The sequence below is a fragment of the Silene latifolia genome, chromosome Y (assembly GCF_048544455.1).
Source record: "Silene latifolia isolate original U9 population chromosome Y, ASM4854445v1, whole genome shotgun sequence".
NCBI classification, from domain to species: domain Eukaryota; kingdom Viridiplantae; phylum Streptophyta; class Magnoliopsida; order Caryophyllales; family Caryophyllaceae; genus Silene; species Silene latifolia.
In genome coordinates, this window is record NC_133538.1 from 16,271,379 (window position 1) to 16,343,467 (window position 72,089).

General features: G+C 39.8%; 1 protein-coding gene and 1 long non-coding RNA gene across 2 annotated transcripts; one reads left to right on the forward strand and one right to left on the reverse strand.

Moving 5' to 3' along the window:
• Window positions 1-6,428: 6,428 nt before the first annotated feature.
• On the reverse strand, window positions 6,429-7,023 carry LOC141633734 (uncharacterized). Its single transcript, XR_012538509.1, has 3 exons — window positions 6,871-7,023; window positions 6,667-6,793; window positions 6,429-6,542 (listed from the first exon to the last, which is right to left on the reverse strand). It is a non-coding gene; the product is annotated as an uncharacterized LOC141633734 (long non-coding RNA).
• A 40,248-nt stretch (window positions 7,024-47,271) lies between these two features.
• Window positions 47,272-50,217, forward strand: LOC141627650 (uncharacterized). The gene has a single exon (XM_074440881.1). The coding sequence runs from the start codon at window positions 47,272-47,274 to the stop codon at window positions 50,215-50,217; it is 2,946 nt and encodes a 981-aa protein (XP_074296982.1).
• Window positions 50,218-72,089: the final 21,872 nt, after the last annotated feature.

Genomic DNA, 72,089 nt, shown 5'->3' on the forward strand with positions numbered 1-72,089 from the left:
GAATTGCCTTTGCCTCCACCGACTAAAACGAACAACAAAATAAACGCTTTGGGAATCCATGCTATCTCCGATGATGAGCCAACCTTGGATTGCTCACACCTCATCCTGCCAATTGATGACGACGTGAATGCCTTGGAGAGGGATGCCTCAGACGGGGTATTTGTGTTCAGTGCCGCAACCATGCTTGCCATGTTCCAACAAGTTGAGGAAGCTATAGCCAATCTCTTTGAAAGGATTACCCGACTTGACGATGCTTACCGCCGACTGATTTTCAATCCTCCAACACCGTGCCCAAGGGAAGGTCCCCCAGGCACCCAAAACTACCCTCACCCGGATGGATTGCTCCCGTGACCATTCTGGCATGCACCTCACAATAATCACCCCCACAATAATCAACCTCACAAAAATTTCCCCCACAAAAATTACCCTCACAAAAATTTCCCTCACAAAAACTGCCCACCAAGGAATATCCCTCCGAGGCACCCTCGAGATCCCGAAATCAATGGTATCCCCAGGGAAAGAGAAACAGGCGAAAGAGATCGATCATCTTACCCGGTCCGGACGCCCCTATCAAAACCCAACAGTCGTTCCAACAATAAGCGACCAGGTTGTCCCGGACGTGGACACTCAACCCAAGGCTCCTGAGAATTTGATCCTCAAACAGCTACAGAAGGCAAAAGCCGAAATTTCAATTTGGCAACTGATTGCCACGTCCTTCGAACATCGACAAGCTCTACTACAAGCCTTGGGAAAACTGACCGTGCCCTCTACCTCCTCCCCGGAAGAAGTGGTGGTACACATGACAAGGGATGTCCCTGATCTGAGCAACCCGGTCATCTTCTCTGATGAAGATATCCCTCTGTTCGGAGCCAACCGCAACTTGGCCCTGTACATCACAGTACAATGCCTCAAAAAGAATGTGCCTATGGTCCTTGTAGATGATGGATCCGCGGTGAATGTCATTCCCCTCAAAATGGCTCACAAACTGGGTATTAAGGAAGCTGATTTGGTCCTAACCAATCAAGGAGTACACGGTTATGACGGCACTCATCGCAAGATCGCATGGGTTATCACTCTAGCCGTCGCAACCGGACCACTGGAAAGGAAAACCTGTCTTCAAGTAGTCGACATCGACGCCTCCTTCAACATGCTTCTGGGACGTCCCTGGATTCACGCCTTCAAAAGTGGTTACTTCTACCCTTCATCAGAAAATCAGGGTCTCCTTCAACGGGAAAACGATCACGATTCCTGCTTCCCCGATCAAAGCCGTCATGAAAAAGGGAATGACCTCCCAAGCCATTGAGGAGGATGACAACGAGATGTAGGGATTCCAAGCTGTGAATGCCATAACTGACGAATCAGCACCCTTTGATTGTGACCCGTTTACCAACCTCACAGTCAACCGCATTCTGATGCGCCAGGGTTACTTCCCGGGTTTACCCCTCAATCAGCTAAAGAGCACCTTACCTCCCTTGAAACAAGCTAAGATCCCCAACATCCCCTTTGGGCTAGGCTATGAACCTACCAGTGAGGATATCCAGGAGATGAACCTCTTAGTTCGGAAGCGCAAGAAGCATGGAGTTATCCTCCGTCCCTATCATTTGACCCTCAATGGATACTTTGTCCCCGAGGGAGAGTCCGAGCTCTACCATGGCTTTTCTGAGCTGATCTATGACTCTGTGGCCAAGGTCAGACACCCGGGTGTGGAAGTCTTCCAGGACGGCTACTTCATCCCCAACAACACCAAAGCTGCATCAACCGAGTCTAAGCAAGTCCCCATGCCTCGACGGACAAGCTGTCACTCTCCTCTTTGGAGAAGATAACATAAAGCACCTCGACTATGAGGACATTATCAACATTGCTCTGAGGGATAACCAGTTTGACCCCACCGCCTTGATCTCTGACACTGACCCGGAGAAAGCTACACAGGGCTGGAGGAAAACCGTCAAGTGGACCGATCGCCAAGGCCGCATTCTCAAGATCACAACTGGAGAAGGCCCTATGTTCAAAGAGGGAAGTGAAGAAGAATATGAGTCTGAGTCGGAGTCAGAGTCTGTCATAGCTCCTAATTCTCCTGATGTCCTAGTCAAGGTCCCCTTCCCGCTGTTTTATCACAAGCTTGTGGCTGCTTCAGAGACTGAGTCTACTAGGGTCATCCCCACTCCCATGGAAGGTGACAACCTGAAGCCTGTTCCAGGGGCCACCTCCTCTGCTGTGCAGCCTCTGACTGACCATGAGATGTCTGTCCTCTCTGAGCTTTTCACTCGTGTCAATTTAACTGCAATTCAATTTTGAATGACTATGAGGAATTTGACTTGAGTGACTACCCACCTCACCTAGCCAAAGAACTTAACAAACGGGAAACCAGGACCCCCATCATTGAGGAGACCGAACCTATTAACGTAGGGACCGACAAAACACCTCAAGAACTTAGGATAGGGACAACCCTTGACCCCTCAGAAAGACAACAGTTCAATGACCTCTTCCACGAATACAAGGACGTATTCGCCTGGTCCTACAAATATATGCCTGGGATTGACAGGGAAATCGCAGAGCATCTGATACCCATTAAACCCGGAGCTAAACCCGTGAAGCAAAAGCTGGGCCGAATGCGTCCTGAATGGGCCCTGAAAATCAAAGAAGAAGTGGATAAACAGTTCAAAGCCGGGTTTAGGGTGGCCAACATTGTTCCTCTACCGAAGAAAGACTGTCAGAAGGCCTTCGACAGGATAAAGGAAATCCTATCCAAACCTCCTGTCCGCATGCCACCTCAACAAGGGATTCCCTTATCACTATACCTGTCTGTCACAAACACAGCCCTGGGAGCAATGCTAGCACAAACAGTTGACGGTGAAGAACGAGCCATCTACTACATCAGCAAAAAGTTCATCGATTATGAGACGAGGTAAACCCAACTGGAAAAGATATGCCTTGCCCTAGTATGGTCAACAAAGAAGCTGCGGCATTACATGCTCAGCTATACGGTCCACATCTATTCCAAGATGGACCCGGTCAAATACATCTTCGAGAAACCCATACTAAACGGAAGGCTGTCTAGGTGGACACTCATGTTGTCCGAATTTGATCTCAAGTTTATACCCCTCAAGGTTATCAAGGGAAGGGTAGTCGCCGACTTCCTGGCAGAAAATCCCGTCAACGAGGATCCTGCGACCGACACATGGTCACTTCCTGACGAAGATATCCTTTATGCCGACTCCGACGCATAGGACCTATACTTCGATGGCGCATCTAATCTGAGAGGCTTTGGGGTAGGAATCCTTCTAATATCGCCAGAAGGAGAACATGTTCCGATCTCGTTCAAGCTAGACTTCGCCGTCACCAACAATGCCGCTGAATATGAAGCATGCCTCATCGGCCTGCAAGTAGCCATAACACTTGGCATCAAAATATTGAGGGGCCACAGCGATTCCTCACTCATCATCAATCAGGTGTCCGGATCATGGAAGATCCGAAGTGACAACTTAGCTCCCTACCGAGCAAAAATCAATCAAGAGGCCGAGTGATTCGACCAAGTCGACTACTTCCACTTGCCACGAGAGGAAAATCAATTTGCCGATGCCCTAGCAAAAATCGCCGCGCTCGTCAATATACCCGACGACGTGACATCGATGCCCTTATGTGTCGAGAGAAGGAGCGAGCCAGCTCACATTTGCGCCATTAACAGCGACGAGGAAAGCCATGTCAAACCCTGGTACCAAGCCATCCTCAACTACAAAACCAAAAACGAATTCCCTCCCAACTCTGATTCAAGAGGACAAAGAGCCGTCCGTTTACTTGCATCACAATTCGTGATAAACCAAGATTAACTATACAAAAGAACACCCCAGGGGATTCTCCTCCTTTGCATTGACCATCACAAAGCCAAAAACGTCATGGGAGAGGTCCACGACGGAGAATGTGGCCCTCACATGAGCGCAATGATGCTTACCTAAAAAATCATGCGGTTAGGTTACTATTGGACTACCAGGGAAGCCGATTGCCGCAACTCAGTCAAACATTGCCACAACTACCAAATCTTCGCCAACATACAACACATACCACCATCCCCTTTATACATCATGACATCACCCTGGCCTTTCTCAACTTGGGGCATCGACATCATCGGGAAAGTCAACCCGATACGCACTAAGGGGCATTGCTTCGTCCTCGTCGCCATCGACTATTTCACCAAATGGGTGGAGGCACAGTCATATGCAGTCTTGACCGCCAAACAAGTGGCCAAGTTCATCCAAAACAACATCATCTGCCGATATGGGGTACCCCATGAATCATCAGCGATCAAGGCTCTCACTTCCGGGCGGAAACTCAGGCCTTGCTGGACAAATACAAGATCAAACGACATCGATCATCCCTCTACCGTCCCCAAACCAACTGAGCGGTGGAGGTAGCTAACAAAACTCTTGTCACCATTATCAAGAAAATGCAAGACAACTATCGCTATTGGCCGAGTAAGCTCCCATTCGCACTCTAGGGATATCGAATCCCCTTCCGAACACCGACAGGCGCCACACCCTTCTACATAGCATACGGTATGGAGGCAGTTCAACCGGTAGAGTTAGAGGTCCCTTCTCTACGCATCCTACTGGAGAGTCAGGTCCCTGAGTCAGAATGGACCCGTCGAAGGTACGAACAACTCACTCTTCTAGACGAGCGGCGGCTCAACGCCTTGCACAACGTCCAGCTATACCAACGACGTACACAATGTGCATTCAACAATCACTACAAAAAGAATTAAAACAGGCGACTGATTTTGGCGACTGAAATCAGTCGCCAAAATCAATTTGGCGGCGAAATCGAAACGCCAACGTCGATCGCGGACCTTAGTCGCGTTTTCTAGCTTTGGCGACTAAAGTCGGTCGCCAAATTTGGCGACTGAAAAATCAGTCGCCAAATACCAAAAATGGCGACTGATAGGGTAGTCGCCAAATTGGCGACTGATATCAAGGTAGTCGCCAAATTGGCGACTGAATAGCAGTCGCCAAATGCCAATTCAGTCGCATTTTTTGGGTGACGTAGCCAGTTTGGCTGAGGTAATTTGGCGACTGAATTGAGATTTGGCGACTGAAATTCAGTCGCCATTTTGGCGACTACCTTGAATCAGTCGCCAAATCTCAATTCAGTCGCCAAAGCCACTGTATGTTTTGGTGGTTTTTTCGTTTTCATTGCTAGCCAAATATTTACAACCTGCATACAAACCGATGTTCCACAACACCATACATCCCAAATTTCAACACACACAACACCATACATTTCAACCTAACACCTCCCATTTTCTCAAACTTCATTTCATATATTGAAAATGAAAGTTTTACAAGCTAAGCTATTCTAATGTTCAAGTCGAAAGTTTAAGTTTTACAAGCTTACGTGCTGAAATCATCTTACTTGGAAGCCAACACCGGCTCCACTCCCCCCATGTGGACCATGCGAATCATTTAGATCGTAGTTGGGTCTAGGTCCGGGGTTACAACCTTGCCACCAAGTCTCAAACATTTCCATTCTTTCCTTCATTTGGCGGAATTCTTCATCACGTTTGGCAAGTTCTTCATCACGTTTGGCATCACGTTCATCACGCTCTCTTATTTGACTTTGAAGTTGACTAATAATTCCCGGTTGATACGTGTTGCTGGGAATTGTTGAAGTCGATCTTCTACGCGTTTTCTCATAGAAAGCCGGTGTTGAACTTCCGGTACCATACACGTGCCCTTTCTTGAAGCCATCCACCAACTCATACCATATGTCATTGTCCGGTCTTTCTGGATTGGCGGCTTTTTCTCGTTCAAATGCTTCCTACAATATTAAACAAATGGTTGTAAGTTAATATGGTAACCACCTTATATACGACATTTTAAAAGAGAATAAATTAACAAAAATTAAGTGTTACGGAAAACTTACATATAATTGCTTGTCTTTTGGCTTAGTCCAAGTTCTAACCCCTTTGTGGTCAACTCGGAATGCGTGTCCGAAAACTTGATTCCGTCACCGTCGCAATCGGCTGTGACTTCTTCTTTCCTCTCTGAATGAAAAAAAAACATACATGTTATAAAATCAACAAAAAATCTAACATAAAATAAACATGATGCATTGAAAACAAAAAAAAAAGTGTGAAATAATAGACAAAGTACTTACACCCAACATACGATTCCAGAACGATCGTGAACCCGCGTAATGAGTAGGCTCGTTCACGGCGTCTTCCTTTCCTCCTCTTTTGTTGAGGGATGCTTGCTTAGACTTCTTCTGAAAATCTTCACTTTTGGTATGCTTTATTAAGCCTTCATACTTGTCACCTGCAATTACACATATGAAATCATAACTAATAAGTTACTGATATTATTTATAATATAAGAGAGTATAAGCTAATTAATACAAATAACAAAACAAGTTAATTAAATACCTTTCATATGGTCTGGTTCCTTTGGGCGCCTAACTACCTTCCAAATCACGTCCCGATATCGTCGAGTACCGACGTCATTGTACCTGATACGGACATTCTGTTCTTGAGACGGTGACCAAGCAAATGATAACTACAAAAAAAAAAGCGACAAAATTTCATATTAGTATAAAATAAAAGTATAACCTTGGTTCTTAAAAAATTTATCAAAATTAATTATTTTGTTTCTAAAACAAAGAATTACGGAAAATATATACCCGAAAGTTATTGAACCACGCCTCTCTTTGTGCATGAGAAGCTTGTGTCCACGATGTAGGAATTGGACCCACGAAATTAGTCTTTGTGCTTTTCGTGACACCTCGTATCACGCAATCGTCCATAAACCTGCATTTATTTTGAACATGTAAAATTACAAAAAAAAAAGAAATAAAAATAGTAGACTAATAAAGAATAAAACTTACCATAATCCCGTCGGCTCAAGAATCATCCGATGATCCGAAGTGTACCGTATCGGCACCCGTGCTGGCTCGTCGGTAGCGTCAGTCTCCTCACCGTCACCGTCTGTCTGCATCGGATCCTCCTGCACAAACTCCTCCTCCTGCTCCGGACGCGTACTCTGTGCTCCTCCTGAGCCGCCTCCACGCTTCCTACCTCGACCTGCTCCAGCCATCTGCAGTAATACAAATAAAAATTAACACAAATAATGATAAATCTGATGCATACCCATCAGGAAACTTCAAATTTTGTAACCACTCACACAATACTTTTCTCTTAGCTTTGTCGAGAGTGAAAATGGATGTTGGCTTAGACCCGTCGCCGCGAATGTGTAATTTGGGACGATGACAAAATTTCTGCAAATCTTTTCTAGAAGCAATGCTATCACATTTTTCACCTTCTACATCCATGATCATGTCAATTAGTTGCTCAAAGAAATTCTTTTCTATGTGCATTACATCCAAATTATGTCTTATCAACATTGTCTTCCAATAAGGAAGGTCCCAAAGAATGCTTCTTTTAAACCAACCGTTTTTCTGCTTTTTCAATTCTTTAAATTCTTCCTCGGTACCATCAATAGGGGATGGTAAATCACATACCGTCTTCCATATCTCATCCCCAGGCACTCGTTTCGGAGGGGCATCAAGCACCTCTTTACCTTTTGTGAAAGCTTTCTTGTTCTTCCTATGTGGATTTCCCTCTCGTAAGAAGCATCTATGGCAATCAAACCAGCTTATTTTCTTGCTATTGGGAAGCTAAAATGCTTTACTTTCCTCCATGCAACAAGGACATGCTTTTTGTCCTTGTGTAGACCACCCAGATAGCATACCATATGCGGGAAAATCATTTATTGTCCACAAAAGGGAAGCTTTAAGTTGAAAATTTTGTTTTTAAGACACATCATAAGTTTCCACCCCAACTTCCCACAAATATTTCAACTCCTCCACCAATGGTTGTAAATAAACATCCAAATTACGTTTCGGGCTTTTTGGTCCGGGAACAATAAGTGACAAGAAGATAAATGGTCTTTTCATACATAACCAAGGTGGTAAATTGTATGGTGTGACCATAACGGGCCAACAAGAATACTTCCTCCCAAAATTACCGAAAGGATCAAATCCATCCGTACACAAGCCAAGTCGTACATTGCGGGGTTCCTTGGCAAATTCGGGATACATCTGATCAAATCGTTTCCATTCTTCCCCATCACTAGGATGACTCATCTTCCCCGGAGCACGTGTGTTTTCTTTGTGCCATCTCATTTGTTCGGCAATGTTTTTGGTGGCATAGATTCTTTGAAGTCTTGGTGCGAGAGGAAAGTAAAACAATTGGTTACATGCTATTGCTTTCTTACTCTTTTTGGCCCTCTTCTTTGCCGTTGCCTTTTTCAACACCAAAATTGTATCTCCTTCACTTGTCTCATATCTATCCGCCTCACAATCTTTACATTTGTCAAGCAAAGCATCATCTTTCCAAAATAGCATACATCCTTCAGGACATGCATCAATCTTTTCATGTGGTAACTGAAGACCTTTAACTACTTTTTTGGTAGTATAGAAACTTCGGGTCATGATATTATCATCGGGGAAAGATTCCTCAAGTAACGAGGCAATGCCATCAACAGCAACAAATGGCATATTGAACTCACATTTCAAGGTAATTAGCCTAGAAGCGGCTTGTAACAATGTCATTCTGCTTCCTTCATACAAGGGTTTTTCTGAGGCTTTTAACATGTCAAGAAAGGCTTTTGCTTGTGGGTGTGGCGGTTGTTCTTCAGAAATAGTTGTAGGTCATCACTATTAAAAATAGTGGAATCCATAGCATCAATAACCATCTCTCTATATGGGTTCTCATCATTTTGTATTTGTTGGGTGTGAGTTTGTTCATGAATTGGAGAATATGCTTCTCCATGTGAAATCCAATTGTAATAATTTGGTTTAAACCCGTTTATAATGAGATGTTCTTCTACTACAATGTCAAGCTGGTATTTCAGGTTTTTGCATTTGGCACAAGGGCACCTAAGTTTTTTGTCTACCAAGTCATATTCATCTTGTTGTTTAGCAAATTCAATAAACTCGCTAACACCCTTTATAAATCTAGCGGTAGGACGTCTTTTCTTATTGGAATGGTCTAATCTTCCTTCATACATCCATGAACGTTCCAATCTCTTCATTTTAATCTAAAGAAGACCCCAAATTAATTTAAACATTTTTAAAAAATAACAATAATATTACATACAAAATTTAAACATTATACTCCACATTATACAATAAACATATGAAAACAATATATAAATATTGTCAATAAGTAATCCATCTTCGAATGGGGTCCTTATAACTCCAACCTAAACCCGTCAATGTACGTTTCAAGTCACTAGCAAACACACTTGTAATTTATTAATGAGGAAAAAATTCGCAGCAATTCCCTTGATTCTCCAAATACACATATACATGTATTCGAAGAACATTAAAGGGATCGCCACCAAACTCATTCCTCATTAATAAATCACAAGTACGTGTTTACTACCTAAATGACTTGAAACGTACAAAGACAGTCCCAAAATGGGGACTATTCAAGAATTACTCCTAATGAGTAATTCTTGAACGGGTACTAAGTCAACATCAAATCAAACAACAACACAATCAAGTACTAAATTAATTAAGTCAATCAATAGCCCAATTCAACCACATAATAAAGGCTTCTATCCTAAAGTCCGTAACATAATTTGAACTAAAATTAGTAAATTTAAAAGGTAACTGGTAAGAGGAGGTTACCTAATCAAGTAAAAGCAAAAATGAAAAGAAAACAAGAAGCAACAAACTACACAGCGTGCGGTGGTGCCTAGCAGCAAACACAAGACAACCCCGAAAAGAGAAAAGAAAAACAAAAATAACAAGGTTATTCTACCTCAATTCATCAATAACATGAATTATCAAACTAAATTTATCAAAATCAAGTCCTAAAGAAGGTTCTACTTAGCTAATAGCTAATTTCTCTTAATCCAAAAGACGGTTCCACTTAGCTAATTCCATTAATGCAAAAGACGGTTTCACTTAGCTTAATATTAATAATAATACGACGATTTCACTTAACTTAGTAATAATAATAATAATAATATTAATTAAGACGGTTCCACTTAGCTTAATACTAATGATAATGAGACGGTTTCACTTAGCTACCAACACCAAACACCACCCCACGACCCACCCCAACCACGCCCACCACGGCCGACCGCCGGCCGACCGCCACCCACCAAACCACCCCCACCCATAACCCTAAACCTAGACAAAAACCCCCTTAATCATTCCCTTTTAATTCAAACACAAATTAAACTAAATCTAACTACAAATTAATCAAACATACTAACTACAAATAAATCTAACCAACTAACAACAAATTAATCAAACTAACTATAAATTAATCTAACAAATTAAACTAAATAAACTGAAATTAAACAAAAACAACTAACCTAATTAAAGAGGGTGGATGTGGCGGTGGAAATGGCGGTGGAAGGGTGGTTGTGTGGTGTTGTTGGTTGGTGTCGTCGTTCGCCAAATCGTTCGCTCGTCCCCTTTTTTTTGTTTCGCAAAGAGTAAAGTAGGAGAGAGGGGCTGAAAGTAATAAAAAAATTGGCGACTGAAAATCAGTCGCCAAATTTGGCGACTACCCTAATTTCAGTCGCCAAATTCAAAAAGTCAGTCGCCACGTAGATTCCCTTTTTAAAATGACAGCCTGGTTTGTACTAAAAATTTTAGCGACTGATTGTCAATTTGGCGACTGAAATTCAGTCGCCAAATTGGCGACTACCCATAATTCAGTCGCCAAATCCAAAATTTCGGTCGCCACGTTTGATTCCTTTTTTGAAAAAGTCAGTCGCCATATTGGCGACTAATTTCAGTCGCCAATTTGAAAATCAGTCGCCAATTTGGCGACTACTTCTTTCAGTCGTCAAATTTCGGTCGCCTGTTTCAGGTTTTCTTGTAGTGAATAAGGTTAAACCCATGAACATTAAGGAGAGTGACTTGGTCCTCAAGTCATTTCGAGCACCATTATCCGTCGATCCGAGGGGAAAGTTCAAACCCAACTGGGCCGGGCCATACCTGGTCAAGAAAATACTTTCGGGGGCGCAGTGAGACTGAGTGACCTAGACGGGGAGGATTTTACAAACCCAACCAACCTAGACCAACTCAAGAAATACTACCCTTAAACCGTAGCAACCAACAACCTAACCCTAGTTTTACAACTAGCAACCACCTTAACCCTCTTCAAGTCAAGTTCCTCAACGCGTTCTGATTTGAAATTGCATGTTTTATTGAGTCTAAGTGGCGGCACCTTGCCCGTTTCAAATGTCCTTTGATCTGTCAAAGGCAACATCCATTTGCACTCAAACAAAACCCCTTGAACTACGAGCATGGTTTGATTTCACCTCTTCAGGTGGATACGTTGGCAGTCCTTTCTTACACAAGAAGGATACAACCATCCCCATAATAAAAAAAACATCCCTGTAATCAAAAAAACATCACCCATATCATCCCCATCAAAAAAAAGAGGGAAAGAACATTCCCTTTCCCGCAAAAATACAAAAAAGAAGCCTTTCTCCCTTCCTACAAAAATCCCACCTTCCCGAGTGCAAATGTTTAGGACGATTCAAACCGAATTGCCTTTACAAAATGGATGGAAGAAACAAGCGTTCACATTTTTGACACGAGCAATCCTCTTATTTAATTAATAATGGGAGGAATTACAATTTTAACAACAAATAAAGCTCGACTAGTCTACAACTTGTGAAAGCTAAGGTGTCGACTAAAACACCTCACATAGTAAAACTAGCACAAAACACACAAACCGTAGCTAGTACAACATAATAATAAAATGGGTAATGGAGATCTTCACTCTTCCATTATACCCTTGCCTTTTCCCTCGGGGTACATCTTCCCCTTGTTCTTCTTGTTGGCCCGCCTAGCTTGAACTTCCTCTTCGGAACGAATCCTCAACGGGTCTACAACGGCGACGGCCTCCGGTCTATTGCAAGACCCCATGTTCAGCCCAAACGAGCCCATGCACGGCCCACTACATTTTTGGGACCCGAGCTTCTCCTCTTTGGTGGCCTCATCACATCCGGGCTAACTCCATCAACATAATCCTCAAAGAAGGCACGGTTGGCCTTGCCAACCTCTCGATAATTCAAGTCGACGACCTCGTCCTTACGGGATTTGGACCTCCCCTCCAAAGATGAAGCTCTTGACCACTTTACGTACGCGGGAGTCACCTATGTCGTGGAAACGGGGTTTGGTTCCTCCCAAAGCGGCCGACCGGCCCACCATATTTCGAAGACCTCCACAAGCTCGGAGTTCCGGAAAACATTCTCTTGGACAAGGGTATCTTGAGCGGGCACCTTTTGTTGACGCCCCATTTGCCTCATGAGCCTTTTAGGATAAATGAAGGAGGCAACCTTCAAACCCACCACCATCAAAGAACGAGGACTAGCGCCCGAAGTGGGCAACCCCGTGAAGGACCTCAAGTGCCACCATGGCACCACCCAACGGATGTGAGGATCACCCTCCTCCGCCAATTTCGCGGCCCAATAGGCCTCGGAGGAAGTAAAGCTATCCGAGTACAACTTCTTCCTCATAGTAAGGTGACGGAAGGAATAAGAGGAGGAATCAATTGGAGGCTCTACATACCTTAGCCACTCCAATAGCCACACTTGGAGGATCCTTGGAGATTCAAATGAAGGAGCTTCTCCACAAGACCCCTCCTTGTCCAAAGCTTAGATAATCTCGCCAAGCACCAACCATTATGGATCTCTACCATGCTCCATTTGCTCAACTACATGAACAAGGGTCATGCTACCATAGCATTTTGGCCACTCCTTCTTCAAAGCATCAACAAAGAGGTATACATGGACAAGGCAAAAGGCAAGAGCCCTTCTCCTAGCCACCTCCGAGACATTGGCATCCAATCGGTTTGAGAAAATGTTGATGAGAGCCAACATATCCACACCATGAGGAGCAAGAAGAAAGTTGACCTGGCTTGTTGACAAGCCCAACATTGAACGGAATTTCTGTTGGGAAATGTGTCCTCAACAATAGTGCGATCACATGATTTAAATATCATTATTAAATCTCATACTAAGAATACGTGAGAGATGATTCTTTATACAGTCAATTGACCGTCATTAATCGGTAATGATTGGCTAACTAGAGTTTGACATTACTGTCGTGTGACGGTGGTGGTCAGTTGATCCCTTTAGGTCACACCTATAGGATGAGGCCCAAATAGATATTTAATTAATTGTATGCGATACAGATTAATTAATTACTTAATTATGGGAGTGCAATTTTGCGTCTTATTGTAATGTGATTAAATAAGATTAAATTTAGTAATTAAGTGTTAATTTACTAAATTAGTTGAGGTATTATATAAGTTTAGACGTAGAGGTAATTAGTTATTTAAAGTTACAAGAAGTTGTAATTTTAACAAACTAGTAATTATGGGACCCATTATATGTTGATATAATGGTAGTATACTACTCAAAAAGTGAAGTGTATGTTATATTATTAATTGTAATATTTAAGTGTTAAATGATTACATTAATAATTAATTATGTAAGATAGTTAAACATATGACTTATAAGAATTTGTGGGACAAATGACAAAAGGCAAAAATGGACCAAAATAGGGCCAATATTTCGGCCAAAACAAGAGAGTAAAAGATGCTCTTTTGTCTTGTATATTTTGATTAAAGCATGATAGTGACTTGTCATATGAGCTTTAATCATACCTATACTCTTACACACTCTACCTAAACTAAACAAGAGAGTAAAAACAAAAGAAAAATGATTCCCCACATAAGGAGAGGCCACCGGTTTTGGCTCTCTATATAGAGCATTTTGTTGCTCAATTTTTCTTGTTGGTTTTTACTTGTTTTCTCTCAAGTTTTTCCCTCACATGCAATTGCAAAATCTCTCATAAATACTAATACACATAAATCTATTACTAGAGGTAGTAATTGTAGGGTTAGATCCGTATAAAACCCATTAAATTTAAGGATTATAACATAAATTTAATATGTGATTTATAGTCATAAAACGAAAAGCATAAAGAAACGATTAAGCAATAGAAATCAACCTCGGGTCCTTTGATGCACGGCGTAAAGAACAGAAATCAACAGCGATTCCCTCCTAATTGTTGCACCCAAGATGTCCGAGATATGCCCTTGTGCTAGAAGTGTTCTCCGATTGCCTTGCAATATAGGGAGAACTTGATGTGAGTTTATGTTGGATGAGAGATCCGAGTTTCGAGAGGCACAATTCCCAAAACCCTAGAATTTTACAAAATGAATGATTAGGTTTGAAGGGAGGAGAAACTCTCCCTTTTGTTCCCTCTCATTCGGCCGTGGGTTTCTTATAGGTGTGACTTTTAGGGACCAGTTGATCACCGCCATCTGTATGACAATAACGTCAAACTTATCTAGCAAGCCAACCGTTATTGATAAACGTGGACCAACTGATTATGATACAAAAGTATACCCTTTGATCCTTTTAGAGATTTATAAGTCCTTGCACTAACTGTAAAGGACACCAGCCCCAACAAGCTCCCACTTGTCCGTACAAGTGTATGTGCAATGACGTTATCCGCACTAACTGGAGGACACCACCTCCAACAAACTCCCACTTGTCCGTACAAGTGTATGTGCGATAACCGATTCTCATATTCATTTAAAATTTCTCCCACTCAATGTAAAACAATTTGCAGATCTGGATCCACAAAGGTCGTATTTTACAATCGATCTGGATCAAGAGTGGTTTCCCCGACTAGAGAGTAACTTAACCGATAAAACGAATCCGTATCCGAGCATGGCCATGCATTTCGATTCTGACTCCTCGAGTGGCCCTGAGAAATATCGAGTACCCGATAAAGGCTGAATATTTCCTTCAACTCGAACTCCTTCCGATCTAAGCACAGCATGAAATGACCCAAAAAAAAACTACTTGGCCCCCTGTTACGGATGACCGTGAGAAAGAAACCAAAGTCACCCAAAATCTGCCTTAGTCTCAAGAGACAGTCGATAGTCAAAAGAATCGACTCTTAGGATCACCATGGAGGTCCTATCCACGACCGGGCACCGAATGTTGTAAAACATTTAGGACTCCACGTCGATGTCACAATTGTGTCCTACGAAATATCCGTATAAATCGCCTCTGTGATTGGTCAGTCAACCGGTTGACTTATGGCTCGTTGAACCCACCATCAACCAACGTCACAAAATAATTGCCGAGTTATCACTCATGTGGGCAATTAAGGACTGAAAAATATAATGTTCGTTCAGTTCACTTTGTGGTGTTCAAAAATTGTCGTACAATTCCACATGAAAAAACAAAATATATAAATATCAAAACGATGATGTCGTATAGAGTACAAAAGGGAATGAATCTAATCCATAAAAGAGTACTACAACTTAGGAACACGTTTAATTCCCATGGAATTAACGTGCCCTTCATGCTTATCTTGTCGTAATGCTTTAGTGAGAGGATCTGCTATGTTATTATCTGTAGCAATCTTTTCTATCACTACTTCCTTTTGCTCCACGTAATCTCGGATTAGATGAGCTTTCCGTTGTACATGTCTAGACTTGTTGCTAGAATTAGGCTCCTTAGCTTGGAAGATGGCACCACTATTGTCGCAATAGATGGTGATCGGGTCATTCGAACTAGGCACTATAGATAGTCCATGTAAGAATTGACGCATCCATATTGCTTCCTTTGTAGCTTCAGACGCGGCATAGTACTCGGACTCGATCGTAGAATCTCTTTATGTGATTTTTGTTTGGAACTCTTCCAGGTGATCTGCGGCGCCATTAAGAGTAAAAACGAATCCAGACTGAGATTTCGAGTCATCACGATCCGTTTGGAAGCTAGCATCTGCGTAACCGGTTGCGCATAGCTTTTGAGGGCCTCCATAAGTCAATACCCAATCTTTAGTCCTCCGTAGGTACTTAAGAATGTTCTTGACAGCCAGCCAATGTGGTTCACCTGGATGCTGTTGGAATCGACTTGTCATACTCAATGCATATGCCACGTCCAGACGTGTGCATATCATGGCATACATGATTGATCCTATAGCCGAAGCATAGGGAATCCGTGCCATGCGCTCTTTCTCTTCCGGTGTCTCTGGTGCCTGAGACTTGCTCAAATGCACCCCTGGAGCCATAGGAAGAAACCCCTTTTTGGAGTTAGTCATGCTGAATCTCTCTAGGATTTTGTCTATGTAAGACTCTGATCGAGAGATAACATCCGTCGTGATCTATCTCGATAGATACGGATGCCTAGAATTCTTTGTGCCTCTCCCAGATCTTTCATCTGGAAATGGTTTTTCAACCATACTTTCACCGAAGTTAAGAGAGGTATGTCATTCCCAATCAGGAGTATGTCATCGACATACAATATTAGGAAGACAATCTTGCTCCCACTCGACTTGATATAAAGACATGGTTCCTCGACCGATCGAGTAAATCCATTTTCTTTAATCACTTGGTCGAAGCGATGATTCCAACTCCGAGATGCTTGCTTAAGTCCATAAATGGAACGCTTAAGTTTGCATACTTTCTTAGGATGTTGTGGATCGATGAAACCTTCGGGTTGTACCATGTACAACTCTTCCTCCAAAAAGCCGTTTAAGAAGGCGGTTTTCACATCCATTTGCCAAATTTCATAGTCATGAAAAGCGGCGATCGCTAAGATAATCCGAATGGAACGCAGCATGACTACGGGTGCAAAAATTTCATCGTAGTGCAAACCTGGCACTTGGGTGAAACCTTTAGCAACTAGTCGTGCTTTATAGATATCTTGTTGACCTTCCACAGAATGCTTTATCTTGTAAAGCCATTTGCATTGAAGGGGACGAACCTTAGCAGGTAAGTCAACAAGATCCCATACGTGGTTCTCATACATAGAGTCCATCTCGGATTGCATGGCCTCAAGCCATAGCTTTGAGTCAGAACTAGTCATGGCACCTTTATAGGTTGCGGGTTCACTACTCGTTAAGAGTAGAACGTCATCTATGTCATGTTCCTCGACCATACCAATGTATCTGTCCGGAGGAATAGAGACTCTTCCCGACCTCCTAGGTTCCTCAGGAATGTTAACCGCAGCCGGAATTGAAGGAATAGGTTCCTCCAATAGTTGCTCGGTACTTGGTTCGGAATCTCCGACGATTCGAAGGTTCTATCACTCTTTGCATTCTCGAGAAATTCCTTCTCTAAGAATGTCGCACTAGCCGCAACAAAAACACGTTGTTCGGTTGGCGAATAAAAGTAATGACCAAGCGTTCCTTTAGGATAACCTATAAAGTACGTCTTGACCGATCGCGGGCCGAGCTTATCCTCGTGTCTCCACTTGACATAAGCCTCGCAGCCCCAAACCCGTATAAAGGACAAGTTAGGGACCGTTCCCTTCCATAGTTCATATGGAGTCTTGTCAACAGCTTTAGACGGACTTCGGTTAAGTATTAGAGCAAATTGTGACGAAGAGCATAACCCCACAATGAGTCAGGCAACATGGTGTGACTCATCATGGATCGAACCATATCAAGTAGTGTTCGATTTCTCCGTTCGGACACACCATTCAATTGAGGTGTTCCAGGTGGAGTTAACTGCAGGGCAATCCCACAGTCCTTTAGGTGTTGATCAAACTCGTGAGAAAGATACTCGCCACCACGATCTGAACGTAGTGTTTTTATCTTTCTACCAAGTAGGTTCTGTACCCTATTTTGGTATTCTTTGATTTTCTCAAAAGATTCACTTTTGTGCTTCATTAAGTAGACATAGCCATATCTACTTAAATCATCCGTGAAAGTGATGAAATACCTATAGCCTTCTCGTGCGGTGATTGACATAGGACCACATACATCCGTGTGTATGAGCCCTAATAGGTCAGCAGCGCGCATTCCAACACCTTTGAAGGAAATTCGAGTCATCTTACCGATGAGACATGATTCACACATGCCAAATGATTGAAAATCAAAGGCCGAGATAGCTCCATTTTTTATGAGCTGTTTTACGCATTTCTCATTAATGTGTCCCATACGGCAGTGCCATAGATACGTTTGATCTTTGTCACCAACCTTTAACTTTTTATTCATTACGTGTAATATTTCGGTGGTCTGATCTAAAACATAAATTCTGTTCATGGAGACTGCCTTGCCATAAATCATATCGTGTAATGAGAAAATGCAAGTATTATTCTCTATTACAAATGAAAAACCAAGTTTGTCAAGTGCAGAAACCGAAATAATGTTTTTCAAAGATCGGGTACATAATAGCAATCATATAATGACAACTCAAATCCGCTAGGAAGCTGGATCACATATGTCCCCTTTGAGATGGCAGCCACTCGTGCTCCATTCCCGACACGCAGTCCACCTCACCCTTTACGAGGGGTTCGATGTTTCGGAGCCCCCGCACATGATTACACAGATGAGAACCACAACCAATATCAAGTACCCAAGTTCCGTAACTTGCATGGTTAATCTCAATCATATGAATAAAAGTAGAAGAAGAAGACATACCAACAGGTTTAACACGACCTGCCTTTAAGTCCTCATGATAAACAGGACATGTACGCCTCCAATGCCCAGTCTTGTGGCAATGATGGCATTCCATGTTTTCATTCTTGCTCTTTGTCGCGCCAGATGAGGTGCTCGACTCACCAGGCCCACTCTTACCTGAACCCGACTTCTTGAACTTCGGTTTACCTACTGCTAGGTTTGCCCGAGCTTTGCCCTTACCTTTCCCCTTGTTTGTCACAACGAGAACATCCTGTTTCAAGCTCCCACTGAACTTCATGTCCTTCTCGGTCTGTACGAGAAGGAGTGCAGCTCATGGGGAGTTTTCTTCAAATCATTCATATAGTAATTCGCTCTAAATTGCGAATAACCATCGTGGAGTGAATGAAGTATGCGGTCGATCACAATGTTCTCGGCCGATCTTACAATCAAAGGTCTCCAACTTCTCGACATTCTCAATCATGCTGAGAATGTGTGGGCTAACTGGTTGGCCCTTCTGGAGTCTCGCATCAAAGAAGCGAGTGGTATGCTCATAGGTCACGATTCTCGGTGCTTTCGAGAATTCCTTAGTGAGCGTGGTGAAAATCTTGTTCGCACCATGGGCTATGAAGCGTTTCCGCAAATTGGGTTCCATTGCAAAAATGAGTACGTTTTTAATCGCACCCGCTTCCATACGAAAATCGTTAAACTTGGTGATTTCAAAGACTCTGCCGTGGGACCTGGGTTTGCGGGATGGGCTCTAATAGATATTTGAGCTTCCGTCGGCGCGACATTCCGTAATGCCGCCTCCCGGTCCGCGAAGTTGGATCCATCATTCTTCGATCCGAGTGGACTGATTCATCTGATTCATGAAGATCCGAAGCCAGGACTCACGGTCCAATGTGGCACTTGGCATTGGGTTATCAGTAGAACCAGCCATTTGTTATTTGCAGTTAAAAATTCGTGATCTACACTGAAAAAGAAAGAAAAACAAAAACGAAATAAGCAACTCATCGAGGTGATTTAAGTCTATTTAAAATTCATTTTAACGTGTAGACTCAATGCACTTGCATAATTGATCTCCCTCAAGAATGATACAAGTGATCCCAAGACTCAATTTCTGTAAATTGATAAGCCAACTGTTTAGCTAATTCTTCCGGAAGAACTCTTGGTCGATAGATTTCCGTAAATCCTATCTATAGTCCACCATAGTCACAGGATCGTACGAGTGACTATGGTGTTGAGATAAAATAGGTCAATCGGTTCCAACTTACCCGACGTAGAAGGGGTCATATTATGCCTACCGACGAAGAAGGGACTCATTGGAGTTTGACCTATAAAGACTATTCTCAATTTTTGTTTATACGAGGAAGATCCCATCAACTAAATTATAATTCATATTAAGTGAACGAATAACTAGCGTTTGCGTGAATGAATTAATTTGGGTGATGGCTTAAAATCGTGTGACATGCGAATGTCAAAGAAAACTAACTCGTGACCTCTATATGTGTCAGTTTTCATGCAATTATTAGGTGGTTTGGTTTTTAGGCGGAATATGATGCATACTATCGTTACAATAAAATAAATAAATGAATGCAATACGTAAATAAAAATTTCCTAGTGTGGCCTATCCTAGTAAAAAAACAAAATACAACTTTGGAATCCACCGTTGGACCCGAAAAGTTTGTCTTGATGTTCCATCTTTGTCCATGTAGCGGGAGTGAGCATCCGGTCTCCATCTTTAGTCTTCTCAAAAATTACAATTAAAATTTACAAATATAAACCTATTTACATTCTAAATAAAAACTGTAATTAAAAGAAATAAAATGGAGATACGAGATCTCAAAATACAACCAAGACCGTGTTCCATCATTACGGTAACACGTTCTACTAAGGCCACACTAAGTTACAACCGTTTGCAAAATAATTAAATACGTAATTAAAAGGCATTCAAAACATTCAAAATATAAACAAGAACGATAAATTAAAATGCATCAACTAAAATTAAATTTATTCGTGACATAATTCCGTAATTATGTTAAATTTATCCAAACCACCAAAAATAATTAAAATTATATGACAAAACCGCTTTAGTCAAGTTAATTTTAATCCGAGATAATCCGTTACTATAAATCGTTTTAAAGTAACTTAATATTACGTGGGTGAACCGTTTCACTATCAAGCGAGAGCATAAATCCGTTTTATGCAATAAAAGGCCGAAAAAAAAAAACAAACAAATTTTTTTTTTTTCTTCACTGCTGGACGTGAACAGTGAACAGTACCACGAATTTTTTTTTTTTTTTTTTTTTTAAATGCTTTAAAACCGAGAGCATCAAAAGGCAAAAAAAATTTATACGGCTCAAAATCGTGAGCAACAAAAGATCAAAACAAAACGGTTTGATAAAACACAATTGCAATTTTAATCTAATCCGTATAGAAAACAAACTACAATTGTTACATCTTCAACATATTGCAATAATTATCGGTTAAAATTACAACATGTGAAGAATGAATCGAAAACAAAACAAGAGATCGTCTGATCTAGCAATAACCATGAGGCACGTTATCCAAGGCAAAAAAAAAATATGAAAACAGGCCGTAAAAACAGAAAAGCCACACGGTTTTCAACAAAAAAGCCGTGACAAAAAATTGGCCGAGACCAAAAAAACAGCCACACGGTTTCAACAATTTTAAGCAAACAAATGATAGATCTTTAGCATATTGCAATGAATATCGATTACAAAAACAATATGCAAAGATCAAATCGAAAACTCGACAAGCAACAACTCACACCGTGTAAACTTGACACGGTACTCAAGACAAAACGCAACAAACAAAAAAAAATTGTGCCGAGAGCAAAACATGGATGCCGCACCAAATTTTTTAAAAAAAAATCATCGTTTCTAAATCCGTTTGATGAAAAACACATAGAAAATTTACGTGGCCTCGCTCTGATACCACTTGTAGGGTTAGATCCGTATAAAACCCATTAAATTTAAGGATTATAACATAAATTTAATATGTGATTTATAGTCATAAAACGAAAAGCATAAAGAAACGATTAAGCAATAGAAATCAACCTCGGGTCCTTTGATGCACGGCGTAAAGAACAGAAATCAACAGTGATTCCCTCCTAATTGTTGCACCCAAGATGTCCGAGATATGCCCTTGTGCTAGAAGTGTTCTCCGATTTCCTTGCAATATAGGGAGAACTTGATGTGAGTTTATGTTGGATGAGAGATCCGAGTTTCGAGAGGCACAATTCCCAAAACCCTAGAATTTTACAAAATGAATGATTAGGTTTGAAGGGAGGAGAAACTCTCCCTTTTGTTCCCTCTCATTCGGCCGTGGGTTTCTTATAGGTGTGACTTTTAGGGACCAGTTGATCACCGCCATCTGTATGACAATAACGTCAAACTTATCTAGCAAGCCAACCGTTATTGATAAACGTGGACCAACTGATTATGATACAAAAGTATACCCTTTGATCCTTTTAGAGATTTATAAGTCCTTGCACTAACTGTAAAGGACACCAGCCCCAACAGTAATACTAGAAATATTAGTATTATTAAAGGTACATTTCTACTACATATCTAGTTAATATTAGTAGGAATTTTTGGGATTAATCTTGGGTGCAATTTATTGGAGTGGCTTCTATACTTGGAGTCTTAGGAGGATCATCCATCATATTTAGCTCAAGAACAAGTGAAGGAAGGTGACCTTACTTGTGCCCATTTTTCGAACAAACCATCAATGTAAGGGACATTGTTTTTCTTATAAATCTTTCATTTTGTTATGCATGCACTAGATCTAAAGAACAAATAATTAAAAATTTAATTAGTTCACTATTATAGGAGTCTAATCCTATGTATATGAACCTAACAAGTGATATCAGAGCATAAGGATGTTGCATGCATAATCGGTTATTGTTTTTCCGAGTTAAAAGGTTAACATATAAAACTAAAAATTTGTGATTTATTAGTATAAGCCACGAAATCATCATTCATGTTATATATTCTGGTCCTAAAATTTTTTTAGGTCATTTTTATGATTTATGGAAATTTATTGCTCATTTTAATGATTTTTAGTGATTTTATTACATTTTTATGACTAAAATGGGAATTAAAATGCTAAAAATAGTTAAACTAAGTTTCTGACCTTGGAAATTTTATTTAACCTCACATGCATATTTTACAAGTTGTGTGTAAAAAGTCGAGTTAATTTGATTAATATTGCATGATTTATGATTTTTATGAGATAAAAATGGATTAAAAGAGGTAAAATGGTTAAAAATAGTTAAATATCGAATTAAGCCATGATCGTTTAATATGATGTCACATGCATAATTTACAGATAGTATGTAAATTTTTAGATTAAAAGGTCTCTTTTAGCATGATTTATGGATTTTTAGAGTAAAAATGGCATAAATAGTGACTATTTTAGCAAAATTAGCTAAAACGTATTGCATGGCTTGAGAAAATTATTTTAAGTTGCATTAATATCCCACTAATCAGATCTAAGGTTGTAAAAATTATTGAATTAATTTTCGGATACTTTATGTATTTTATGAGATAAGAATGATAAAATGCAACTATATTTTCTCAAAATTAATTCGAAAATTTTAACCATGTTTTTTGACATTATAAGTGTCATGGAATCATTCCAAAATGTTCAAAAATTTAAAATTCAAAATTCAAAATTTTTATAATTTAATTTGGATTTATTTCATATAAATAATGATTTTGAGGTAAAAAATGAGCATAAAATTAAATCAAGTTGAATTATTGTCAAAAATTATGTGATGACTAATTTTTGAGTCCTAAAAAGTTTTAGGATAATTAACTTGAGCTTAGATGTGATTTAAGTGTTAATTAGTGATTTTAAAAGGTTATTATCACGCATTTCCATAAAATCGGGTTATATGTACGACATAAGTTAAATGGGGCGATTTGGCACATGATTTTGCATGATAGGTACATATTATAATGCTGCATATTTCAATTGTTGAATGTCTTTTATTTATACAATTTTGAATTATGTAATTTTATCTTAGTATGGCCTTAGTTTTAACCGATATTACCCGTAATGAAAGGGAATATTGATTCGGTTGTAATTTATTAATGTGATCTCGTATCACTTTTATTTTTATTTCATTAGTTTTTCCATTGTACAAATTTATAATAGGAATAGCTTTGTATTTTTATTATTATTTGTAATTATGGAAAGGTGATCCGTCGAAGACGGTGTCTTGGGAGGCGTGCCACTTGAAGATTCAAGGGACCAAAGGAGTTGGTTTCCGAATATGTAATAGATTATTTGATTTTCTATTTTTAGGAAGGCCATACTAGGAATTTTATTTATTGCTTTGCATTTCTTTTAATATGTTGCATGCATTGCCAAATCGCCATAACAACACATGCATATCATATCGAGTCATCGGCCGTGTCAATTATAATTATCGTAGTTCACCGATTTAGTTCACTTAAAACGTGATAGATAATAAATTGACAAGACCTCTCACATATAATAATTGAGATATAGCCTTACCAAATAGTAGAAACCCATGAAGTACCAATTTCATAAGGGAGTTGAGCCGGCTTTACCGTAATACAAACCTTGTTACGTTGGCGAAGTGGGGTAGTAAAATGTTATTACATCGAAATTTGGATTGAGCTCAACGGAAGTATTGTTGACCGTAGTCGCATGTGTTCCGGGCTAAAGATGAAAATTAGAGTAATTTTTATCGACCGAGAGTTCTAAAAGTAGAATCGATTAAAGAGTTAATCCACCGAGTTATATTAATAAGGGATGAATCGGCTCACCGTGCCCGAGTTGATATGAATTTGGATCTCGGAATCATTTATGTAGTTGGGTGGAGGTCACTATATAAATGTAATACTTGTAGTAGTTAAATTTACAAGTATTATTAAAATGATAGATAATTAATTCCTTCATTTCCTATTTTGTAGTCAAATTTGTTTTATCAACCGCAATGGCAACTCCAATCACGTCCGCATCCACTAGTTCCACCACGCTTACCAATGTGTCATGGCTCCGATCCATCATGGATCGATGTAAGTTAGAAAAGAATGGGTCTAATTTCGCCGATTGGGACGCGCAACTTCGCTTGGCCGCGCAAGGTGACGACAAGCTTCGTTACCTTACCGAGGCATCTCCCACCGAACCTAATGCTAGGTCCACCCCCGCTGCTAGGCAAACCTATGAGGTTTACCAAAAGGAGTCGGCCGCGATCAAAAATGTGTTGATCTTTGCTATGCAGGCCGAACTCCAACGAAGTGCTATAAAGATTAGCACCGCTCATGAGATCTACATGAAGCTTGTGAACATGTTTTCACGAGCTCATAGGGTCATTCAATATGAGGCGGCTTCCGCATTCTTTGACCTTAGCATCAAGGAGGGCCAAAAGGTGAGCCCTCATGTGCTCAAGTTGATGGAGCATGTTGAGACCTTGAAAATGCATAAGGTGGAAATTCCCAATGAACTCGTAATTGATCGAATTCTTCATTCCATCAACAAAATCAAAGCATATGTTCAATTCCGGGTGAATTTTAATATGCAAGATAAGAAAGTTTCCCTTGATGAGTTGCACAAAATGCTTGTGCAAGCCGAAAGGGACATGGAGCTTAGTGTTAGCACCACCAAAGATGTGCTCAATGTCAATCATAAGAGCAAGGGAACCTTCAAGAAAGGCGGGAAGAAGGGGAAGAAGCGAACTCCCAACAGGAATATAGCTAAAGCTTGTGAAGCTAGTACCTCCAAGCCCAAGTACAGTGCTCCCACCGGGGACAAGTGCCACTATTGTTGTGGTGTTGGGCATTGGAAGAGGAACTGTTCCAAATACCTTGGCGACATCAAAGCTGGAAAGGCCAGTAGGTATATAACTATCCCTATCTTTTATGTTTCAATCTCAATTAGTATGTGATACAAGTTGTGATGATTACCCTTTTTATTGTAAATAGGGCCTCCTACCAAGGATAAGGGCAAGGAGAAGAAAGCCTAGAGGATCATATGCGAAGCTAGAGTAGCCGACCGTGGTGATGGATCAATGGAAGCTTGGCTTTAATTTGCATTGTCTTTAAATTTATGATGTATTTGAAGTTTTTAGAACTATTTTGATTTCCTTGTGTGACATGGAAATTGGTTTGTATCCTTTAAACACGGGTTGTATTTTGGATATTGGTGACACGTCTGTCGCATACCTGTCAAAAATAAACTAACTAGACTAACTATATAGCTAGGGAAGTCAGGTCGATCTCCACAAGGAGGCAAGATATTTGTAGTAATCCGTCTATTTGGTCACAAATGGGGGGTTTTGTTTGATTGTTTCTAAACTACGAGTCTTAAGGTAAGAGAAATAAAGGGCAAGAGCAGTAAATGCAAGAAATGAGTTTAAACTATCAGAAAGAGAGGGACATGTCAGGATTTCGGTTCACTACGGTAGTCCAGTGACTCAGCTGTAAATGATTCAGACGAATTAATGTAAGACGGATGATGAAAGGTCCTTTCGGTCCACTTTCTATCCTAAAATACCACTAACTTAACTTTCATTCTCGTCAGGGTAGTCTACTGTTCATAGCAGGCCTATTTAGTCCAATCTTCTGATCTAGGATTAATTTTAGCCAGTATAAAGAGGTGACTCAGAAGTGTGCACTCAACTAAGTCGATAAATACAATTAAATTGCTATGGTGACAGAGTCTTAAGATCAATTCATCTAATTCATTTACTACATCGTCACATTCCTACCGCAGATCCCCTAATCCCAACATGAAGGGGGTTTAGCTACTCATGTCGTTAATTAAACTAACAGCAGATAATTTTCCAGCAGTAAACATTATGGAATAAACAATAAATTGCATAAAAGTAAATTAGGGCAGAGGAATTAAATGTAGTGAACAAGAAATTAAAGCAACAAAGGATTAATTATTATTAAAGGAAGAGAAAGAATTGCAATCGATGCGAATCCGGCGTAAAGAACACAAAATCCAAGCGAAAGCAATCCCAAAATGAAGTTACAGTGAAATAAAATAAAGCAACGTAGTAAAGTTTCTGATAATAATGAAGGATAGCCCTATTGACCTTGTAAAGCGTGCTTAAATAGCAAAGTAATTAAGTTTAGCAAAATAAAACAACACACGGCCTAATTTAAGGCCCATAACAGCGAAACCACTCGATCGAGTGGAATAAAACCACTCGATCGAGCAAAACCTCAGGCACATCTACTCGATCGAGTAGAAAGTTACTCGATCGAGTAACCGGTCTTTCTGCAGGCTAAGGATCGAGTGGAAAACCACTCGATCGACCAATCTGGGACGTAAAAACCACTCGATCGAGTGGTAAAACTGCTCGATCGAGTACTTCGTCTTCTTTTCCGCTCAAGTCCGTGCCTAAATGGCTCGTAATCCGTGCCACGACGCTCCCAAATGCAGTATCTCACTCTGGACAGATCCCGTCTCCTCTAAATGCATGCAAAAAGGACGAAAAAGAGTACGATTCCACTACTTTCGCGTTCATTTCTAAAAAATGGACAAAACGAACCAAAGTAGCCAATTCGGGGCAAAATACCATAAAAATAGTATATAAATGCATAGAAATACGTGCAGAAATAGGCTAAAAAGACTATATATTAGGCACGTATCAATTGGTGATTTGGTTTTCAACCCAAATCACTTGTTTTATTATGTTATTTGTTCTAAAATCATCATCATTAATTACTTGCGTAGAGAAACATTAGATAAACAACTCAAATTGATCAAATAGACGATTATGATGATGGGATTATTATATGTCCATAAGCTATGAATTTGATTCTCCTTATGTCTTTGTTACTTAATGTAACAACTTACTTATGTAAGATCAATTATAAAGTTATAATGAGCTTTTAAACTCATTAAGTAGGGAATTTACGATACCATTCGGACACATTATTTTTAAACGGATGGTCAACCATGAGATACCTAGAATATAGAGTCTATTAAACAGATGACATGGATAAGAGTCGCATATTATAAAGCTGCCATGTTAGGATGGCCTTTTAAAAGCTAATATATAGTCTAGATAAACTCCTAATACTCCGTTAAATATATATGTTTGTAACTCACAAAGCTATCTCTCATGAATATTGATGTATTTCTGAGAGATAGAGTGGGAGTAGATTGAATCGTCACAAACATCTCTTATAGTTGAAATGTTACTTTGTGAAAGTGATTGAATTATAGAGTGGGAGTTGGTATTAAACTATTATCTATGAAGATAGTATGAGAGCATAGTTCAGTGGGGGTTTATCGCACATGTCTTATTGTTCAAAAATAATACTTTGTGAAAGTGATAGTATCATGACCTTGTTACATACGAGCCGAAGCATTACAATCCGAAAATTGTTGCTCATGAGTATATTTACTTTAAAGTAAGGGTCTCTTTAAAGGTAAATAGAGCTTTAGAGCAAACAAATTCATAAGATTTACATGAAGATTTTGATCAAGATAAATTGTGTTAGGAATTGCCGCATTTCATTTTAATGAAGAATGGCATATAAAAATTCGTTTTTTCTAAAATGGGAATTTAGAGAAGGAAGTGTTTGAAACACAAAACCTTAGATGAAGATCTTTTGATCTAAGAATCCTAAAATTTAATGCGTAGCTTTCATGATCTTAGAATGATCTTAAGCAAGCATTAAAGGAGTAAACTTCTCGTTCATGTGATAATAGTGAATGGTTTCATTCACATGATTGAAGAATCATGATTATACATGAAGTTAAGTGGGAGCTATAATTGTTTCTCTATGTCTTATATGTTGATAACATATTACTTATTGAGAATAATGTACATATGCTCTCTTCTGGCAAGAGTAATTGGGAGACTTGGAAAGGGATGCAAAGTATTCTAGATTTTGAATCTATGTGAGAGAATATTGGCATAGAGTTGAGAGTCTTATAAGGATAAAATATTTCACATCTGTTGTACAACAACAAAGTCAAATAGGCTATTCATGTTGATGGAAGTAGAATTACTATGATGGAGTCATTTTCATTCTATGAACATATTAAGTTGTTGATCACATGAAATAAAATTCAAATGTTTCCGCCATTAGAATGATCATGTATGCCAACAGACGCACGTGCCATGATGTGATATATGCTGAGAGCACAATAAGCCAATTAAAGGGATAATTCCCACATTATGGCTTGTGAAAGCCTTAAAGAACATCCTTGAGATTCTTGAGAAGAATTAAGGATTCATACACATGTTTGAATGACAAACTAAGTTAAGTGTTGAAGGGTTGCACAAACTTTAGTTTCCAAACTTAAAGGGTTTTGTTGAAATCCTAGAATGTCTTATGACAAAGGAGTAAGAGACTAAGAAAGGTGTCTTAGTTTCGTGCATTGAAAATTCTACAAAAGGATTCTAAGTAAATTGTGATAAAATCGTCAATGTAGGGATTAAGGTTGAATCCCTCTACAAATGATTTTGTCACATGTTATGTGATAACAGTGGGAGCATCTTTCAAGTTAAAGAGCCCAAGTCTAGTAAATAGACTAGACAAATACTTAGAAATGAATTCAAGTTATTAGAGATAACATTGAATTGAAGGAAATAACAATTGATAAAGTTGGAATCTATGGATATCGGGTGTATCTACTTTCCAAGCTTTTATTGCATCTAAACTAGTGTTTATAATACACTAAAGATTATAGAATATGAAGTAGTAATAGTGTATTGACTATTCATATGTGATAATCACATTTATCGTTTGAGTTTTATTAAACTCACCCGCTACCTTGTTGTATCTGAATGGGTTGTAGAGACAAATTGAACCTCATTAAAGTGAACTGGATTGACATGGTATTCACCCCTAGTTACTTATATGAGGTGACTTCTCGAAGTGACTAGAGTGTGATGCGACTGATGGCAAGTTCAAGTGCCATAAAGTCATATGGGATGACTAGTCGATCACATAGGCAGATTGTATGGGACATTCTGTCGGGCAGTGACCGCTTATAGAGTTCTGGTAATTCACAGAGCCTGGTCGTGGCAAGAGATACTATAGTATTCTTATGAGTCAATTCTTTCGACTAGAGACTATTCGCCCAAGTTGGCACAACTTCTGATTAGCTTTGATTTATACTCTACGATTTCGTAAATGAGGTCAAACTGGGTATATTTTGGGTTATGATGGACTGTGGCTGAACGAAGGGAATATGGCGATAGGAATTGTCCACCCCTTGTCAGGGTTGTTTGAAATCTCAATGCCACACGAGGAGTAGTTAACTGAAAATGCGTGGCCACGCTCGGAAGGTATCTATGATAGATAATTCCGGTCAGACAGTTAATCTCCAGATCGAGAAAACCACTCAAGATATGATCAAATGTAAGTACGACCTGCAAGACACCTTGCATTGAGTGGGAGTTGTAATAGTACAAGAGAATTGGTGACGCACACTTGTCGAAGACAAGTGGGAGATTGTTGGGAAATGTATCCTCAACAATAGTGCGATCACATGATTTAAATATCATTATTAAATCTCATACTAAGAATACGTGAGGGATGATTCTTTATACAGTCGACTGACCGTCATTAATCGGTAATGATTGGCTAACTAGAGTTTGACATTACTGTCGTGTGACGGTGGTGGTCAGTTGATCCCTTTAGGTCACACCTATAGGATGAGGCCCAAATAAATATTTAATTAATTGTATGTGATACAGATTAATTAATTCCTTAATTATGGGAGTGCAATTTTGCGTCTTATTGTAATGTGATTAAATAAGATTAAATTTAGTAATTAAGTGTTAATTTACTAAATTAGTTGAGGTATTATATAAGTTTAGACGTAGAGGTAATTAGTTATTTAAAGTTACAAGAAGTTGTAATTTTAACAAACTAGTAATTATGGGACCCATTATATGTTGATATAATGGTAGTATACTACTCAAAAAGTGGAGTGTATATTATATTATTAATTATAATATTTAAGTGTTAAATGATTACATTAATAATTAATTATGTAAGATAGTTAAACATATGACTTATAAGCATTTGTGGGACAAAAGGAAAAAATGGACCAAAATAGGGCCAATATTTCGGCCAAAACAAGAGAGCAAAAGATGCTCTTTTGTCTTGTATATTTTGATTAAAGCATGATAGTGACTTGTCATATGAGCTTTAATCATACCTATACTCTTACACACTCTACCTAAACTAAACAAGATAGTAAAAAAAAAGAAAAATGATTCCCCACATAAGGAGTGGCCACCGGTTTTGGCTCTCTATATAGAGCATTTTGTTGCTCAATTTTTCTTGTTGGTTTTTACTTTTTTTCTCTCAAGTTTTTCCCTCACATGCAATTGCAAAATCTATCATAAATACTAATACACATAAATCTATTACTAGAGGTAGTAATACTAGAAATATTAGTATTATTAAAGGTACATTTCTACTACATATCTAGTTAATATTAGTAGGAATTTTTGGGATTAATCTTGGGTGCAATTTATTGGAGTGGCTTCTATACTTGGAGTCTTAGGAGGATCATCCATCATATTTAGCTCAAGAACAAGTGAAGGAAGGTGACCTTACTTGTGGCCATTTTTCGAACAAACCATCAATGTAAGGGACATTGTTTTTCTTATAAATCTTTTATTTTGTTATGCATGCACTAGATCTAAAGAACAAATAACTAACAAGTTAATTAGTTCATTATTAGAGGAGTCTAATAATAGGTATATGAACCTAACAATTTCTCCTTATAACACAACCGAGTCAGAGGAAGCACCGGAACACAACCCGGCCACCCACCAATGGCTCCTACTTCCTCGGCAAGAGGACAAATTTCGCCTTTCGGGAAAACGAAAACGTGATGTTTCGAATCCCAAAACCGAGATTATGCTTCGAGAAATGAGGATTGCACCTTGACTTCGTTCGATACAAGCGACTGACCGTACAAACGGACTCCGGGACAGACATCTATCATACAGACACTGGCCTAAAACAACCATCTATCATACAAACACTGGCCTAAGACAACTAATTGGGGGCTATCTGCCGACTACCGAACTAAGCACTCCCTATCCTTTCGCTCGGAAAAGAAAAGGAGCAACACATGAAACAGACGAGTAACAACGGAAGCAGAGGTGGTTACCATGACGGTAATACCTCGCTCCTACTCCACGACAAAAAAGAAGACAGTGTCTGGCAGACTTCAGATAATAAGGAGGCCAAGAACCATGATGCGGCGCACCACCTGTGTTGACCCCCAATCATCAGCCATCCTGTCTATGAGCCACAATGAAAAGGACAAGCCGGCCACGTCAGCCGCCTCCCCTTCTCTACGGAAGCATCCTCTACTACCACCTCGGCTCCAGCAGCCCCCCCTGGTCGCTTTTGCTCCTCCCGGATCATCTTCCTCCTCCAAGGCCTCTACGACAGACCCCGCAGGTCTTGAATGATCCCCTACAACCAAAGGTAATCAAAGAACGTCAGCCGAAATATAGGCATTACGCCGGCATAAAATGGACAAATCTAAAAAACCTGCAAAGCAGAACAAGGGCAATCCCGCCCAAACCCAACCAAGCAAAACAATTCACAAAAAAAAAAAAACGCACAAAAAACGACTCGCCCTTCTTTTCAAGCAAAAGACGAGTCAAAACAACAACAAACAAAAATGGCATCTCAAGACCCACACAAGGTCCACCAACAACCCAAAATATATTCCCGATGTAATGGGGTATTTTTCCACAGCTCAAAAAGGCAATTTCTACGCCCGTTTGAGCGCAAACCGGTCAAAATTTCAAAATACGACCACAACAAGGCAACGTGATTTTACCACGTCTCAAAGTGACCTAAACAACCAATAAGGTCCATTTCAAGACAAAATGACTCAATTCAATCCCGGACAGGCGCTTATTTCGTCAGACAGGAGACTGCTTCAAAGGCAAAAAATTCAACCTTTGCCCATAACACCCGACAAAGGTCCACAATGGCAAACACAGTCTTTCCCGACTACAATACAACCTAGTGGGACCCATTACCCAAGCGAATAAACTTGGCAGTGTGAAATGAGACGATTTCCTCGCCTCACTCACGTTTTTCGAGCATAGAGGACGTAAACGGTGACCAAAATGCAAACTAAAAGCACCCCTATACTCCTAAACAGGTTTCTAACCAAATGCAATCATCAATTTCACTCGATTTTTAAGCACCCCTATACTCCTAAACATGTTTCTAACCAAACGCCCAAATCAATTTTTAAGGGTACAAAATTCCGCCCTAATACAATCAGTCAAAAGACCAACAAATTCAAATGGATTCAAGAGGAAATACATACCTTGAGATGATATGTTGACAATGGCACGGACTGGAACAAGCAAGAAGACAACAATGGCAGTTTTTGTTTGTTTTGTCGAGAGGATGAAGAAGACGAAATGAGAATGGCGAGCAAACCAATCTCGCGTCTTTTACTGAAAAATAGGGAAGTCCCCTTACCTCGCCAAGTAGCTCGCGCCTCAACAGGGTGTTCCCTGCTTTATTCAGCGAAATTTTGGGCTTTGGCCTAATTTCCTATAACAAAACTCAAATTCAAACGACGACAATTAAAACCGTCATTTCAAAATAATAGTGAAAATTCAAAATTCACTATTTATTCAAAATTCATACGACGGCAATTAAAACCGTCATTTTCAACAATAATAATGAAAATTCAAAATTTACTATTCCTTCAAATTTCAAAAAACGGCGATGGAAACCGCCGTTTCAACTTCAAAAATAATAGTGAAAATTCAAAATTCACTATTTCCTTCACATGTCAACGGCGGCAACATAAACCATCACTTCAAAAATAATAGAGAAAATTCAAATTAACTATTTCTTCAAATATCAACGGCGGCAATATAAACTGTCACTTCAAAAGCATAATTGTGAAATTCAAAATTCACTATTTTCACGGTGGCATCAAGAGTCCGCTATTTCAAAACAAGCCCATCCAACGCGGCTATTCTCACGGTCGATCAACCGACCCCATCATGGCTGGCGAGCCTTACAACGTACCGCGGTTGGTGAGCCCTCCTCATATACGCACCATGGCTGGCGAGCCCTACAACGCACCGCGGCTGGCGAGCCCTCTTCATATACGCACCATGGCTGGCAAGCCTTACAACGCACCATGGTTGGCGAGCCTTACAACACACCGCGGCTGGCGAGCCCTCTTCATATACGTACCATGGCTGGCGAGCCCTACAACGCACCGCGGCTGGCGAGCCCTCCTCATATACGCAGCATGGCTGGCGAGCCATACAACGCACCGTGGCTGGCTAGCCTTACAATGCACCGCGGCTGGCGAGCCCTCCTCATATACGCACCATGGCTGGCAAGCCTTACAATGCACCGCGGCTGGCGAGCCCTCCTCATATACGCATCACGGCTGGCGAGCATTACCACGCACCGTGGCTAGCGAGCCCTCCTCATATACGCACCATGGCTGGCGAGCCATATACGCACCATGGCTGGCGAAAACGCACTGCGACTGGCGAGCCTTACAACACACCGCGGCTGGCGAGCCCTCCTCATACACGAACTATGGCTGGTGAGCCTAATCACGCACCGCGGCTGGCGAGCCCTCCTCATATACGCACCATGGTTGGCGAGCCTTACAACGCACCGCGGCTGGCGAGGCCTCCTCATATACGCACCATAGGTGGCGAGCCTTACAATGCACCGCAGCTGGCGAGCCCTCCTCATATACGCACCATGGCTGGCGAGCCTTACAACGCACCATGGCTGGCGAGCCTTACAACGCACCGCGGCTGGCGAGCCCTCCTCATATACGCACCATGGCTGGCGAGCCTTACCACGCACCATGGCTGGCGAGCCCTCCTCATATACGCACCATGGATGGCGAGCCTTACAACGCACCGCGACTGGCGAGCCCTCCTCACATACGCACCATGGCCAGCGAGCCTTACCACGCACCGCGGCTGGCGAGCCCTCCTTATATCCGCAGCACGGCTGGCGAGCCTTTGTCCGCAAACAAGATATAACCCAAGGACGTATCCCAAAGATGCCTCGAGTGCGACTCCTTATCAAGCTGGCGAGGCTTTGTCCGCAAACACGCAAGGTTATATCCGAAGATGCCGCAGGTATGACTCCTTCCTATAGCTGGCGAGCCTTTGTACGTAGTCTAACGGACTTTAAATGACCCGCACGGACACTCAACAGACTGTAAACTGTTCCCACGACAGGTCCTTGGCTCGTACCCTCGAGTCTCCTTGGCGTCGCCATTCCCGACGGCAGGTCCTTGGCCTGAATCCTTTCGAGCCACCTCGACGTCGCTTGGGTCTCCAGGTTGTAATCTTCGATTGACCTGGGGGCTCTACTTTGACTTTCGCCCTGTCCAAGCCTCTGTCAAAGTGGGGGCTCTGTAGATACCCAGTATCTGCTGAGACTCCAACAAACACCCGATGATTTTCGGACTACAACATGCTTTGGAATCATGGCGTTTGATCGACAGTTTGTGTACAACTTTATGTCAAAAAACTTAAAAAGATTTCAAAAATAAAACATTTCAAAAGTACCTGGAGTGTTTAATGCATGACGACGGGGTCGCAATGACACTAACTAGAGTCAAAACCGACACCGGACCAAAAACCGACTCAAAATTCAAATCCCGACTCCAACAACGAGTCAAACCGAGTCAAACACAAAAAACAAACCATTCAAATGCTTCCATGTTAAGATTTCCCAGGATCATGAATGGTCAAGTACCAAAAATGTGCATACAAATCCTAGGATAGAACAAATCATGATTGCATTTGTGTGAAAGCGACAAGACACCTCGAAGACGTGCGACGTTGCTCGTGCCTCTTTGAGCAGCCCAGGTGGCCATGTCGCTCAAAACTCAGACAACCACTCATTCTCCTATAAATACCCCTCAAATGCCACCATTTGAGAACTTACACGAGTGTCCGCCCCCTCTTTTCTCCCTTAAAGTTCTTGACTCGACTTCCTAAGTCACAATCCGACACGTGTTTACGACCTACCGATCGTAAACACAAGCCTTACACATTGTTTGGTACCGTCATCGTGGGTTAAATCACTTGAACGACCATTTCAACCACTACACCATCACTAAACTTAATAAAACACTCTTTTTACTTACTAAAACGGTTTTAAACCGAGTCTTTTCCGACCAAACGAGTTGATACACTTACGTCGGGTTCTCGCCATAAGCCAAGCATGTAAGTATGAGGGTGTAAAAATATTCTTTTATCATGTTTTCACTTGTTTTATGACTATAACATGCTAAATCATGCATAACATGGTCCAAAACATGGGAAGAATGAGCCAAAATCGGACATTTTGGTTGAGGCAGAGGCTACTTACGTAGCGCATAGGCTCGCGCTTAAAGGACCCTGCCCAGCCTTAAGTCCAATCCGTGTTTGGTCTCTTCTTTTCCTCTATTTTCATTTTCATATTTGTAATCGGTTTTTACCATTTCAAGTATTTTCGAACCATTTCTACAAGTTTTAACCATAAAACATTTTTCACCCTTGGTTCTTAATACCATGACGGTTTAATCCGTGTTTCAGTGATAATATTTGGTTAATTACATTTAAAAGGTATTTTAAAGGCTTTTATTTCATTTCTTTACATTTTAGAAGGTATTTTAAAGCCTTTCATCATTTCTTTACATTTTCAAAATAAATGTATTAGTCACCAACACAAAGCCATCCTTGGTTCTACATACCATGTCGGATTTTAATCCGAGTACGATGATAAGTATCGACTAATTATATTCAAATGAACTTAAAACAATTAGTTCATAACCATTTTCAAAATTATTCATGTCAAGCTTGCAAAGTCGAACCCGACATCGAATATCGTCAAAACAATGACGATTATTCAAGTTTCGTTCTTCAAATCAACACAAAAGCGGCCTAAACGGCCTTTTCAAACAAAACGGGTCAAATACCCATTTTCAACACGTTTTATAAACGTTTTTCAATGGTCAGAACGCGTCATATACCGTTGACTGACCCGCGCCTAAACATGCCACTTCTTTTTCTATTTTCAAACCAGGAGAGACCCCCTTGCATCGCCAATAGGCTCGCGCCTCTTCTGGCTGTCTGATGCAGGGTCTGTTCCCCTTCCAGCATTGGTCTAGGACGATCCTGACTCCGGCTAAACCGGATATAGGACGGATCAGACGACTAATTTGCTCATTCAATAACCTTATTTGCAAAATGCCTTACTAAGACAAATGGATCACGTTATGCACCATAAACCTAATTCGATAAATGGATGTTTAATTTTCGTCTTGCATGCAAATCAACCATAAATCCAACTCGACATCTTATACTTGATACTTGGATTAAATCAACCGACTTAGAAAGCTCTCACATTTTAGGTTTAAACTATTGGATGCACATTCATGCATTTAAACCGTTTTATCAACTTCTGCATTCAACCAACCAAGATCGATCAGTAGAGGCCGCTACCGCGGACGGGATTGGGTGTCTGATTAAGGGGCTTTCCAATACGTACCTTCTCCTCTTACTCAGAAACTTTGGATAGTGGATGGCCTTACCCAGGGTGTACGAGAGTCATTCTATAGATATGATGCTAAAGAGGGACGATTCCTTATCTTTAGTACCTATGTCAAACATTGCTTTGTGCTTCGTTTGACCGAGGCATAAAGTGGATTCGAACGGGTTCCAAGCATCCCACAAATGCTTGGGGGCGACTCCGAACATCTCTAATTGTTTCGAGACCCTTGACGAGATGAAACCGACCGATCTAAAATGATCCGGTCGAAAGCATACATTTACGCCGCCGAGCGTGGCTTTCTAGACCGCTGCATGTCCACAGATCGGCTTGGCGTGCAGGTGGCCCGTGACTACGGACTGGTAGGTGGCCCAAATCCACATACCGACTCATGGCCCATGTCCACACTACCAGCATGCTAGCAATGAAACCCCATTAAAGAGTTTCAAATGACTTCCTAATGTCCACTTTGATAAGACATCTAGGAGAGACATTTTTCCTAGAATACCCTTTGACCAGGAGCTGGGAAATCATAATGTTCTCAAAGATATTTCTACCCTTAATAAAAGCAACTTGCTCTTCTCCTATTATGGTGGGAAGGACTTGTTGCAGCCTATTAGTAAGGACCTTACTGATAGCTTTGCAAAAGACAGTGCAACAAGAAATAGGTCTATAATCCATAACTGAAGTAACAACCACTTTTTAGGAATTAAGGAGATGAGAGTAGAGTTGGCCTGCTTGGGCATGTGACCAGTCTTGAAAAAGCACTAAACAACAGAGCAAAAGTCAGAACCAATATGCCAAGCAAATTTAAAAAACCCAGATGAGAAGCCATCAATCCCAGGACTACTCCCAGAGTCAATGCTGAAAACAGCTTAATTTCTTAATCTCTTGACAAGAGACTGGATGAGTAAGGGAATAGTGGTGCATAGGAGAGACCTGTGCTCCTTTACCTAGAAAGGAAGAATCAAGTTTAGGAATATCTTTTTCATTACCAAAAAGATCAGAGTAGTACTCCTGAAAGGCAAAGCTGACTTCGTCCAAGCCTAGCCGAAGTACTCCTTGCTTATCCTGAACAACCCCAATGATTTGTTGATGCTTCCTTTCATTTATTTTTGTAAGAAAATATTTTGTATAGCTATCACCATGCTGAATATGCATAAGTTTAGCCCTTTGGGAGAGCATAGTTAACTCAACAGATTTTAATCTTGTAAACTCAATTCCGCTCCTCTCCTCCTGGATAAGAGCTGTGGAAAAAGGATCAGACCAAAGTTTGGATTGGCAGTTGAAGAGATTTTGCTTAGCATCCTTAAATCTAATATGAATCTAACTAAAGCTTTTTTTTGTGCAAACCAGTAAGCGCATGTTTAACATTCTTAAGTTTCTCAAAGAAACATAAAAAAGGACTACCAGCCTTTGAAGAACACCAAGCATTTTTAACAGTATAGTCAGGATGATCTACCCAACTATTAAGGAAGCTAAATCTCCTAGCCACTCTGAAATCCTTAGAAGCAAATACAAGGACATGAGAATGGCCAGAGACACCCATTTCTATGAAATGAGCATAAGTAGTAAAAAAAGAAGAGAACCAATGAGGATTAACCAACACTCGGTCAAGTTTTGACCAAATCCTTGTAGAAGCATCTTGCTTGTTAGTCCAAGTCAGATCACTACCAGTACTAGCCATGTCATCAAGTGAGCAAGAAGATAGACAAGCATTAAACTTCTGCATCTCAAGAAGTACAGGAGGATTAGGGCTTCTTTTTTCTTCTGGACACCTAACAATATTGAAGTCCCCTAAAATAATCTAGGGATCAATAGAACAGTAGGCTTGAAGCTCATTCCATAGAGCTTTATTTACAGATGCAAAGGAATGCTATTGTTTTCTATTCAGGGTACACAGACATAACCTCAAAGATCAAACACGGAACATCTGATCCCACATGCCCTGACATGCTAAATCGCACACCTATCAAAGATAAACCAATTGGCCTAAACTAATACAGTAGAGGAAGTCGGGATCGTATCCACAGGGAGACAATTGTGTTATATCTGCTAATTATAGTCTGTCCAAGTCACAAAATTGGGGGTTTGATTTGTTTACTAAAACTAAAGTAATGCAAGGAAAAGAAATTAGGCGTAGGAAATAAGTAAAGCAAATATAGAGAGAAACAGCTAGGATGGTCGGTTCACCACGGTCTACAACAATCTAAGGTAAGGTCAACGGTCAGCAATAAACGAGGTGGTGGTTTTTCTGGGTGGTGAAGACAGTTTCATAGGTCGGGGTTGTGGTTTTCGGGAGGTTTATTAGAAGTTTTGAAGAAAATGGTGAGGTTTTGAAGTTTTCCGTAAATGAGGTGGTGGTTCAGTAAGGGTGGTGGTTAGATGGTGAGACATACGGTGAGGTGGCGGATGAAAACGATGGTTTGAGTTTCTTGTTGTTGGTGGTGATGGTGGACGGCGGTGGTGGTCGGGTATAAAAAGCTGGCAATATCAAGATGATAATTATTTTGGTGATTATTAATTTGATGATGATGATTGATGATATAAAGAATTTCTAGGGTATTAGGTGATGAATGATGTTAAGTTGTTTCCTTTTAGGTGTTAGCATGAGTTTTGAGTGTATTTTTAAATAAGGGTATTTTGGTCGTTCTATAATATATTAACTTAACGAGCCAGGACTTGAATAAAATGATGATTCAGAATGAAATGAGGTGGGAGTTCGGATATATACAGTGTAATGTAGGCGGTTGCTTGTAATAAACGAAATACAAGGTGGTAGTTTGTAAAATACGATAAATATTAGGTAGTAAGTAACAATTTTCACTAGTTTGTGAGCTAAATTAATATAAAGTAAGGCCTTGTAACTTTTGTTATCTTCTAAAATTTACATTAATATAATGCATATTAAATATAACTTTTAATAAATGTTACAAATTCAAAAATGAATATTTGAGTCCAAAATAATTAGTAATACGAAGTTCACATAAAATTTTATTGAATAGGTAAAGACTTGTTTTATATGTAATATATAAAAATAATTAGGGGCCACTTTTAAAATTTTGTAAAGGGCCTCGAAAATGTCCCAGACGGCCCTGACTAATTGTTGTTCACTGTTGTAACTTGTAACATTTCATCTATCTTTATTCAGTCTATCTACCATCATCTCATCCTATCAATCAACCTCACCACCATTAAACTGCCACTTAGATGCATTAACCGCGTCACCTACTTGTCCTCGTAACGAGCAGCCCAATCCTGATTCTGAACACCATCATAACAGCACTATGAGCCGACTGTGCTCACATGCAACCCACTAAAGATGTACGATCAATTCCTGCAGGGGCTAACTATTATCAATAAAAAATGGTAAGCAAATAATTGAGACGAGGGTAAGGCTAATGTTGTGGCAGATGCTTTGAGTAGAAAGAGTTTACATTCGTTATGTACAACTATGTCCTTGTTGAAGCTGAGGGATGAGATGTCCAAGATGGGGATTCATATGGTTCAAAAAAGGGATGCCATTGGGGACTTGGCGATCGAACCGGAGTTGTATAATGACATAAAGAGGAAACAAGAGCTTGATCCAAAGATTCAAGAATGAAAGTCAAGGGTAGATAGTGGCATGGTTTCAATGTTTTCTATCCACACAGATGGGAGTGTTCGTTTTGATGGGAGATGGTGTGTTCCTAGTGATGCGGACTTGAAAAGGGTGATCATGACGGAGGCTCATTGCACTCCTTATCCAGTTCACCCAGGGGGTGAAAAGCTTTATAAGGACCTAAAGAAAACGTTTTGGTGGCCTAATATGAAGAAAGATGTGGTCGAGTTCGTGGCCAAGTGTCTAACTTGCCAGAGAGTAAAAGGTGAGCAACGTAGACCACAAGGTAAGATTCAGTCAGTTGAGGTGCCAGAGTGGAAGTGGGAGTCGATCTCTATTGTAACACCCCATATTTTATAATAATGTTTTATTATAAAAGTATTTCATTAAATTAATTATTTCGAAGTGTATTAATGTATTTTGGAAATATTTATATTTATCGTCTTTGTTCTCTATTTTATTATTTCTCATTTTAATCTACTTTTGGATGGGTTAAAATGTCCGGGCATGATTTGACTATTTTAATTTAATAATTAATTTTCTATTATAAGCTCTCCTTGCGTTTTAATATGGTCCAATCCGATTTATAATCAAATAATCCATTGTATGAGCTAATAGACCCAAAGCCCACTTGTCAACCCTCCTATATAAATATAAAACCTATACCTAGCAAGGAGGTTGCTCAATCATTTGTTTTGTGCGTATGATGCTGCCACGCCTCCTTCCTCCTTTTTCCCTCTTTTTTTTTCTCTTTTCTCCCTTTGACTCCATTGTTGAATATCTTTTCTTCTTCCAAACTTATACACAAATTATATTTTCACAGTCCTTGCTCTTACCTCTACAACATATTTATCTCCAAATAATTTTATGGGGATTATTTGTATGAACCTTTAGACCTACGTATTTGGGTCTCTTATTTTAATGGGTAAAGAAGAAGAGAAGGCTTTTATGGTGAATTCATGGATTTGGATTCGGGTATTCTCTAAAGTCAATTTTGGGGACGTTGATACGTGTTGGAGACAAGGATTCGATGGTCGTGTCTTTCTTGGTGGTTTTCATTAATTTGCATCATTAATAATCGCTAATAAGGTAACTAGGTGTTTTTTTTAATTATGTTAATGCCAATTAATGTAATTTACATGATTAAATGATTGACTTGTGTAACTAGAACGTGTTTGATTGTTTATTATCATGTTTAATTGTGTTTGTGTGTTTACGTATGCGTTTTGTTGTTTAAATTGCATAACGTATCTTGCCTATGCTCCGTTTCGGTGTTTGGGCGTGCGGCTAGGGTTCCCAATGGAAACCCCAGTGGCGGCTTGGTGGTGGTATGTGAGAAGACTTAAAGTTATGGCTGAACTGGTATAACCTTGAGATTATGGCTCAATGTTATAGCTGATTTGGTACAACTCTGGGGTCGTGATAAAGTTATAGGTGAAGCTGTATAACTTTGATGTTATGGTTTAATGTTATAGTCGAACTACTATAACTTAAGTCACATGTCGATGTTATAGCTAATGCTAATGTAACATTGGACTAATGAAGTCAATGTTATAGCTGAGCTAATATAACGTTGAGTTACGAGGTAAGGTTATTGTTAAAGTTATAGCTGGAGTACTATAACATTGAATGGTTGATACTTGTTTCACATGTTATGTGGTGTTCAGTTATTGTATGACAATATGTGTGCATATGTTGTTGTTTACTCTTGTTCGTATGATAAGTAGGGCAGTCAGTTATACTGTTCTGTGAGTTGGGTCATGATGTTGTTCATGCATTATTGGTACAGTCAGTTATACTGTGCATTTGTTGGTTGGCCGGTGTATAGATGACGATAGTATCAGTTATATACTATCGGAATGAACTAAGGCTACCCTTCGGGGATTTGTTATGGTCTATGGTCGGGGGGGTAGAAGAGGCAGTTCGTTAATCGCTCTGTTCCCCGAGTGTCGTTCGGTGTACAGTTATTGCACCAAGAGGTTTGGCCAGGTCTTAGGCATATAGGCAGTGGTTATACGCTATACATAGTGTGGATGCAGTTCGTTAGTCTATTCACTGTGGGTGCAGTTCGTTAATCGGCCCATACCATTGAATGGAGGCAGTTCGTTAATAGCTCCATTAGTTAGAGGCAGTTTGTTAATCGCTCTAACGGCGTTCATTCTATACATTGTGCTGTGTTGTTTGGTCTGTTCCTATATATCGTGGTTATGACGGATCTATGATTCGCATGATTTCGTAATATGGTTTATGTCTTTATGCGTCGTCACATGTTGTTTGACTTGGAGTTATCATTTCATATGTTTGTCTTTGTCTTTGTTCAATGGTAAGTTGGTGTCAAGTTTTTATGAGTATAGATGGTCCCACATGTTTACTGGTTTTGCATTTCGATTGTTAATGATTGTTAGTTATATTCAATTGTTGTAAACATGACTGGGAGAGCATCTAGTTACTCCCGACTGATTGTCGGCCCCCCATTCTCAGGTTGTTCAGATTGTTGCTGACTGGTTGATGCTTGCTTGGGGAATGTGCGAAGCGAGCTTAATAATAAAATAGGAGTTTGCTTTATGTTTTAAGAACCTTCAAATAATGTATTAGTTTGTTTGGTTTTAGTAGCGAACCGGATTAGTCAGGTGTTTTTGCCACCTTGACCCTTTTATCAGTATTATACTTTGATATTTACTTTATAGTATGTTTTTCCCTTTGTTTTATAATCCGGGTTGTTACATTTATGGACTTTATCATGGGGTTACCAAGGACTCAGTAAGGTAACAATATGATTTGGGTGATCGTCGATCATTTAACAAAGTCAGCTCACTTCATTCCGATGAAGGATACTTGGACCGAGATACAATTAGCCTTGGATTATAGGAAGCATGTGTTTCGGTTACATGGGGTGCCAAAGGATATAGTGTCAGATCGAGATGTGAGGTTTATATCACGGTTTTGGCAGGAGTTGCAGGATTTGATGGGAACTACCTTAAAGATTAATATAGCTTTTCATCCTGCGACAGATGGTCAGACTGAGAGGACTATCAAGACCTTGGAGGACATATTGATAGCTTGTGCCATGGATTTGGTGGAAGTTAGGAAGATAGGCTGGACTTGATTGAGTTTTCATATAGCAACAGCTATCACACCAACATTGGGATGGCACCGTTTGAGGCTTTGTATGGCAGGAAGTGCAGGAGTCCAGTTTGTTAGGACGATAGTGCATAGATAGTCGTTTTAGGACCACAGATGGTACAGGATATGATTGAGCAAGTTCACATGATTCGTCAAAAGATGAAAGCAGCTCAAGACCGCCAAACGAGTTATGCAGATTTGCACCGCAGGAACATTGATTTCGCAGTAGGTGACAAGGTCGTTTTGAAAGTGTTACCTATGCGAGGGGTGATGAGGTTTGTCAAGAAAGGGAAGTTGAACCAGAAGTTTATCGGCCCGTATGAGATCTTAGATCGCATAGGTGAAGTAGCCTACCGGTTAGCTTTACCACCATCGTTGGATCGAGTTCACAACGTGTTTCATGTTTCGCAATTCCGGAAGTATGTGAGTGATCCGTCACATGTGCTTGAGGTTGAGAACATAGAGCTAGATGTGAATCTAACTTATGCAGAGGTTCCCAAAGAGATCTTAGACCGAAAAGTGCGCAAAAGAAGGAATGGTGAGACCGTCTTACTAAAGGTACTTTGGATTAATCACAATGTGGAAGAGGCCATATGGGAACCAGAGGAGTCGATGCGAGAGCATTTTCCTCACCTTTTCGATCAGGTATGTTTGGTTACGAGGATGTAACCGTTGTATTTTAAGGGGGGTAGGAGATGGTCGCATGCTTGTTTTTGTTGTTTTTGGGATTAGCTGGGGTTAACATAGCTATGTTTTATCATCTTTTCGAGTTTGATTTGGGTGTGTTGTCATGTATAGTGGGAGTTGTTGGTACTTGGGGTAGTTGTTGTTGTTGTTGTTGAGCATTTGTGTTGTGTTTGTTGGTTTTGTTTTTAGTATGGTATGAACTTTGGGGACGAAGTTCTTTTTAAGGAGGGAAAACTGTAATACTACGCTTTTCTAGGTCTTGTTACTCGGCCGAATAGGGCTTACTTGACCGAGTAATGCGTCGTGTGTTTCTGCTCAGGCTACTGTCCAGGAATACTCGGCCGAGTATGGTAATACTCGACCGAGTAAGGGATACTCGGCCGAGTATTCTCTATACTCGACCGAGTATCAGGTCTGACGGGGATTATTTCCACGGTTTGATTAAAGACGATTAGAGTTATAAATTGAGATTTACTGTTTCACTTTTCACTTTTTACAAAAACCTTAAACATTCTACATAACTCTAATCACCTCTAATCTCTACCAAGATCGTTGATTGTTCGTGAGCCCTTGTTCTTTCCTCTCTTGCGTCGATTGCGTCGGTAAGCCACTAGTTCTATAAGTTTTGCCAGTTTGTCTTTTAGGGTTTGCCCTAGTATTGGAATTTGGGGAAAGGGGTTATTTTGCATGATTGTGATTGGATTGTATGATTGTTGTTAAGTGGAGAATTCGTAGAAGAGCAGTTGATTGTGTAATTAATTTAAGATTGATTGTGTTAACCATTGATAGATCTGTGCTAAGGTAGGGTTTCCCTACTGCTCTAATTGGATGAGTCAACCATTGATAGATCTGCGAGTGATGGAGCATGTTGCCCAGTCAGAGTCAGCAAAAGCTTGGAGTGTAAGATGATTGGACCCCTTAAGCAAAATACCCTGATCAGGGGCACTTTGTAAATACCTCAAAACATGATGAGCAGCCTGAACATGAGAATGATTAGGAGCATGCATATATTGGCTCAGAGTTTGGACAGTGAAGGACAGATCTGGTCTAGTGTGTGTCAAGAAATTGAGCTTCCCAATGATCATTCTGTAATATGTAGGATCTTGACAGAGAGTCTTGTCATTAGAATCAAACTTTTAATTGACTAACAAATGTGTAACATTGCTTCTTCTTAAACAAACTTTCTCTCTCTTTAACAAACTTTCTCTATTTTTCGGAAAAAACAAAAATATCACCATTTTTCCATGTTTTTCTTTGCTACTCTGTTCTTCTACGGTTAATCCATGGCGAGAACTCGAGGCATCATAGCGCGGAATCGTCCTCAAACTAGTACTCCTAAAGCTCCGATTCCTTCAGATAGTTCAATTGTTGTTAATGGTGATGTTTCCATGGCGGAATTTCAAGCTCCCATGGAATTGGGGACAGTTAATGAGTTGATTTCTTCTGCGATAAAAGCGGTTGGTATCACTCGTTCTTCTCCTCTTTCATCTAAGCTTTCTTCTGCAAAATTTATTCCTCTGTCTACTACTTTGATTGAACCAAACCCTAATTCATCTTCGGATGGTTTAGTGATTGATGTCTCAAAGGTAGTTGATCATTCGGAGAAATTGAGTGTTCTAGTGGATAATACTGTGGTTCCTTCGGTTTCGTTGACGTCTGTTCCTGTAGTTTCTGATGTTGTGGGTAAAACTCCTGTTAAAACTTGGTCTCATGTGGTTAAAGCACCACAAAATTTGGGTATGAGCTTACATTTTTGTCAAAATAGTGCTGTTGCTTCTGAAATTGATATTGAGGAAACTGATTTTGTGGATGAACTCAAGATTTGGGAATTTAGTTTAATGGGTCATGTGATTGGGGCAAAGCCGACTCTCAAAATTGTTCAAGACTTTGTTACAAAACACTGAGCAAAAATTGCAACTCCTGTAGTTCAATATTACAAAAAAGGGTGGTTCTCCTTTAGATTCTCTTCCTTGGAGGATATGAACAAAGTTCTAAGGCTTGGTAGATGATAGGTGGTAATTCTCTGATTCTTAAGCAATGGACTCCTACGTTTTCTGGTAATATGGAAAGGGTAGCAACTGTTCCTGTTTGGATCCTTTTCCCGGGTCTGGATCCTTACTTGTGGTCTGAAACTGTTCTCAGTAAGATTGCTAGTAAGGTTGGTAAGCCCCTTTTTGCAGACCCTGCAACCACCAACAAGGAAAAGCTTTCTTTTGCTCGTATCTTGGTGGAAATTGATGTCTCTAGTGAGTTTATTGAATCTGTTGTCATCAATACTCCTTTTCTGGGTCAAATATCTCAGAAAGTGGTGTATGAGTGGGTTCCTTTTTACTGTTCTGGTTGTGGTAAACTGGGGCATAAAATTGATACTTATAAGTGGAATAAGCCAAAGCCTGTCTCTGAAAGCACACCTACTGTGCAGCCAGAGGTTCAGACTGCTTCCATTCAGGTGCCCACTGTGGTGGAGGAGCAGTTGAATGAGGTTACTCAACCCTATGATGCAGACCCTTTTCTTGATGGGACTTTTACTGAAGTTTCTACAGATGGTGCTGTTGTTCTTTCTCCTTCCCAACTTGGTTCCTTTCCTCTAGCCAATAAGTTTCAGGTTTTGGAGCCAGGGGAGATTTTGGAGTCTGATGCAGTTGTTTCTGAGACATCTTTGGAACTAGGTGCTACTTTAGAAGGGACCACAACTGGAATGGTATCTACACTGGAGAATGTAGACTCAGGATGCTCTTTGCTAGGTCAGAGATCTTCAGTGGTAATGCCTTCCTCCTCTGGTCTTTTTTCTGAGTTGCATTCAGCATGTTCTACTGTAGTGTTGGAAGTTAAGGAAGTTGTCCCTCCTGATAAATCTCAATGAAAGTTGCTTCCTGGAATATAAGAGGGTTTAACTGTCCTTTAAAGCATAGTGAAGTCAGAGACTATTTAGGGGTTAATAAGATTGATATTTTGGCTCTTTTGGAAACCAGGGTTAAGGAGCATAATGCTTCAAAAATTATTAGGAAGAAGTTTAGCAATTGGAATGTGGTTTACAATTACTCTCATCATTATAATGGGAGACTTGCTTCTTGTCACCTTGATGACCTTACTTGCACTGGGGTTGACATGACTTGGACTAACAAGCAAGATTCTGTGACTAGGGTATGGTCCAAATTGAATAGGGTTTTGGCTAACCCTGGCTTTATTACCTCCTATCCTAATGCTTTTGGTCACTTTCAGGAGCCTGGCCTTTCTGATCACTCACCTATTCTGGTTCAAATTTCTCAGGACAAAAAAGTTGTTAAGAGATTTAGTTTTCTTAATAGTTGGATTGCCCACCCAGATTATTTACAAACTATCAGAGCAGCTTGGATTACTCCTTTGCAGGGTAGCCCTATGTACTGTTTCTTTCAGAAGTTAAAAAGTGTTAAGCATGCTCTTACCCAATTTCATAAGCAACATTTTAGCAATATTTCTCACAGAGTTCAGTCTGCTAGGAATGCATTGATGGAGTGTCAGCAACAACTTGCCTCCAACCCTTTCTCTGATGTTCTTATTCAGGAGGAAAGACTCTTAATAGCTGATTATACCAAGCTTAAAGAGCATGAATTTTCTATCCTTTCTCAGAGGGCTAAAATTAAAGATATCCAGGACTCTGATTGCAGTTCGAAATATTTTTTTGCAAAGATTTCTGAGAGAACTCATCAGCAGGTTATTGGTGGCATTCATGATCACCATGACAAGCTTCATATGGGTTTTTCTTCTGTTAGCAATGCTTTTAACCAGTATTATCAGGATCTTTTGGGGTATAGCTCTCCTACTGAAACCTTAGATACTGATTTTATCTCTAAAGGTGTTGTGGTTACTTCTTCTGATAGGCAATCCCTGATTCGAGAGATTTCTCATTCTGAAATCAGAGATGCTCTATTCAGTATGGATTCTAATAGTAGTCCTGGTATTGATGGATTTTCAGCTGGGTTCTTTAAGTCTGCCTGGCAGATCATAGCTAAGGACTTTTGCAAAGCTGTGAATAAGTTCTTTTCCTCTAGCAAAATGTCCAAGCAGGCAAATTCAACTGTTATATCTCTTATCCCTAAGAAAGCCATACCTCATGCTGTCACTGATTATAGACCTATATCTTGCTGTACTGTCTTTTATAAGACAGTTAGTAAGGTCTTAGCCAGCAGGCTTCAAAGTGTTCTTACTTCCATTGTTGGTGCTGAACAAGCTGCTTTTATTAAAGGTCGTAGCATCTTTGAGAACATAATGCTATCTCAAACATTGGTTAAAGGATATAATAGAACTAATGTTTCACCTCGTTGCATGATAAAGGTGGACATAAGGAAGGCTTTTGATTCCCTCCAATGGTCTTTTATTGCTGCTATGCTTTCTGGTTTGGGGATTCCTCAGCAATTTATAGACTGGGTGCTTGGTTGCATTCAAACTCCATGGTATTCTTTAAAAATTAATGGTGAACTCTCTGGTTTTTTTCAAGGGAAAAATGGGATCAGGCAAGGTGATCCCCTTTCTCCTTACTTGTTTGTGCTCAGCATGGAAGTTTTATCCAGATATCTCAGGACTCTTTGTGATAAACCACTTGTTTCTTATCATCCTAAGTGTTCTAGGCTTAAGCTAAATCATTTGATTTTTGCTGATGATTTGATGATCTTTGTTAGGGGGGATGTTCCCTCTGTAGCTGCTGTTAAGAGCACTCTTAGTATCTTTCCTGAGCTTTCTGGTCTTCATGCTAACATTGAGAAAACCAACATTTATTTTGGAGGGGTGCATCCTGATGTGAAGGAGACTATTCTTGCTACAACTGGTTTTTCTGAGGGTCAGTTTCCTTTCAGATATTTAGGAGTGCCTTTGTCTACTTCTAGAGTTTCCGTGACAATGTTTGATTCCCTCATTCTTAAGATCAAACATTCTATTCAGCATTGGTCCTCTAATTTCCTTACCTATGCTGGTAGGGTTCAGTTGCTCAATTCTGTCATCTTTGGCATGGAAACTTTCTGGTGCTCATGTAATCTTTTACCCCAAGAGGTTCTACATAAGATCAATAAGCTTTGTAAGGATTTCTTTTGGGGAATTTCTTTTGAAGGCAATAGAATGGTGTTTAAAAAATGGAGGGATATCTGTTTGCTCTGGGATGCAGGTGGGTTCAACATCAAGGATCTCTCCACTTGGAATGATGCTTTGCAGTGCAGATGGCTTTATCTGTTGGCTCATACTGCTGTGGGGAGCTGGGCTTCCTGGCACCAGGCTTACATTCTGCAGCATCAGACAATCTGGAATATCCAAGCCCATGATAGCTTTTCCTCTAGTTTAAAGGGGATTCTGATTGTAAGGGATAGGTTGGTTGCTCTTACAGGTAGTATATCTAATGCCTCCTCCTTGATAAATAGTTGGTGCTCTCATGGAAAGTTTAAAGTCAATACAGCATATAGCTATCTGAGAGGTGCTGTTCTGGTTGGTCCTTGGGCTAAAGCTCTGACTCACCCTCGTATTGTTCCTAGTCATAGAATAATATGCTCTTTGGCAGCCCAGAAGAAATTAGCAACAGTGGATAATATACAGCACCGAGGATTTTATATGGTGAATAGATGCTCTCTTTGTGAAGCTGCTCTAGAGGATCATGCACACTTGTTCTTTAATTGTTCTTTTTCCAAGGATATTTGGCAACAGCTTATGTATTGGATGGGAGTGAATCGTCCTGGACTCTGTTTACTATCTGAACTTGTCCATGCTGGAATTGGAGGCAAGCAGAATTGGAGAATGGCTTGGTTCAGTACTACTTTGGCAGCAGCTGTTTATCAGATTTAGAATGAACGCAATTCCCGTCTGTTTAGAGGAAGGAAGGCTACTCTGTACATGACATTGTCAGGAAGATTAAGTTTCTAGTCTCTACTCGCCTTCTAATGTGGACTCATCATAAGTGCTATCCGCTTATAGTTGCTAGTCTATGAGGTTTTGTCTAGTGGATAGTTTTTGCAAAACTCTTGTAATTTCTTTCTTAATTGAATGAAATGATAATCTTTTTTCAAAAAAAAAAAAAAAACATTGCTTCTTCCTTAGTTGAATACTAGATTGTTGTAAAAGTTAATTTGTGAACTTCTTTTGAGTTAGGATTATTTCCTCAGGCATGTAGCTTACTTCAATTGCAAGGAAATAATGCAACTTTCCCAAATCTTTAATGCCAACCAAATGTATCATGTAAAACTTGTTTAAGAGCTTGAATATGGCTAGGATCAGACCCAGTGACTATTATATCATCAACATAAATGGCAAGAATGGTGATATTATCCTTGTCTTTTCTGATAAACAAAGAGTAATCATTTTTTGACTGTTCATACTGATGGCTCTTAAGGAAGTCACTTAGCTTAGAAAACCATTGCCTTGAAGCCTGTTTGAGCCTATACAGAGACTTCTTTAATTTGCAAACTTGATTGGTAGGATTAGGCATTCATTAGGTAATTTCATGTATACTTATTCATTTAAATAACCATGGAGGAATGTATTATTGACATCCATTTGAAATATACTCCAACCTCTATGAGCAACAACATAAACTAAGGCTCTAATTGTTGTCATCTTCACAACTGGAGAAAATGTCTCTTGATAATAAATTCCAGACCTTTGGTTGCACCCTCGAATCACAACCCTAGCCTTGTATCTTTCCAAAGTTCCATCAGAATTTAACTTGACCTTATATACTGATGTGACCATAATTGGCGCATATTTAGCCCCCGAATTACCCTTGTTTCCATGCTTTTTAGTGCTTATTTGGGTCATTTCTTATCTTTAGTTCTTTGTTTTGCATATTCTTTGAGATTTTGATCCCTTGGTAGGAAAGGAGTAAGAATCTTGCATTTTCGTGGCAAAACAAGACTAAATTGATCAAATTCAATGACCAAGCATCAAGGAGAGACAAGATTAGAAGGCCTTTGTACATATCATAGTAGAAGAGCAATGTTGAGAAAGGATCCTTGAGTCCCCAAGGAAATCCCCAAGGAATTTATGAAGAAAAGGGAAGAAAAGAAGAAGTTACCACGCTGACTGACAATCCGAGCGGATTGTCAACAATCCGCCCGTCCTGCCCTTGCACAATCCGAAAGCGTCCCACTGAATCCGCTCGGATTCCCCCTCAAAGAATCCGCCCGGATTCCCCAAAATCCGCTCGGATTCCATCGACCAAATCCGGCCGTCCCGACCTTAATCCGCCCGGATTCCTTCACAAAGACGGGTTGTCTTCTTCAAGCTACTAAAAGAGAAGCCCTTCTCTCCAAAAAATACCGGCTTCTCCTTGCTCTACTTAAAAAGTGTAATTACTAGTTTAGCCCTTAGTTAACCCTAATGCATCCTCCCTAATTTTCACTATAAATACCCCATTAGTCTAATTAGAGGAGCATGTTCTTCTTATCAATAATTAGTGTAGTTAATATCAATCAAATCTCTCTTCAATATTGTAATCAAGTATTAATCAAGTTTTAATCCAAGTTCTAGTTCTTTAATCTCTCTTTTGTTCATCCTTTATTTTGGGTAATTGAAGATTATTTGGGTTATTATTGGGAGATTGACAACCTCTCAAATCTAGCATTCAAGTACTTCTATTATTCTTGCTTTATTATTGGAATCATTACTAGGTATAATCTCTTAATCCTTTTTTAATTATTGTTAATTACTTTCATTGATTCATCATGTTTCATATTGTTGGTATGATTGACAACATTGCTAGCATGATCAACATGATAATGAGTGAGTAGTCTCTTAGCTAGGGTTAATGGGTGATTAGGGGAAAACGACATGGGGAATGATTCATGCTTAAATTAATATGCTTTCATATCTTATTTGCTTGCTTGTTTTGATCTCAACTCATGCACATGTTATATTTGATGAAATGCTAAGCCTATGAATCCTTGCATTTACTATCATCTCCTATCTTTTCAATGAGACTTGTAAGACATAACCCAACTCGAGTCTCATTAGACCATGCATGTTGTTGAGTAGGGAAGATTAAGTCGACTTGTAGGTGTTGTACAATCTAATCGATTCGGCTCCGGGACCCAAACTTTCCTAGGATTGTAAGATATAACCCAACTCAATCCATCACAACAATAATTGCTTGCTTATAATTTGAGAACATGTTTGTATGATCATATCCCATGATTCCCCTATGATCCCATGACACCCTAGTGCCTTTAATCAATTGTTTACACCCCTTTAATTCATCTTGCTTGTTTATTTTCATTGTTATTCTAGTTTAGTAACCTTTTACATCAACCCAATTTGTGACACCCCCTTAGACACCACTAGTTACAATAGAAATCTCATTTCAACTCCCGTCCCTTGGGATCCGACCTTTACTTGCCTCTTTACTAATTGTAGAGTTGCTTGTTAAGCTATAAATTGTGTTTTGATTCGACCGTGACCAACGACCACATCTATTTATTTGTGAATACGAAACGGACCGATCAAAATGGCGCGCGTTAGGGGGACGGTGTTTGTTTGATTTAGATTTCCCTTTTGTTATTAGTTGTGTCTTTCTTCGCCTTGAGGAAGTAAAAATCCTCAAGGTTTGTTCTAATCATTTTTCGAGTTGTTTGATATTTTGCGAGATGGATTTCATAGACTGTTTTGTAGAGGACCACTTGAGTATCCCCTACTTCAAGGATCCCATGCAAGCATTAGAAGCCTTAGAAGCAAGTGAGGCTAAGAGCATGTATTGGGAGTTGGAGGTGGATCTCTTCGAGGCCGCTCTAGCTAACAAGGAACTTACTCATGCACAATCCGAGTTGGTGCATAATATTCTAGTAGAAGCATGTCAACCCGTAGAGGATGAGCAATCCATCCTAGAGGATATTTTGCAAACTCAAGAGCAAGAGGAACCCATCATGGGATTTGAATATGATGAGGTTGATGAAAGTGAAGTTGAGTATGCTATGAGAATGGAATGTCTAATGGAGATGGAGCAAATTCTCAATGAAACTCCAAAGGAAGAAAGTAAGGTACAAACTCCTACTTTAAAACCCCTTCCCCAAATTTGAAATATGCTTACCTTGATGAATCAAAGACCAAACCCGTGATTGTTAATGATAGACTTGATGATGACCAATTGGGAAAATTGCTTAATGTGTTGAAACAACATGAGAAGGCTATAGGTTATAGTCTAGATGACCTTAAGGGGATAAGTCCCGACTTTTGCATGCATAGAATTCATCTAGAGGACGACCATAGACCTACCATTCAACCCCAAAGAAGATTGAACCCCCACATGCAAGAAGTTGTCAAAGGAGAGGTCATGAAATTACTTGATGCGGGAATCATATATCCCATATCGGATTCTTTGTGGGTTAGCCCCGTTCAAGTGGTACCTAAGAAAGGAGGTACCACGGTAGTGACAAATGAAAAGAATGAATTAATACCCACAAGAATGATCACCGGTTGGCGTATGTGCATTGACTACCGGAAATTAAACTCCGCAACAAGAAAAGATCACTTCCCCTTACCATTCATTGACCAAATGCTTGAGAGGCTAGCCTCTAACAAATTCTTTTGTTACCTTGACGGGTATTCGGGATTCTTCCAAATCCCTATACACCCGGATGACCAACATAAGACCACCTTCACGTGCCCTTATGGCACTTTTGCATATAGGAGGATGCCCTTTGGATTATGTAATGCCCCCGCTACTTTCCAAAGATGCATGATGAGTGTCTTCTCCGATTACCTAGAGACCATAATGGAAGTCTTTATGGATGATTTTAGTGTTTATGGAAAGGACTTTGACTCATGCTTGCATAATCTTTCTCTTGTATTGCAAAAATGTGAAGATGTTAGTCTTGTTCTAAATTGGGAAAAGTGTCATTTCATGGTCAATGAAGGAATTGTTTTGGGTCACTTGATTTCGGAAAAGGGCATCGAGGTCGATAAAGCTAAAGTTGAGGTGATAGAGAAACTCCCACCTCCCGTGAATGTTAGAGGAGTGAGAAGTTTTCTCGGTCACGCAGGTTTTTATCGTCGTTTCATAAAAGATTTTTCGAAAATAGCAAAACCCCTCACTCAACTTTTGCTTAAAGATGCCCAATTCCAATTTACTAACGAGTGTGTTGAAGCTTTCAATAGAATCAAAGAAGCATTAATCTCAGCACCAATCATTCAACCCCCGAATTGGGAGTTACCTTTCGAGATTATGTGTGATGCTAGCAACTACGCCGTTGGAGCGGTTCTTGGCCAACGGGTAGGGAGAGCTCTTCATGCCATCTATTATATAAGCAAAACCCTCGACACTTCTCAAGTAAATTATGATACAACCGAAAAGGAGCTTCTTGCCATTGTATATGATTTGGACAAATTCCGTCCCTACTTGCTTGGATCCAAGGTGATTGTATTTTCGGATCACCGTGCTCTTCGACATCTCTTGATAAAGAAGGAGGCAAAACCAAGATTGTTGACATGGATTTTGCTTCTTCAAGAATTTGATTTGGAAATAAGAGACAAGAAAGGAGCCGAGAATGTAGTGGCAGATCACTTGTCAAGAATCCGGTTTCATGATGAAAATGGAGAAACCCCGATCAATGACTCATTTCCCGACGATATTTTGATGGCTATTCAAACACAACTTGAAAGGCATCACCCCATGGTTTGCCGATTATGCCAATTATATTGTTGGAAAAGTGCTCCCTCCAAACTTGAACCACAACCAAAGGAAGAGATTCCTATTCGAAGTGAAGAGGTACTTTTGGGATGACCCAAACCTCTACAAGGAGTGTAGTGATGGGCTCTACCGGAGATGCATCCCTCAATGGGAAATCCAAGGAATCTTGGAAGGATGTCATTCATCACCCTACGGTGGGCACCATGGAGCAAGAAGAACCGTTGCAAAAATCCTCCAATCGGGCTTCTATTGGCCTACAATGTTTCAAGATACAAGAGAGTTCATCATTCATTGCGATGCTTGTCAAAGAACGGGGAATATATCTTGGAGGAACGAAATGCCACAAAGAGGCATCCTAGAGGTAGAAATCTTCGATGTTTGGGGAATTGACTACCAAGGGCCCTTTGTGACATCCAATGGGAACAAATACATCCTTGTGGCCGTCGATTATGTCTCAAAGTGGGTGGAGGCAATTGCCACCCCAAATGATGATGCGAAAACGGTCACCAAGCTTTTCAAGAAGATAATTTTCCTAAGATTTGGAGTTCCTAGAGCAATCATTAGTAATGGAGGAACACATTTCCATGAGAAAAAGCTTGCATCCCTTTTGACCAAATACGGTGTTCAACATCGATACGGCTTGGGGTATCATCCTCAAACAAGCGGTCAAGTGGAAATTTCAAATAGAGAGATCAAGCAAATCCTTGAAAAAGTTGTGAACAAGACTCGGAAAGATTGGAGCACAAAGCTTGATGATGCTCTTTGGGCTTATAGGACGGCCTACAAGACTCCCATAGGAGCCTCCCCCTACAAACTTGTATATGGAAAAGCATGTCATTTGCCAATTGAATTGGAGTATAAAGCTTATTGGGCAATCCGAGCACTCAATCTTGATCTCAAATTGAGCGGTCAAAGGAGGATGATTCAAATCCAAGAGTTGGAAGAATTCCGACTACAATCCTATGAGAATGCAAAGATTTATAAAGAAAGAACAAAATCACTTCATGACAAAAGAATTCGACAAAAGGCCTTGCACAAGGGAGACAAAGTCCTTCTATTCAATTCCCGCTACCGACTCTTTCCGGGAAAGTTGAACTCTAGATGGATGGGTCCTTATGTGATAACCGAAGTTGGAAAATATGGAGATTTCGAACTCAAGGTGGAAGATGGAAGCAAGTTCAAAGTAAATGGTCAAAGGTTGAAACCATACTATGAAGGAGCATTCATTGGAGAGGTCGAGGCTACCTACCTCGGGCCTCCTCCCCCTTGAAAGGACCATCTAAGGGAGAGTTTGGTGGAGTCCTCCCTAAACCACCACTTGTAAATATACTAACCCCCTAACTTGTATTTATTTATTGCATTTGTTTTAATAATAGGATGAACTCTTTTCATGAGCGTAAGTGAGGGAGGGTTTCTAATAATTTCTGAATGAAGGAAGGAACAAATGCCCGAGTGTGGGGACGCATGGAAGAAAGGAGAAAAAGTCAAAATTGGCTACTGCGTGAACCGTGCGGATTCCAGAGAATCCGGCCGTCTTGTCGAATCCGGGCGTATAGGGGAGAAACCGCACGTCCGGCTACGCCGACAAATTGAAGATTTCTGGGTGAGGTCGAATCCGAGCGGCCCGTGAAGAATCCGTGCGTCTTGAGGAATCCTACGCTCGAAGAAAGACACCCGTCTTTTCACCTTTGCATTTCAAAGAAAAATCTCTGTACTGGAATCCGCCCGTCTTCTCAAAAAGACGCCCGTCCCACCTTGAAAGAATCCGAGCGTCTTATGCTCGGGACGCCCGTCTTATGGCGTCAAAATTTTGGGATTTTACTCGTGCGTAATCCGGCGTATTGCCCAGAATCCGCCCGTCCCGTGAAGAGAGAATCCGAGCGTCTTCTCTTTAAATCCGTCTTCTCGTTATTTTTCAACCCGACTTTTTCCAATTAAATTACCACCCCACCACACATACTTTGACACATCACTATTCCTTCCACTTACCCTATAAAACCCACCTCCTTATGACTCCCATACATATCCAAATCACTCTCTTTACCCTCAAAATTAAAAATCCCCAATTTTCTAGGGTTTCCAATTCTCAATCAACAAGGAACATCCTTAGTAAAATCTTCAAATCAAAAGAACCCAACAAAAGAAGCAAGAATGGCACCAAGGAGATCCTCCTTTAGAAGTGCAAGAAGACCAAGGATGGTGGGAAGTTCCTCTACCTCACATCTCAACACCATTAGAAGGGAACATGTAGAGATTGTAGATCTCACAAGGCTCGATGATTTCTCGAATGTGGAATTCCTTGATGATGTGCAGCGATTGGTCTTCCACCGACTCTTAAGTAAGAATATTCTTCCCACTAAATTTCTTTGTCATGATACCTTAAGAAAGCTTGGAATTTTTCACCAAGTAGAAGCACTCTTTGAGGTTTTTGGTCTTTCGACTCTCTTTCGCATGTATGAACCAACCTATCGGTCCCTTGTGCTAGAATTCTTAAGCTTTTTGAAGATCACAACCGTAAACAAAGTGATATGCATAGAGTTTCGGTTGGAAAATGTTTCTAGGATGATGACCCTTGTCGAGTTTGCCAATGTGTTCGGACTTGATGTTTCGCCTACCCGAACATCAAAGCCCAAAAAGTATAATGTTGCACCATTGTGGAGGGCCATGACGGGCCGGGATTTCATTCTTACCAAAGAGTGTCTTGCTTTTCACATCCAAAACCCGATCTTGAGGATTACATATCGATTTCTTTCGGGTACTCTTTTTCGCCCGAGATCCGCCATTGTCAACCAATTGGACCTTGTATTTATGGAATCATACCTCAACATTCAAGGGAGAGATAGGTATCACTTCAACGCACCTCTAGTTTTGCTAGAGAAGTGGGCAAGGTTTAGAAATGGGGATGATGATGGAATGAAGCACATAGTGAATGGTGGACTCATAACTAGACTTGCAAAGCACTTCAACCCAAGGTTCAATGAGAACAATGAGTACACTTCACTTACGGGGGAACAAGAATTAATGAAGATCTACTTGTCGTCCAACACCATTGGATAACCCTTGAGGGGGTTGATAAGAGGATAAAGTGGTTGACAAAAGGGAGCGATCCACTCTATCTCCCAATACACGATCTACCACGGGTCTCCCCAAGAAGAGGAAGCTTGTCCCCAATGCCCTCCTACCTCATCCCAAGTCAAACAAGGCAAACTCCACCTCCACAAAATCCACCACCACAACAAGAACAACAAACTCAAAATGAGAAGATAAAAGTGCCTCCTTACCCCTTTCCCTACCAACCATATAACCATCCAAATCCCTTCATCCTCCCCCGTGACGACTTTGTCACGGGAATTTTGCAAGATTTACACTACCGTCAATATGAGACCTCCGTGGATACTTATTATGCTCTTTACCCCAATACTATGAGATGGCTCAAAAAGGACGGATTAGTGAGGAAGGAGCTTTCCCCTCATGGGCTCAAATGGAATTGCTCTTTCCCAAATCGGAGAAGGCTAATGAAGGGGCGAACGGTCGCAAAGGGGAAGAAAGTGGGGATTCTTGTGGAGGTGATACGGTGAAGCTTGAGAGTGAAGATGAATTCATGGATCCAAGTTTAAGTGATGCTTCAAAGGATATTTGGGATAGCGATATAGAGGGAGATGATGCGGATGCCTAGGAGACTACTTCATCACTAGGTGGAACAAGCATGAGCGGCCACCTAAGTTCAAGTGAAGTTCTCTCATCTCTTCTCTTTATCTTTATTTTTCATGAAAAGAAGTTTGTGTCTTGTCTCTTTGTATTTCATTGTTGGTTTAGTCCTAGCAACATCAAAGGACTCACACCTCGGTACCATTGAGGTGTTCTTATTGTTCCCATTTGTAAAATCCAAAATGATAAAACTAGTTTCATGCATAGCATAGTGTATGCATGAACTATACCCATCCTTGGACATTAGCAATAGTGTCTCACTCGGTTTGGGGAAGTTAATGCATACACAACGGGAGGTAATCTAAATTATCCTCTCCGTCATAACAAAAACCATGCATCATGTAGTGTAACTTAGTATAGAATTGCATTTAGTATAGAAACCATACATCATCTTTGCATAATTTCCATCATTTTGGCCATTGAGGACAATGCCCATATTAGTGTGGGGATGGGAATTCTAACATTTAACTCTTATTCAAAAACCCATAAAAATTGAAAAATTTCAAAAAAATCATAAAAATTGAAAAAAATTGAAAAACCAAAAACAAGTTCATTTCCTTTGTATATATTGTCTTGTATATATTGTGTTTGTTTATCCTTGTTCACTTTGATTGACTACGCCACATCCGAGACATGAGGATATTGAAGACCGCATGGTATGATCTTTCCAATCTCCTTTTTCCTCTTTATGTTAATGACTATGTGGCTTTATTTTGATTGATGCGGTATAACAATGTGAACTTAGGACTTGCATTTAGTTTATTTGGCATATTAGTTGGTAGAATCATATGCATTAGGATGTTTATATGTTAGTTGCATCATGGCATGTAGTTACATGTTAGAAAAATTTTGCGAAACCGTCTACTTGGGAAGCTTGACAAGTGTATATAGGCCCTAGTAGATGCTTTTTATTCTTAAGACTTTGCTTGTTAGAATACTTGTAAAACACCCTAGGATGTGTCATGCTAGTATCCTTTGACCCATGGATTAAGGCCTAGTCAAGAGTACCTTGTGGTGTGATAACTCCTTGGCTACCGTTTATTCCAAGGTGACCCTTGAAACCATGCATACATCCATCATCCATGTTCTACCACCTTTTTGTCATCAAAGGGAATGGGCACAAAAAGAAATCAATTTGAGTTCAATGAAATGAAAAGTGAAAGAAAGTTTGCAAAAATGCATCAAAAGAAAAGAGGAGCAAAAATAGACTCCTAAGCTTCAAATACAAGGCACCCTCGTTACTAATTGGGGTGACTTTGAAAATATTCAAAAAGAAATGCAAAAAGTTGTCAAGTATTGAAATGCCAAAAATAAAAAAGAAATGGCAAAGAAAGTGTTCTCAAATGTCAAATGCCACAAGAAATTGGGGGGAAAACAAAAACAAAAGCAAACTCCCAAAATGAAACTCAAATATCTATTGATCCCTTTATCCATCATATCCCATTTTTGTGCATGGAGAGAGGGGACGACCCTTCTTCTTGTCTAGGCAAGAGGGGGAATTCCACGATCCTCCAGTGTTTCTAACACCATAGGGAGTCTACTCTTGACAAAAGCATTTAACGATTGAGGACAAAGGTACCCTAGTTTGACACATTTTGGAGGTGATTTATTGGTATCCTTCTAGGCTTAGTAGTTTGAAGAAATTGCATCTATGAAGGATTGTGTACCCTTGAATTGCTTCCCTTGTAGATAATTTCTGCCACTTGATGAGGGAGGGGCTATTCTTTTTGTAGATGCATCCATTATATGTTTTTGTGTGCTTAATGTTTGGATGTGTCGCCATTTTGGCAAGACCCACCTTGCCTTGCAAGAAGGCATCCTACCTCATGGTTGTCTTGTTGTGAGTTGAAGGGGCGGAGTGAGACCCGCTAATTGTCTCATATCGGCTATATTATTAGGATAGGCTAGTATTGGTCCTAGTCTTTGTCACCTCTTTACTCGGGACGAGCAAAGGTTCGGTTTGGGGATATTTGATGTGACCATAATTGGCGCATATTTAGCCCCCGAATTACCCTTGTTTCCGTGCTTTTTAGTGCTTATTTGGGTCATTTCTTATCTTTAGTTCTTTGTTTTGCATATTCTTTGAGATTTTGATCCCTTGGTAGGAAAGGAGTAAGAATCTTGCATTTTCGTGGCAAAACAAGACTAAATTGATCAAATTCAATGACCAAGCATCAAGGAGAGACAAGATTAGAAGGCCTTTGTACATATCATAGTAGAAGAGCAATGTTGAGAAAGGATCCTTGAGTCCCCAAGGAAATCCCCAAGGAATTTATGAAGAAAAGGGAAGAAAAGAAGAAGTTACCACGCTGACTGACAATCCGAGCGGATTGTCAACAATCCGCCCATCCTGCCCTTGCACAATCCGAGTGTCCCAGCTGAATCCGCTCGGATTCCCCTCAAAGAATCCGCCCGGATTCCCCAAAATCCGCTCGGATTCCATCGACCAAATCCGGCCGTCCCGACCTTAATCCGCCCGGATTCCTTCACAGCACGGGTTGTCTTCTTCAAGCTACGAAAAGAGAAGCCCTTCTCTCCAAAAATACCGGCTTCTCCTTGCTCTACTTAAAAAGTGTAATTACTAGTTTAGCCCTTAGTTAACCCTAATGCATCCTCCCTAATTTTCACTATAAATACCCCATTAGTCTAATTAGAGGAGCATGTTCTTCTTATCAATAATTAGTGTAGTTAATATCAATCAAATCTCTCTTCAATATTGTAATCAAGTATTAATCAAGTTTTAATCCAATTTTTAGTTCTTTAATCTCTCTTTTGTTCATTCTTTATTTTGGGTAATTGAAGATTATTTGGGTTATTATTGGGAGATTGACAACCTCTCAAATCTAGCATTCAAGTACTTCTATTATTCTTGCTTTATTATTGGAATCATTACTAGGTATAATCTCTTAATCCTTTTTTAATTATTGTTAATTACTTTCATTGATTCATCATGTTTCATATTGTTGGTATGATTGACAACCTTGCTAGCATGATCAACATGATAATGAGTGAATAGTCTCTTAGCTAGGGTTAATGGGTGATTAGGGGAAACCGACATGGGGAATGATTCATGCTTAAATTAATATGCTTTCATATCTTATTTGCTTGCTTGTTTTGATCTCAACTCATGCACATGTTATATTTGATGAAATGCTAAGCCTATGAATCCTTGCATTTACTATCATCTCCTATCTTTTCAATGAGACTTGTAAGACATAACCCAACTCGAGTCTCATTAGACCATGCATGTTGTTGAGTAGGGAAGATTAAGTCGACTTGTAGGTGTTGTACAATCTAATCGATTCGGCTCCGGGACCCAAACTTTCCTAGGATTGTAAGATATAACCCAACTCAATCCATCACAACAATAATTGCTTGCTTATAATTTGAGAACATGTTTGTATGATCATATCCCATGATTCCCCTATGATCCCATGACACCCTAGTGCCTTTAATCAATTGTTTACACCCCTTTAATTCATCTTGTTTGTTTATTTTCATTGTTATTCTAGTTTAGTAACCTTTTACATCAACCCAATTTGTGACACCCCCTTAGACACCACTAGTTACAATAGAAATCTCATTTCAACTCCCGTCCCTTGGGATCCGACCTTTACTTGCCTTTTTACTAATTGTAGAGTTGCTTGTTAAGCTATAAATTGTGTTTTGATTCGACCGTGACCAACGACCACATCTATTTATTTGTGAATACGAAACGGACCGATCATATACCCATTTAAAGGAGATAGCCTTTCGTCCTTGTAGTAAATCAGTCAATTCCCATGTGCCCTTGTCTTGGAGAGAGCCTTAAACTCTTGCTTCATAGCCTTTACCCAGTTCTCATCATTAGAGGCCTCTTGATAGCTGGATGGCTCAGAATAGGAGGTCATGTGGTTGATTTTGTGTTAGGAAGATGTTGGAAGAGCATTGAACTTGACAAGATTACACCAGTGGGTTTGACAAGAAGCAAAGTGAGTGGAGTGTGGTAATTCCACAGCATAATCATTGAGGTATGAGGGAAGTCTTCTGACTTTACCTGTGGCAGAGGTAGACACTGGTGGGGAAGTAGTATCACTGTCAACCAGTTCTGAACTGTGGCTTTCTTCAGGTGTGGTTGATGGTGTAGGATTAGGCATCAGACCTTCAATATCTTATGTCAAGATATCCTCATCATTATAAGAATTATTGTTCCCAAAGAAAATGGGATTTGTCATGCCTTGTGGGGGTAGATGGCACGCTATCTTGATCAAAATGCTCAGACAGATTTGTTGTGTGAAAAAGGGAAAACATTTTCATGGAAAGTTACATCTCTACTGTGAAACATTCTCTGTGTCTCCAAGTCCAATACAGTGTAAGCCTTCTTACGATTGGGATAACCAAGAAAAACACAGGGTGTTGCTCTTGGTTGGAACTTATCCCTTCCCCTTTTTGAGGTAGCCACAAAACATAAGCATCCAAAACATCTCAGATGATCATAAGAAGGTGTTTCCTTGTATAAAATCTTAAGGGGTGCTTTGTTGTGTAGGAAAGATAAGGGCATTCTATTAATAAGGTATGTTGCAGTCAAGAGACACTCTCCCCAGAATTTGACAGGAAGGTTAGCTTGAAAAAATAGACTTCCGACACTCTCAAGGAGGTGTTTATGTTTCCTCTCAACCACCCCATTTATTTTGTTGAGGGGTGTCAAACACAAGACGTTTGATGTGCAATGCCTTTAGATTCATAGTATGCTAATGCCTGAGTGTCACCAAATTCATAACCATTGCGACTTCTAATAGTTTTTACATGTGCCCGAAATTGGTTTTCTACGTAGGTGATAAATGTTTTAAGCATAGGTAGTGTATTACTTTTATGGGCAAGGAGGTGAGTTCATGTTGTTATTGAAAAATCATCAACAATGGTGAGAAAAAAACGATAACCAAAATGCGTAGGGGTATGGTATGGTCCCCACTAGTCAACATGAAGTAATTAAAAAATCCTTTTGGAATTGAATTGCTGTTTGGAAAGGGCTTTCTATGGAGCCTTGCTTTAGGAAAATTTGACAAATAGAAGAAGTTTGCTGCTTACAATCTTTTATTATAGGCAAAAACTTTAAATTAGGAAAAGGAAGATGGCCTAATCTACAATGCCATCTATCTAAGAAAACAGAAGCATTGACAGCAGCATCACATGTCTGGTTTTGATTTTGGGTTGAAGCAGCAACTTTGGTGTTGTTTGTGGGCTTGGAATTAGCAAAATATATGCCATTTTTTTGTCTACCAAAGTGCAAGAATTTGATCATGGATAGAACCTGTATGAAGCAATGGTTAGGAGTGAAGATAATGGTTATGTTAAAATCTTTTGTGAGTTGACTGATGGATAAGAGGTTGAATTGGAAATTAGGAATATATAAAACATTATTTAAAGTGATATTTGGTGTAAATTTAATGACACCAACACCAACAACCTGAATCTTAGTTCCATTGTAAATGGTGATATGGCATGACTCTTTCAACTTAATGTATCTATGAAAAAACTGCAAGTTTGGTGTCATGTGACTAGAAGCCCCACTATCAACAATCCATTCATATTTTAAAGGATTGTCAGGGTTTTGAGAACTACCTGCCATCATAGAAAGTTCAGAGCTGGAAGATTTGAGATTAAATTTGCTCAGATCCTGTAGAATTTGATCATATTCCGCATTACCCTGACTACCAGAAGACTCTCCATGTTCTAATTGCTTGTTGACAGCAGTAGTAGCATCTGCAGCCACCCTTCTGTTTCCCCTCAGTTCTGGGTGCAGGATATAACACCTTGAATCACTGTGGAAATCCATATTGCAGTGGGTGCAATGGTAGTTGTTCCTTCTGAATGGGACCTCATTCTTGTTGTTTAGATTCTTGTTGGCAGAGTTCACATTTCCCTTGTTGTTGTCATTCTTGAATCTATTATTTCTGTTGATGTAAGAGTTTTTGTTGGTATTGTTCCATCCCCTAGTGGCCATAGCAGAAGCTTCTAGGTTCAGGACATTTTGAAAAGAAATATCCCTCTGCTTTTCTTCTTAAATTAAAAGAGAGTAAACTCCATTAATGTTGGGAATGGGTTTGAACATTAGGATTTGCCCTCTTATAGAATTATAACTGCCATTGAGTCCCAGGAATTTCATAACCCTTCGATCTTCTTCGTGCTTGATAATGGTTTTGTAAGCTCCACAGGTGCACCCACACGTACACTTAATGATCCAGATGTTCCTTATTACCTCCCAACATTTTTTGAGATTGGTGAAGTAGGTTGAAATCGAGTCAAAACCTTGGGATATTTAGTTTAAGCTATCCTACACTTGATATAGCCTTGCACCATTATATTGTTCAAATCTCTCCTATAGTTCTTCCCATATACCCTTTGCAGTCTCAGTGAAAAGGACACTAGACTCTCTTCAGACACACTACCAAAAATCCATGAGATGACTATGTCATTGCATCTATCCCACTGCCTTATCTTAACAGCATCAGTAGTGGGCCTAACCAGATCCCCATTTATAAAACCAATTTTATTTTTGGCAGAAAGGGAGATGAGCATGGATCTCTTATAGGAACCATAGTCATCACCATTAAAAGGGGTAGTAACCAAGGATAATACATTAGTATCAACAGGATGGACAAAAAATAGGTTGGACGTTGGATCTTTATCATTCATTTTAGAGACGACAAACAAACTAAGTAAGAAACTTTTTCAACGGAAAAGAAAAAACAGCAGAAAAACAACAAAGACCGAGATAAACAGAAATCACCTGGATAAATTAATGAAGAGACGGATTTTAACCCGCTTTGATACCATGTGAAAATTTGTGATAAATAGCCATATTGATGATTAGAATTGCAGAATAAATGTTGTGGTTTGTTTTGGAAATTATATTGATTGATGGTAATGTTATTATCTTGCGGCTGCATACACGGGGTACATTATATAGAACATATAGATGATACAAAATGGCAGAAACCTAGGAGAATAAAGCCTGTACAATGGGCCTGGAGAATTGGGCACTGATTATTTGCTACATTGGATCAGGAGCCCTGAGTGGGTCATGCGACAGCTGTGCCTTGGTGTGTCTATGACCACTACTTCGTCCAGTCATAGTATTCAACATTGCACAAATGAATTCCTCTACCCAAAGTTCACATACAAGAGTTGACAAGTAAATGCTATCAATATATTATAGAAGGCTTCATACATATTACTTAAATACATGGATTAGTTTCGCCTAATTTTGCAGTCGAGGTGCTGACGGAAGTAGCCTTCTAAAATTTATCTCAGTTTTGCTCAGCCCCATTCCAAGACTTGTTCCTGAAAAGTTCAAAGCCTATACTGTACATTATGATGAGTTAAGAACTCAAGATTACGCCACGCTAACAATATAACAAATTCAGCTCTTAGTCACAAACTCATCTTGCACAAGTCGGACGAAAAGAAATTCAAAATGCATCAAGCTAAACTAAGCATAGATCAAAAGTTCAAAACCGAATGTCCGAAAAAACAAATCAGGTTTTTGTTAACAATAATGCAGTTTATGATAGTTGTTAACACATAAACTTTATTTAAAAACAAGCAAGATTAGATTTTTTGAGTTTAATGTATTGAATTTGTCAATGAAAAATTACTTTTGACATCGTTAACCAAATATGGTAAAGTCACCTCTTGAATTTTCATTTCGGATATGTTTTCTCTAGGATTCTTGGCTTCTTGCATAGGTTTTATCCTTAGTTCTGTAGGGATTAAAACAACATTTTCTCTCAATTCTCCTATAATTTTGTGGTCTTCTTAACTTCATGATTTTTTAACTTTTTGATATAGATATGTCTCTTAATAATTCTAACTTAAAATTGACTTGAACAAATCGTATAATCTCGAAAAATTAGGGCGATCTTGAAGGGAAAAATACGTCAATTTTTTCAAAAAAATTGAATGGATTTTGGAAGATAATTATGGTGGACTGACCAAACAACACTGCATTTTTGGAAGACTATGAACAAATTGCCATATAAATATGAAAGTCCTAGTTGAAAAAATGATGGGAGTGCGACAACGAAAGGGTGGTATGATCTGGGAACTAGTTGAAAAAAAATATCTTTGTTTTATGGTTCGATAAAGGAGAATACAAAGTTCGTGTTCTACAAGAATAGCTATGACCTTTAAATGACACATCTTTGTTCTATAAGACCTCCTTGATCACGCTATTGAGAGCGAGGCACCATTATTTTTTGCGTCTTTCGAGTCCATATTTATAACCCACCATCAAAAGGACGAATGAATGTAGACAATAATGCTAAAACTCTGGGTAATTTTGACTGGTAACTTTGTGAAAATTGACAGCTCGGTGAACCCAACGATTAATAGTTCGATGAGATTGAGAGTTGTGAGTGATGTGAGACGATGACTTTTATATTTTATCGAGCTGAGTTTGAATGGTAGTAAGAAGTGGTGGATGAACATACCTATCAAACTACTAATGGCTCAAATGAACTGAGAAGAATAAGAGATGTTATAAAGAAGATAAAAGATCGGTCATATCCCGAATTCAATACCTTGAAAGTAGATAAAACTTTTTAATGCTCTACGTAAGTCTGATCATTTAAGAAATGTTCATCATGCTTAGTACGTAAGTCTGACTTACGTAGAATAGTAAAAAGTTTAAGCTGCGATCGTTTCATTATAGAAGCGATGATAGGCTGAAATATGATAGAAGAGGACACGTAACAAATGTGGATTTTTTATTACAAATTATTTTGGTGGAAGCGTTGGGAATTCTAGCACTATGTCACTTTAGTGGAAAAACATACATGCGACATTACATTCTTATGATGGTCACCATATATAGAGCATTGTATATGGGGAAGAAACGAAACCGAACTGGAAAGCAATAAGAGTCTATGGATGTCTTGAAAGGACAAACAAATATAAAATAAACTTCAGATATGGTATGAGACCTTTATAATATTTTAAGATGTTAATCATTTTGTTTAGAGACTTTAATGAGATCCTTTATGACCATGAGAAAGAAGGTGGGCCATGGCATTTAGAGAGGCAAATAAATGGGTTTTAGAAATATGTTGGATGCAAGTGCTCTTCTTGATATGGGTTTTTGTAGGAAAAAATTTACTCATGGTAGTGAAGTAACGAAACAGGAAGGGTAGTGTTGCGAGAGCACCTTGATATGGGGTAGTCAGAGCACTCGTGTCAATGCGGAAGTCCTACAAAATTGAGCCGTTTTGGCACTTGAACCCATAATTTCAAAATGTTGTTGAAAAGGTTTGGAGGAAGGCGGTTTAATCGAGAGTGAAGGTTAAAATTTAAGGGACATGCTAAATCCCGCACACAATTTTACTTAATCCAACACATATTTTCACCTTATTCCAATTTTACCCCTCTCACTTTTCACACAACATACCCTAACAACTCCAATCGCCGACCACCACCTAAGCCGACGGGACTTGTATAGACCGTTCGCAACCGCTGCTGGTATTGCCCCAAACAGCCACCGTATATCCCTCTAAAGCAACCACCGCAAACGCCCGAAAAGCCTCCTCACTACGCCCTCGCCATAACGCCGAGTCGCCGACGACTACCCTGCCACGGCCAATTCGACGACGACGACCACCAACCACTATTTCAACAACCAAAAAAACAAAACCCTAAGTCTCAAAATTCCCGTAAAAAAAACAATTCATATAATCAATTGAAAGATTGGTAGTAAAATTGTTGATAAAACGGTATAATTACCCGCCATATGTGCGAATTAAGATCCATAGTCGTCGAATTATTGAAGAATTGGTTAGGCTGTGAGAGGAGAGAAGGGAGAAATTTTTTTCATTTTTTTTGGATGAGGGTAGGACTGGAACGATAGAGTAAAATGTGCGGGATTAAGTAAACTTGTGTGCGGGATTTAGCAATTGCGAAATTTAAAAGTGTGGGTTGTGACTTTCTTCATGGGAAAAAGAGAAGTTTTGTGATCTAAAATTTTGTGTTCGAGTAAAGGAGAAAGCTCTTAACTTATGGCAACATAGAGAGCCTTCTGCTAATAGGCTTCCACAATGACAAAGTTATTTTTGGAAAAGCTTGAATTACTCCATAACCAAATTGAGACATATTGATATATAAAACCTTAAGAATGCTAAATTCCCCATGGTGATAAAAACATAAGCTACTTTCACAATTAAGCGAAGCAAAGGTGAAAACATAACAATGTTAACTTGTTAAGGGCCATTTTGCGTTGAATGATGACTGGTGTAGTTATTAAAGGGAGCTTATAAAGATTATCACATCTCACTTTGGTGAGTCGTTTCGCACTAATCTACTGATTTTACAGAGGTTTCAGACGTGATGAATGCGGGAGAAACCCCCTATAGAAGTGAAAATTAAACATGTATGTTTGATATTATTTATCCCAACAAAGCACACGTGCAGATGTTTTGCACGTGGGTTTTTATCAAAGACATTGGGAGATTGTTTGTTTGGATCTTTGTGAGTTTATGCGCGATTGGTGGAGTGATTACATTCGGTATGAGATAATTTAAGACAACTTATGTGGTTTTAATTGCAAAGGGTAATAATCCTCCGAGCCTGTGATTTGATTACTGTCCTGGGTTCGAAGGTAATATCATAGTGTGGACATGGGCCACCCGCGCTGCGCGCACCCGTGCATTGGTGAATGTTTAAGGCGGCGGCACTTCTCCCACGGAACCTTGGATAGCCAAAGTATGCCATCGGCCGTTACCGATTTGTGAGGCATTGAAACCGGTGAAAGGTTAAATAAGCCTGCATTTATGAAGTCGCCACCAATTTTTATGGGAAATTGGAACCGTTCGAATACCTCGTGCCATGTCAAGACACAAAGTTGTGACATGAATACTAAGAACTCGTTACCCTTAGCATTCTATGTCTAGAATGACTCTCGTGGATGCCAATGAATACGGATGTTCACAGAGATCTGGAGTAAGGGGTGAGGGTATGTATTAGAAAGCTCTTTAATCGAACGCCTAATCCCGCCCGCCTCAATAGCGGCCTCTACTAATGATTAGGGAAGTTGTTTATAGTTGATATGTTGTCAATTATATGCATGCAATGCAACAAACATTGAATTAATCCTAACATGTGAATTAGACTACGTCGATGGAAAAATAGTTTAGCAAACAATTATGTCCAATTGGGATTTAAGATTGGTTACATGTGAGGAACAAGTAAATAAATCATACAACAAACGATAAATAAATAACGATAAATAAAATTACAATGAATTACAGAGGTTAAATTGATTTACGTCAAAAATACACTTTAGACGGAATTTTGAAGATAAAAGAGAGAGGAAAATAAAAGATGGAAATTAAAAGGACAAAATAAGTCAGATTAAGGGTGATATTACGATTATTAGTTAATTAATTAGGTAATTAAAGGCTACGTCAAAGCGAGAACGGAAGTTCAGGGACACAAATCTTCTCAGAACAGGCGTAGCATCTGCTGCGTCCCTTGGAAGAGGCGCAGCTATTCCTGCGTCTATTCTTGAGTTGAGCTCTGGCTGTGAAGTCTGAAGCGCGGGTAGTTAATGTTCTTTGGTATGTTTTACGATCAATTATCGACATTAGACTCAAGTGAAAGTGATTTAGCAGGTCAATTACTTCTTAAACCGTCATAAAAGCGATAATCACGGATTAAAACAAATTAAAACGAGTTAAAAATGAATTAGATTTATTTACGACGAAGGAACGAACTTTGAAAGAACTTGACAAACTGAAATAAAACAAAGAAGACATGTACAAAAGACGAATTCCAGAAACTTGATATGAACAAATCGAGTCTCTCAAATCCGAGTTTGATTTAATGACGAAAACCCACAAATATTGAATTATAAGGGATTTAAGTCGAAAATAAACGTTATAATTGAAAAAGAATATTAAAACATGGTTTATATACAAAGGAATGAAAGGAAATAAGAAAAATAAGACAAAATGAACAAAACCACAGAAACCCGAGGAAGAAGAAGAAGAGCAGGAGCAGCGGCAGCCTCTGGAAGAGGCGCAGCAGGTGCTGCGACCCTTTGAAGAGGCGCAGCTACTGCTGCGTTTCTTCTCGACGTCTGGTTACTGCTGTTTCGTAAAAATAGTTTGATAAAAGGGTTTTTAAAATTTGTTTTAAATATACTTTTGACGTAAATCTTACAATAATGAGTACAAAAAAATAAAATACAATAAAAAGATGAGATTTAACACCCTCAGACTTACATGTTTGAGGAAACGAGATTGACTAAGTTAACGTTAGTGATTGCTCGACTTAAATGTATGTAGAAACTGCCCTCGTTGGAGGATTTTAGATTAATTGATTGATGTGTAGTGGTCAAATTGGTCTGATCTTACGTGGTCGATTGATCAAGCACGTAAGCGTCGAATGCTTAGAGCAAGGTCTAGAATGCAAAGGAACAAGAAAAGGGCAGACACTCACGTGAAAAATATGGAGACCGGAGGTCTCTATTTATACTAGAAAATGTGAAGAATTTTGGAATGACCAAAACTTTGGAAAGAAATCACGGTAATATTCCTTAAACAGCAAAAACAGGCTGGAGAAGAGGCGCAGCAGCAGCTGCGGTCCTTCCAAGAGGCGCAGCACCTGCTGCGTCATTTTCCCAGAGGTTTCCTCCTGCGGAAGAAAGATTTCCGCGTTTCTTTAAGGGAATTGCGGTAGATCTCTACTTCCTTCTTCCGTAAAATATGATATATGAGATATATTTTAGCAAATGATATAAAAATAAATTATGGAATAAATATCTGGAATATTCTAGAACATTCCGACTCGGCATTTTAAACGTTTTCTTAGAAAATGAAGCGGTTTTTGACTCGGACTCCAAATGAACTCTAATTACTGTCAAAACGACCGTATCGGCGTGTAGATGACGATTAAGGGGTAGACACAAGTGTTTGAGCTATCACTTGATGATAAAATTATGGACTGTCATAAATCGTTCCGCGTACCAAACATGCGGCCCAATCATCACTGGGTGGTTGGCGGAAGGTGTAGAAATGAGGTATCCACAGAGCCCCCACTTTGACTGAGGCTTGGACAAGGCAAAATTCAAAGTATAGCCATCAGGTCAATCAAAGATTACAACCTGACGACTATGGCGACGCGAAGCGGCTCAAGGGGACTGAACCAAGGACCTGTCGTCAAGAACATTTTAGAGTCTGTCGACTATCGGGGAGGGTCGTTTAATGTCTATTACACTACATAAGGAAGCTCGCCAGCCATAAGAAGAAACCATACCTGGAGAATCTGCTTGTCTCTGTCCTCAAACAAACTCTCACTGGGAAAA

Coding starts and splice junctions, on each gene's coding strand:
- LOC141627650 (XM_074440881.1), top strand. CDS start 47,272: ATGAAAGTTGCTTCCTGGAATATAAGAGGGTTTAACTGTCCTTTAAAG.